Consider the following 72089-nt stretch of genomic DNA (forward strand, 5'->3'; position numbering starts at 1 on the left):
TCCATTTTCTGATGATTGCTCCCACAGTTGATTCTTTCACACCAAGCTGCTTGCCTATTGTAGATTCACTCTTCCCAGTCTGGTGCAGGTCTACAATACTTTCCTGGTGTCCTTCGAAGCTCTTTGGTCTTGGCCATGGCGGAGTTTGGAGTCTGACTGTTTGAGGCTGTGGACAGGTGTCTTTTATACAGATGATGAGTTCAAACAGGTGCCATTCATACAGGTAACGAGTGGGGGACAGAAAAGCTTCTTACAGAAGACGTTACAGGTCTGTGAGAGCCAGAGATTTTCCTTGTTTGAGGTGACCAAATACTTATTTTCCACCCTGATTTACGAATAAATTCTTTACAAATCCTACCATGTGGATTCATGGAATTTTTTTTCACATTCTGTCTCTCACAGTTGAAGTGTACCTCTGGTGCAAATTACTGACCTCTGTCATCATTTTAAGTGGGGGAACTTGCACAATCGGTGGCTGACTAAATACTTTTTTGCCCCACTGTACATGTTGCACGACCGCACAGTGAAGGTAGGGGAGAGGAGGGTTTCGCTAAGGATTTGATTGGGCAATACAGTATTGGTAATGAAAATGAACAAATGGACTGCTGTCACTGCTTGAAGGGTTGCTGTGCACCAGCCCTACAAATTGACCCATTGGCTCAAATTAGTGTTGGCCCACCAGATTACCAGTCAGGCTTTGGTACCAATAAGATAACTGGTATAAAAAAAAATCTGCTTCCACTTGTAGCGCAGGTCGCCTACTAACTGGAAGGTTCGTGGTTCAAACCCAGTTTACTCCAGTCTGCATGCCATATATGCTTGGGCAAGATACTCATCCCATGTTGCCATTTATTGACCAAATTATTTACAAAATTAGACTGACCCATCTGGACACAATTTGATTACCAATCCAGCACTAGTTTGTGGTGAACTTCAGCCACAAAGAAAAATAATGTCAATCTTCTTTTAACCTGACTGATCAGTGTGAGCCCTACCAACAGCTGTCAGCACTACTTCTATCTGAATGGTATACAACCTCATTTGGAAAAAAGTATCCTCCTACTAACCCAGAAAGGGTTTTTTGTATGAGCAAATGTGAGTGTCGGTAAAGAACTGAGCAGGAAGTGAGTTCTGCTGGGATCCTAGCAGACTCATTACAGCATCCCCACAGACTCACAATCAGTTGCTCCACTCCACCAAACCCAAATCCTCCTTCTGCTCTGTAGAGCCCCACAAACTACATGCGACTCATACAATTAACCCTTCACCAAACCCCAACTGGTTGTGTGTGCATGAGTTAATATCCATCACTCCCCTACTTACTTACCACCAGAGATGGGCAGTAATGCATTACGTTAATCATTAATTACTGTTACTTTCCCTTAAACAGGTTGCGTTACTTCATTACTAAACTGTGATTTTGTTTGTGAGAGTGTCTCATGTCAATGACGTACGAGCGTGTGGTGTCCGTGGCAGCAACAGACGTGTGCAAATCAATAATGGATAATATATAGAGTGTGGGGGAGAGTGAGACCATGCGGCGTTTAAAGCATGGAAGTAATCACATTACTTTGAGTTTGACTCTGTAAAAAGTGACAAAAACATCAGCGTGGGGAGAAAACTTCTTTCTGCTGTGGCACCGGGCAAACCTCCACCGGCCTCACTCCTGCTAAACAGGTGAAAATAGATTAAGGAGCGACAGGACTCAGTGCCGCTGAATCTTTGATTTATTTTTTGCTGTGTTTTACTTGCATCTATTTGAAAGAGCGAGTGTAAAGTGTAAATTATTATATTTTATATGCAGAAAATAGATTTAAATGTAAAACTAATTCATTCAAGTCAGAGACTGTTGCATATAATTTCAATTTGCTTGATGCAATGTGCATGAAGTTAAAAGACTAAATAAAAAAAACAAGTTTTAAAAAGAGACTTTTTCATTTGATTCACTTTTAGACGGTGGCAGCTGTCTTTGCTGCCATCTTCTGTCCATAAATGTTATTACCTGAACCCGACTCAATTTTTCAGTCAGGGAAACGTACAGCTCACTAGGGTGACTCAAACTCACAGACTGATCTTTTCTTTTAATCTCACTAAGCTAGCTCAGACATATACTGAGTCATCAGCAACACAACCTAATGTTGACTTGGGGGAAAAAGTAGATACCCAGCAAAAAAGTAGGTGTTATACTCATTTTTTTCTGTAGCAAAAACACTTATGAGGATCGACACAGAAGGATGCTGGCTTCGAGGCAGACCGAAGAAATGGTGGATGAACAAAATCAACGAAGACATTAAGACCGTCAACGCATCACTTGGCCACCTCCTAGGTGAGGTGTTCCAGGCATGTCCCACTGGAAGTAGGTCCCGGGGCAGCCTGGTGAGATTATATCTATTGGCTCGGGCAGGAATGCCTCGGTGTTCCCCTGAATAAGCTGGAGGAGGTGGCTGGGGGCTGTTGTGGGAGTTGCAGCACCCCCATTGCAAAAGACAGACATCACAGAACCGTATCCTCTTGAGAACCGAGGAAAACAAGTATCTTTAAGTTTAACTTCTTTTGTGATTTGCGTGTCTACTGCAGAGGACATAAACAGGCTGGGTCACAGGATGATATGCAATAAATACATAAATACATAGATGGTATTAAAACCATTAAAACACTAACACTATTGTTATGTTTCGCAGAAAAATTATAAATAAAGTGAAAAACAAAAAATATGTTTTTCCCCTGAAAAGCATCATGGTTAAATAACACTGAAGGTTAGACGCCAGTAGAAGCCAATCTGTCCTTCATTAAATGTGTGTGTTTTTATCATGTTATGAGTGTGCTCTTTTTATAGCCCAACAGAAGAGCAGCAGGTTAAGGAGCTTCATATCCTTCACTCACACACACACACACACACACACACACGCACACGCACGCACGCACGCACGCACGCACACACACACACACACACACACACACTAAGCATCCAAGTATCATTGTCCAGCTTGGATTGAAAACACAGTTATGCACAACCATATTGCAAAACAGACTCACAAACCTTACTTTGATAAATGTCCTCACAGACATTTTGGACCTGAGTGAGCATTTGCAGTTTATTGCATGTCTTGACTGTTCTCTTAAGTTATCTTGTAGTTGTAAGACAGGCATTCATTTTATGGTTTTCATACCTCTGTGGGTCTGACAAATGCGCCCTGTGAGGTTTAATAATTGTTGCATCTGTATTAAAATATTATGTGTAAGCTGGTATATTTTTCTTAGCTGTGCAGATGGTCTTTTTTATATCAATTGTTCAACATTTTGTGATGTTAAACAACCATAAAATAAAAACAGAACAGAGTGGGAAAATTATATCGAATTGTTTTCTGGATATATTCACAATATTTTTATAGAATATTTAGGAAAGACAACAACTGGAAATTTCTAATTGTTTTCCATTCAGTGTGTTTTGGGTCTTTTTCAGACCCCTGGATACAAACATTTATAGCTCAGTATGTTAAATATCTGCAGAGATGCCCAGAGCATGGAGACAGACTGTTGGATTTGGCCTCTGACAGACAGCCGTAGTCATACACTGAAAAATAGATCGGGTGGTAAAATATAACACAGGGAGACAGCGGAAGGTGGCACACAAGAACAAGACAGAGAAAGAGAATCTGCTGATGGGGAGCAGAGGAGAAGATGTAAACTAAGTGGAAGGAAGAGAGAGGGCGTGGGAACGCAAGTAAAAAAGAAAAATTGAAGGTTGGAAAAAGAGGAGTAAAAGAAAGTGAAAATAGAGAGAGAGAGAAGGTATGGCACTCTCCCAAACTAGGCTATCTGACACTGTGCAGCAGCGTCCATCAGGCCAGCTGAATGCTATTTCCAGCTTGAGATGACCTATCAGCTGTACCATGGGGGAGTCAATGAGAGAGAGACATAGAAACAAGAGAAAGTCAGTGTATGTCAGAGAGTGTGGGGCATTATTAATTTATTAAAGCTTTATTTAAGAAGTCCCAAAAGAAAAAAAATATTTACACAAACAGACAGGCTAAAGGAAAGCCAGTGCCCAAGGAAGCAAAAGAACTAGCTCGTGACTCACCACTCCATGGACCATGCCAGGCCACTCCCCTTTTACAAGATCATTAACTGGAAATAGAATCACCACAGCCTCCAACGCAACGCAAGCAACACCGTGTCTGGGTCACAGTTCACATACAAAACAACCTCCCCCAGAGCATTTTAGCCATGTGCCACCAGGAATTATTTAATGAATGAAATGATATTAACAATACATGCAGCATTACATACAATGACTGGGTGTTTGACAATCCCAGACTTGATACATATGATTTCTTTAATTGCTCATTTGCTCAATTAAAGTGCACTATATCAGTTCCACCACATGTACATCCATGAATGTGTTTTAGAAAACAGATCTATTTATTTATGAAAATTCCTAGAATATTTTATTATAATTGCAAGTCACTTGCAATCATGAAATGAGGTAACATAACTGACCCTATGGCACACCGATGAAAGTATTTATATATATATAGAGAGAGAGGACACATGCATATTCGGTGATCTTGTAACATATAGGCTCAACCTTGGATGATAAAATGGCAGAATGTCACGTAATGTAAGAAACTACCTCAGAGGAGTACTTCAAGTCCAGAGTCATCGGTTGTTTTCATTATCGATACAAACAATTCAAACACTTACTGTCTTTAAGAATTATCTGATTGCTTAGTTCTTATGTACAATACTTACAAAAAGGGTCAAAATGATCTGTAATGTGATACCAAAAATGTAAATAATTAGAAAAATTTCAGGAGGTTGAATTATTTCTGTGACAGTCGACGGATTTTGTTTTGTGTTTTTTGGATATTGTTATATTATAGAGACTTTTGTTTTCGGTTTTGTTAGTTTTTTGTTTTTGAGTTATTTCTAGTATATCTAGTTTTTAGTTATACAGTAGTTATATTTCAGTAGTAGTAGTAGTAGCTAATAGTGTTAAATTACCTCATTAGGGCCCGAGCACTGACAGTGCAAAGGCCCTGTTGTATCTGTTCCGTTTCTTATGATGGAACAGATGCAATAATTTCGTTTTTGAGGGCTTCAACATTTTCAAAAACTCCTGAAATTTTGCACACGTGTCAGATCCAGTGAAAGTATTTTTTATGTATTTTATTGTTTTTGTACACGGACATTTCAAAATGACTCCCAGTGAAGCACACACCACTTTCATTTTGTAATGACTCTCACTAATAAGCACATGTGTGGCTAAAGATCCTGATTGTTCCAGCCCTGAGATTTACAGTACAAGAGCACCATAGCAAAGACAAATCTGGCTTTTGTCTAATCTGTGACGCTGTGACTAAATGACTTCACTCTGACATACAACAACAAGACAAGGGTCGCAAACATGAGCTGCTTTTAGATTTGATAAAGGCTACAACAGGCCTCACCCTCCTCTATAGGAAGCAAACAGACTTATTGGAAAGGCAGTTATTATTTTCAGAAACAAAAATATTTGGAACATTTTTGCTGACGGGAATTATAAAGACTGTAAATTGCCAATGATGTCTAAACAGCAATAAACGACTTCAAATATATTTTTAATCTAGCAAGTGTTTACAGAAAAAGTGGATTCACACATAGACATGGACGGATTTTCACATGGAACCATAGTAATGCGCTCAGCTCCTCTCAAACTGTGTATCAGTTTTATACAGGAAACTGCGTTCCTTTACACACACACACACACACACACACACACACACACACACACACACACACACACACACACACACACACACAGGGAGGGGATGTTGTGGTTTCCTACCAGATCGGCACTTGATGATTTCTCCAAACTCGTCTTCCGCCGGCTCATCACAATAGTCCTCAGGGCGCACACCCTCCGCCATCGACAAAACGCACCGGTTTTAATGCTAATTAATGGGGAGAAGTAAAGAAACGGACAGATTAAAATCCACCAGGGGGCAGCGCGAAATGACAAATTTCAGAGCAAACTGTCAAAGGTAAAGCGCACGACGTAGAACTGTGGTGAAGCAGTGGACAAAGTCAAGCGGAGCACTGATCAGTCTGTCACAGGGGCACAGAAGGAGAGGAGCAGGTGTTCTAGAGGGGGCTGGGTCTTAGCGCATTCCCACCTCTAAATAGCAGGGTGTTGGGGGAATAGCTCATCATGGGCCCCTGTCCCGTTTGACAGACGCCAAGCGTAAAACTCGACACCCAACGAATCTATCGGCGGATTCGTTGGGTGTCGAGTTTCCGCACAGAGTTGATGGTGAAGTGTGAAAAATATCAAAGTGAGTCACCCATGGACTCATCTTTCACCTGCAGGTGGTCAGATCTCATGCTTCCAGCGATATTAACAAAAAATTATTAAAGCATCAGGATGAGTTGACTTTGATGTTCATGGATTTAGGTCATGGGCGTCATACGTGAAATTAACCTTATCCTAAAATATCATTAAAGGTAAAAATGATGTGTATCCTTGACATCTGTAAGTTAAACTTGAGAAATGGAGAGTTGAGATAAGAGTTAACTGTTGCTTCATTTCTCCTCTTTTCTCTTCCTCAGTTTCTTCTCTTTCTTGCTCATATCCATTTTCCTTGTTACCATATGTTTAGCCTGTATTGCTCAGGTTGTGCTGTTTTTGTTTAATCATGATTTATCATTGGTTCTTCTGTTGAACTTGTTTTTGTTAACCTGCTCAAACTGCTTGCAGAAAGCTTTGTTGCAGTTTTCCTCATCCCATTAAAGTTGCTAGGTTACTAGTTTTAACCCTGTAAAACTTGAAATAAAACCATTAAATAATTGCAAGACAATTAGAATTTTTTGAGTGTCAAGGCTCGCTATGTGGCAAACAGGAACTGGACCCAAAGCATAGGACTCAAAGACAAGCTATGAAATTCAAAAACAGCTTTAACTGCTGAAAACCTACAAAATAGCATAATATAAGGCAGGAGCAAATCTACATACAGGCATACAGGACAACAAGGTAACAGAAAACAGGTGGGAGGGGAAGTAGAATTAAACACAGTGTAAGGGTTTTCCTGTCTTATTTTGATAGTCTGTTGTCACTAGTGCTCTGAGACCAGGACTAATCTAAACTTAACAGTCTACAAGTTTTTATTCGTATCATAGCTATATCTGGCAATTGTGTGCAATATATTGCTTAAAATGTATTCTGCAATTTATTTGGGTTTTCTGAGGGGAAAAATCCCCTTGAAAACATAAGGCACGCAAAAAACTCTTTCAAAATGTTTCCACTTGATATGTGTTTTGTTTGGATACATTTTCAATGTGAGCTATTATGGATTGATTTTTACTATACTTTACTTTACTGTACTGATTTTACAATACTACCTGGGAACCTAGGAGCTATGTTTACATTCTGTGTTGCATGGGGACATGTTTAATTGTTGCGCTTCGTTTTCCACCAAGAATCACTGTTAAGAGTGAGAGAAGTCACAGTCCTGTGCTGAGCTACACAGTTCAGCACTACACTCGCAATAGCTGAGGACGTAGAGCAAGTCATCTATTATTCAGAGGTTTGGTGGTTTGATCCCTGGTTGTGCCAGTCTGCGTGCCCAATATCCTTGGGAAGGAGCTTTCACTCTTCACCTTCTCTGTCTGAGGTATGCAAGGTTCTTGTGACCAGTCCATACTGGTGCTTGGACACCTCCAGCCAGTGTCTTCATTCCTCCAGTGCCATCCTGACAGCCAGTACTTCCCGGTCACCGATGTCATAGTTGCGTTCCACTGGAGAGAGATGGCCAGAGAAAAAGACACAAGGGTGCATTTTACTTTCCTTGGATTGTGAGAGAATGGCTTCGACCCCAGAATCTGAAGCATTTACTTCCTGAATGTACTCATTCAAGGTGTTCTGGGTGTTCGGGGCAGCATTGTTACACACACACTAACAAATGCTGGGTTAAAAATAACCCAATTTGTAATCCAGTGCTGGGTCAAATTTGGACCGAGCTAACCCTGGGTTGTTTCAGCTTAACAGGGTTGGGTTGTTGGTTTGACCCAGCACACTGGGTTAGGATAATTATGAAAAAAATGGGTTACATTGACCAATGTTTAACGCTGAGGTCACCAAAAATTGGGTTGAAACTCATAACCCACCACAAGGGTTATATTACCATTAACATTTGGGTTTAGATTTTATTTACTGGGCGCTGGTTTAGCTCAGTTGGATGAGCAGGTGACCATATGCTGCATAGCTGAGAGCGGTTGACCTGGGTTCAAGTATGACCTGTGGCCTTTTGCCGCATGTCTCCCCCTCTCACTTTCCAGTCAGTCTTCACTGTATCTGCCTAATAAGAATCACTATTAAGGCTGAGAGAAGTCACAGTCCTGTCCTGAGCTGCACAGATCAGAGCACCAGCTCCAGGCTCAGCAGCGTCAGTAACAGAGGGGCTAGACTCAGGCAATTTTCACTGGGAGACAAAGTGCTTGTATTGCTCCCTTCTTCCAGCTCAAAGTTGCTTGCCAAGCGGCAAGGACCCTTTGTGGTCACGCGGTGAGTTGGGGACGTTGACTATGAGGTCGCACGGTCTGACAGCAGATTTTCAATTCAATTCAATTTTATTTATATAGCGCCAAATCACAACAAAAGTCGCCTCAAGGTGCTTTCTATTGTACAGTAGATACAGAGAGAAGCCCAACAATCATATGACCCCCTATGAGCAAGCACTTTGGCGACAGTGGGAAGGAAAAACTCCCTTTTAACAGGAAGAAACCTCCAGCAGAACCAGGCTCAGGGAGGGGCGGGGCCATCTGCTGCGACCGGTTGGGGTGAGAGAACGAAGACAGGATAAAGACATGCTGTGGAAGAGAGACAGAGGTTAATAACAGATATGATTCAATGCAGAGAGGTCTGTTAATACATAGTGAGCGAGAAAGGTGACTGGAAAGGAAAAACCCAATGCATCATGGGAATCCCCCGGCAGCCTACGTCTATTGCAGCATAACTAAGGGAGGATTCAGGGTCACCTGGTCCAGCCCTAACTATATGCTTTAGCAAAAAGGAAAGTTTTAAGCCTAATCTTAAAAGTAGAGATAGTGTCTGTCTCCTGAATCCAAACTGGAAGCTGGTTCCACAGAAGAGGCGCCTGAAAACTGAAGGCTCTGCCTCCCATTCTACTTTTAAATACTCGAGGAACAACAAGTAGGCCTGCAGAGCGAGAGCGAAGTGCTCTAATAGGGTGATATGGTACAGGAGAAATCTGCTCTCTCTTTCTAGTCCCTGTCAGGACTCTTGCTGCAGCATTTTGGATTAGCTGAAGGCTTTTCAGGGAGTTTTTAGGACTTCCTGATAATAATGAATTACAGTCGTCCAGCCTGGAAGTAATAAATGCATGAACTAGTTTTTCAGCGTCACTCTGAGACAGGATATTTCTAACTTTAGAGATGTTGCACAAATGGAAGAAAGCAGTCTTACATATTTGTTTAATATGTGCGTTGAAGGACATGTCCTGGTCAAAAATGACTCCAAGGTTCCTCACAGCGTTACTGGAGGCCAAGGTAATGCCATCCAGAGTAAGAATCTGCTTAGATACCATATTTCTAAGATTTTCAGGGCCGAGTACAATAACCTCAGTTTGATCTGAATTAAGAAGCAGAAAGTTAGCGGCCATCCAGGTCTTTATGTCTTTAAGACATTCCTGCAGTTTAACTCATTGGTGTGTGTTATCTGGCTTCATGGACAGATAGAGCTGGGTGTCATCTGCATAGCAGTGAAAATGTATGCTATGTCTTCTAATGATGCTGCCTAAGGGAAGCATGTATAATGTAAACAGAATTGGTCCTAGCACTGAACCCTGTGGAACTCCATAATTAACCTCAGTGTGTGAAGAGGACTCTCCATTTACATGCACAAACTGGAGTCTATTAGATAGATATGATACAAACCACTGAGTGCAGTACCTGTAATACCTACAGCATGTTCTAACGACGGATTTATCATCTCAACCTCCTTAAAGCATGGAGAGAGGCTGAAACCGCTTCTCTGGTGAGTCTGATGAAGGAGAGAGATGAGTTGAGCAAATTGTTCAGAGGGAATAAACCGAAAATATAAGACAAATATTTTTGTCACATACACAGTACAACATATATATATAAATGCTTATGTCCTGACCTGTGGACAGGCTGCAGACATAGCCACACCACTCCAGGTCTGGTTTTTAGCATGGGGGGTCTAGTCAGGACCCTTACTAGATACCGGGTGGGAATCAAATTTGCGACCCCCCACTCCTGAGGTGTGGAGTCTTACCATTACACTATCCAGCTGCTGGGAGTGAGAGAAGAGTCGCACAGCGCCTGGTGTAGCCCCATTGTTCTTGTGGTGAAGAAAGATTGGTCTATATGGTTCTGTGTCAACTATCACAAGGTGAATGAAGTGTCACGCTTTGATGCTTATCCCATGCTCCGGGTCGACGAGTCTTGGACCGGTTAGGCACGGCCCGTTTTTTCACAACACTGGATTTAACCAAGGGCTACTGGCAGATTCCCGAGTCCAAGGAAAAAATGGCCTTCTCCATTGCGTACGGTTTGTACCAGTTCATTATGCTTCCATTTGGCTTGTTTGGAGCCCCGACCACCTTTCAGTGCCTCATGGACCGGGTGCTGTGTCTGCACCCTGCATATGTTGCCGCCTACCTGGATGACATGATCATCAATAGTGACACCTGGGCGGAGCATGTGCAGGGGGTGGACGTGGTCCTGGAGTCCCTGAGGCAGGCGGGGCTCACGGCCAACCCGAAGAAGTGTGCGGTTGGATGGAGGGAGGGACAGTATCTGGGGTACCACTCGGGGGGCCGGCATGCGCATCCACAGGTGGAGAAGACGGCAGCTATTGCATCCTGCCCGCACCCCAAGACTAAAAATGAGGTGAGACGGTTCCTTGGGCTGCCGGGTTACTACCGCCGTTTCATGCCCGGGTTTGACTGATCCGGGTTTGATCAGTCCCTTGACTGATCTCACCCGCAAGGTGGTCCAGATCTGGTCCAGTGGGCGGGGCCGTGCCAGGCAGTGTTTGTGCAGGTAAAAAGAGCTCTCTGTAGGGAACCGCTGCTCCACACTCCTACCTTTTCCCTCCCTTTTGTTCTGCAGACTGACGCCTCAAACAGAGGACTGGGGGCCGTTTTGTCCCAGCATGTAAGGGGGGTAGACCGGCCCGTGCTTTACATCAGCCAGAAGATGACGGAGCATGAAAGGTGGTACAGCACTGTAGAAAAGGAGTGCCTGGCTGTCCGGTGGGCGGTCAACTCCCTTCGCTATTACCTCCTGGGGCGCTCATTCACCCTGTGCTCGGACCACCAAGCTGGTGGCATTTGGACTGATGACGGTCTTTTTCCCCCTTTTTAGTGAGGTGTGAGACGAGCGAAGTTGGTTGGAAAAGCTGAGACCGGCGCTGACCAGACTGTTGGTTGTTGCACAAAAGAACCATAAATAAATGTGACATCTGTGAGCAGAAAACAGTTTGTGTGTGGAGTGTATTCTACAATCACACAAAATTGTCACATTATATTAAGCAGAAGCTAACAGCTCAGCTCGGTAGAGTGGGCAATCACAATGAAGCGGTTCATTTTAATTTGTACATTCAAGCTGCTCTTCATATTTTTGGCCACTAGGTGGCACCAAAGATGAGAGCATTGAAAGCTTTGAGTAATGAACCATTTTTAATACAAGCGTCAATGCTTCATTTGACCATCACTACAACAAACACTCTCTCAGAACTCTGCTGGGCCATCCTAGCCACAGGTAGAGACACATTAGAAATCTTCAGCAAGTAAAGTGAAACAGAGGCAAGGTAAGGACTACCATGGTTAGACAATGCTCAGACAAAGCTTGTACACCACTAAGGAAAAACAAGAGTTTTGCGGTTGTTATGTCTTGCTGTTCAATAAAGCACGTATCCACGTCCTTCCATCTTGACCCTTTCAAGAGTCTAACCCAGAAAATCACAACCGGCGACAAGGATTTTAAAGATTTCCACAGCGTGAAAGAGGCTGTAGAGGGACTGTGTTCAAATGTAAGGAAAAAAAAAGATTTGTCTTCACGGCTGCAGCGGAACAGCATTGGTGAGCTAACTTGGCAATGCATGTGGGTCGTGTTGAAGAGATAATGAATCGAAGGAAGATTTTGAGTCATATTTGGAGCGATTGGAGCAACAGATGCTGGCAAATGATGTTTCTGATGACAAGAAACCGTGCACGTTTCTCTCTGTTATCGGAGCAGATACATTCAGGCTGCTAAAGAATCTTGTGTCTCCGAGGGTACCGAGTACTGTGGGATATGCAGTGCTGACTGAAGCGTTAAGTGCGCATTATAAGCCAACTCCAGTGGTGATAGCTGAGCGTTTTCGTTTTCAGAAACGTAACCAGAAAGAAGCGGATTCAGTTTCTGACTATGTTGTAGTCCTGAGGCAGTTGTCAGTCACGTGTAATTTTGAACAATATTTGGATGAGGCCCTGAGAGATCGCTTTGTTAGTGAGCTGCGTTCTGATGCTGTGCAGCGCAAGCTACTATCAGAAATGAAGAATGTGCTGGAAGCAGATGGTAAGGCCACATTGCCACTCAGTCATTGATTGGCAAACTTCCTTATCATGTATCGCAGTACACCGCACACTCTGACGGGTCGTACACCAGCAGAGTTGTTCCTGAAACGTCGGGGTTATAGACTGTGTTGTTCCAGAGATACCACCAAGTCCACCTGGGATTTCAACATCACACCCCTTACCTGCTGAACCACCTAAACAGACAACTGATGAAAAAAAAATATACATAGCGTAAAATCTAAGTTCTAAAACAAACTCCAGTCACATTCATTCGGGTAGATAGCAGCAGTCCTTTCACGGAAGGGGATGGTTAAATTAGGTAGTGTGTGTATCTGGGGAGTGTATTGTGTGTGTGTGTGTGTGTGTGTGTGTGTGTGTGTGTGTGTGTGTGTGTGTGTGTGTGTGTGTGGATAGGGGCAACACAGTCTGCTTGTTGATCTTAGAGTGTAGCTGTGTGAGTGGCTGTGTGGGTGGGGAGGGGGCACAGTCCATTTATCAGTCTCACGGCTTGTGCAAAGAACCCTTCCAGCATCCTGGTGGTTCTGCAGCTGATGCTCCTGTACTTCTTGCCAGACGGCAGGAGTGAGAACAGGCCATGAGAGGGGTGGTTGGAGTCTCTGATGATGGAGATAGCTCTGCGTGTGCAGCGCTGGTTGTAGATCTCCTCCAGTGGTGAGAGAGGGGCACCAACAATCCTCCTGGAAGTCTTGACAATCCTATTAAGTTGATGCTTCTCGTAGGACTTGCAGCTGCCAAACCAAGCTGTAAAACTTTGTGTCAGGATGTTTTCAATGGTGCCTCTGTAGAAAGTTGTGAGATGAAGTGTGGAGAGACCTGCTTTCCTGAGTCTCCTGAGGGAGACGCTTTTGTACCTCTATCACCACTTACTGTGCGGTGAGCAGTTTGGAGCTATGATCTACCTGCTGCTTATCTTTAAGGATTTGACTGTAACATATAAAACACTTTACCTTTAAAGTATCTGATATACAATGGAAATGGAAGCAGTCAGAGATTTAATGATGAAGACTGGGGGGTCTGTAGTTCACGTTTTACAGTCCTGAATGACTCCTTGGACATTAATATAATTCACTGAAGCAGAGTTTAGAATGCAATTTGCATTCAGCCTCCAGTGTTACTGTTTAATTTTTTTACAGTGTCATGAATAAGGTTTACCTGCTGGAGGTTTGATGGATCAGGTGGACGATGCAGTCAAAGAAAGGACTGAATATGCACAGCCATCTTCTTATTTGCAAGAATCCTAGTTTGATATTTTCTTTCATTCATATTTTTGAAAAAAATATCGAACAGTACTATGATAGAATGGAGACCTGGCAAGGTTGTACCTTGCCTTTCACTCCCAGGACAGAGCCCAGCTCCACTGAGGCCCTAGGTAGATACATGGTTATAAAATGAAAGGACTAATGTTGAATATGAATATTACACGAAAATCGAATTCTAATACAAATTCCTACATATTTGTTGGATCCAGCAAGAGTAACAGGGATTACATATGTCTGAAATGCTAATCCTAACCCTAGCACAGCAAACAACAATGCCCTGGACTGCCAGTGTCATTACATGCTGTGAATATGAATCGCCTTGATCACATTTTCAAGTATAAAAGAAAAGAAAAGGAAAACACAGAGACAGAAAAAGGTATAACAGTGTGAGGTCATTTTCTTCCCAACTGACAAGAAAAATACTTTTCATGACTTAGACCATTAATGCATGTTAGACTGTCAGTGTTCTTGTTTTAGTATGCTTCTGTACTGTTAGGCTCACCATCTCTATTTCAGTATAATCAATATGCAAAAAAAAAAAGCCTAAAAGTTATACATGAATTTGACTAACGGCATTATTAATAGCATGTTTTTTTTTTCAATTTTCTAAAAAAAATTATGACTTTGTAAATAAGTGCAACTCTCATTTTGTCACATTTCTAATATGGAATGTGACAAAATGAAAATGAAAGTAACAGAAACGTTCTAAATAATAAAGTATTTATTATTTTAGTTCTATAAAATTATTAATGCAAATTCTAGTATCAGTCTATAAATAGCCAAGCATAGTAGTCACATGTGCCAAAAGATGTCATTATTATACCAATTAGTAATGTTAATACCACAATATTAGCTGCAGGGGGCAGTATAGCCACAGGTTATGGAGTATTATATTAGTGTCTAATGTAAAGTAGGCCACTGAGTGTTGGAAAGATATTCTTTGAAGATAACTCCCTTAGGGCTGAGAAAACAACAAAGAAGCTTTGAAATGATGATAATACAATAATAGTAATAGTAATAAATGGTGGATGAATGAGAGAAATAAATCATCTACTGGGCTGTTGGCTTTTAGACAAATCTTTCCAAGAAAACCCAGACTGAGTTGAAAGCTCTCTGATTATGGCCAGTGTTACTTACTGTGATGATGTAAGTTAATGTAAGTTATCATGGCATGCTGCTCCATCACAGGCTGCCAGCTCTCCTGGATGTATACGGCACAAATGTGGTGACAAAGAGATCTTTTCAGTGCTGGAGCCAGCCAAAAGATCTCTTATTTGCACTTGTCCCACATCTGCTTATTGTTTTGAATGTACATTGTAGGACATAAAGAAGTTCTATTTGTTATTTCTTGGCGATAAAGTAACTAATTATTGTGAACTTGTGAGTCCACAAGTTTATTATTTTGGTTAAAATCATTCACAAGTAACAAGAATATTGTGTTATGGCTCAATATGTCACGGTCATGGGTCAGGGACCCAGTGTTTTGTGTTGTTTATTATTAACATTTTCGCTTTCTGTGTTCAACGTTTGCTGCCGTGTCCCCTTGTGTCTGTGTTATGCTTCCTGTTTTACTTTGAAAGTCCGTGTCCTATGTTAATGTTTTCAGTTTTGCTTCCCCTCTCACGCTGTACTCTCCTCCTGTGTCTCATTCCCTTGTTATCCCTCTGTGGATTTAAGCCCTGTGTCTTCTGTTTGTTGCTGGTTCGTCTGTATCATGACATTTCCCCTGTCTTTAGTCTTCAGTTTCTTTTTACTTGTTTCTAGTTTCCTCCCTGTTTAGGTTTTGTTAGTTTAGTCTTTGTATTCCTGCGTTTGTGTTTATGGTTTTGGGCTGCGTCAATCAAAGGCACGTTTTCAGTTTAAGTCCTCGTCAGTGCCGTTTGGGTCCTATCTCTCTTCACTCCACACATCTGCAGCCGTGGCACAAAATGAGTGGAACTAAGGAATTAAACGTCTTGGGAAAAGGTTTAGTGTATGCTGCTGACATTAACAACAACTGGTACGCTGCTCTGTGAGGTCTTCGTTTGTTTTATATTTGCAGATGGATTTTTCCTGCTGCAAACTATGCCTGTAGCAGCAGCAATAATGAACTACTTTGCTTCAAACAACAAGTCCTTTGTCACTGTGTTTGTTTGTTTTCTTAAGATAGAAACTGTTGTTTTGACTACGCAAAGTCTGTCCTTACGGTGCCAACTGAAACAACTCCTAATTAGCAGGAGAAGTGTTTATTAAGAAGTCTGGCTGTGAGATCCAAATGGTTGAAAAAGACTGGCAACACATATAAACTCTAATGTGTTCAGTGAGATCATGATAAGTCAACTTCCTGGAGCAACTTATGTTCTGTGGATTTAATTATTATATTACTTTAAGAATATACTGTGATGTTTTTTTAACACCAGGGTCAAAACTTCGTGAGATAACACGATGTATGTTCCCAGCAAAGATGCCCATGTGGGTCCACAGCGAGTCGCTGTAGGTGCACTGTGGGAAGGACAAATCTACACTTAACCAATACAGGCCCCAAGTTAAGCAACATTCTCGTCTACACTCCATACCAGTTGGTGCCAGTGATGCACTATGGGACATATATGGGGCCCAGTACCAACCCACAGCAAGCAGCTCACTGTGGGCTAATGTGGGTCTAGGTCAGTGCCCCCACACGAACCCCAAACAGGCACCTTTGTTAGACAATCTTTTGTTTGTTTGTTTGTTTTTCACAAGACATCTGAGAACAAATACAGTAAAACATCACAGTACAGCTTTTCTTTTAATATATATATTAAATATTATTATTATATATTATATATTATATAATATTACTCAACAAATAAGGTCAATTAAACTTCTTCTGAATAGTACATGTCTAGTTTCAGGTTGTGTTGCTGTACAGTCCAGCAGGAAAGTCCACAGCAATGGAAACAAATCTTTTTCAGTTAAGAGCTATTCTGGTATAATTTTTAAATGCAACCTATCCTGTGATGTCTTGGCTTTTCACTTTGAATTTGACTGGGCATGTTTAACTAAAATGAATACTTTTTTTTGCTGACCTCACATTTGATTATCTGATGAAGCAATAATGTGAAAGAGAATAACTTTCTTTGAACTTTGGACTCACTGGTAAAACATATAAACTTTAATGTGTTCATAAAAAGCCCAAACCTGTTTACTACTTTGGTTGCACAGCAAAGGCATCCACTAGCTTCACCATAAGTAAAGTTTCTGAGTTGAATAAAACCGACATAAGAAAAGAGATGGTGAGACACAGAGTGAGTCGTTCTGTTCGTTTAATGTGACAACATACAAAGAGATAAATGCCAAGAACTGAAATTTCTACAGTGGCATGTAAAATTAAGCTAATACACGTGCACACACACTCTTTGTCTCTATGTCAGACACACTTACTTCTTTCTCTGTCATTCACACATTTGGTATACATCCTAAATCCCTATGCACATCAATAGCCAGTGTTTTTTCACCAGTCTTCTGGAAGATGAAAAAAAAACAAACAAGCGCTCTCTGTTTACAAGTCTCTACTTTTCATCAGCAAGTTGATCATGAAACAAATGCTAATAGCTACAATCAGACCAGGCTAAAACAGACATGGACAGTGTTTTGTTGTATGTTTACCAAGCTTAAAAGGTTCTCGACTAAAGACAATTACACAAATATTGTTATTTATCCAGAACTGTAAAGATGTGCCTCATTGAATGGTCGCCAACACATTTGCATTGCCCCTGAAGCTCAAACACACATCTGCTTCAGCCTACCATGTACTCGCTTTCTGTAAATTTGCAAATGTTGCACTGCAACTTTGAATCTCAGCAGCTCACCGTTTAACAGGGTTGAGCTCCCAAAGAGCAGTAAGCTTTTGATCTGGATTTATCTGTCGAGGCACTCATCCTCGTTACTGAGTGTGTATGGCAGGTCGGCAAAACATAAGAATATGAGACAAGGGCTACTTCCTCCTCACAAGCATTTATAAGAAAACACATAAGAATTAATATTTCAATTTTATGTTGAAGGTGTTCAATTTATATTTTAGTCCTTTCATTAAGTTATTCCTGTGTGTTTTAACCCAGGTCTGTTACAGTGGTGGTGCCTGAGGCCCCTCTACACCACAAACACAATCACTAAGGAGTGACCATACAAAATTAAATACAGTAGCGGTTATACCGAAATATCATACGATGATAATCTCTATTACTGCACCTTACCATTGGGTCAGGTCTCCTGTCTATCACTGGCAAAATGGAGGAACAAGTCATCAAGTCACACATTTCTGTATTTATGACCACTGATTTGAACCCGTCGCTGGAAACAGGAATGCTGAGACGTCTGTCAAACTGAAAAAGTTGAAGGTCACAATATGAAAAGCTCTTTAGATTACAGTTCAAATGTTAGCAGTACCATGCCTTGTGTTATAAAATAGAGTTAGCTGCCAGCAGCAGGACATTTATCTCACAAATTGAGAAAAAAAAAGATAAATAATAATCTCTTCTGAATTATTAATAAATCTCAAAATCCCATGAGCCTGGGATTTCTTGGAATTTACAAAATAATTATCTTGTAAATTTAGAGAAGGACAATACAATTGATCAAGTGAATGCATTACATCCTGTATCATAGATTTAAAGAATATTAGGCAGATGTTTTTTTCATGTAAAACTCTTATAGCTATACAAAGCTTTAAGGGTTTTCAATAATGAATTCAATATCAAAGTCATAGGTGAACACATTAGGAAACACTTTTAGCCTTTTTCCACGTGGTTCCTCGTGGATGTTTAGCTCCATCTTTGGGCCCATACCGTGTTGTATCTGTATGCACCTACAGCCAGCAGCTGTCCTCATGAACAAATATGATCTTCTCATGTGACCAAACAATCACTTAGATGCTGCTTTACAAGCTTTAAATTTAAACTTGCAGGTGTTTTTTACGTTTAGCCAGAACCACCTTTACTTTCATTCATCTCCTGGCAAAAAGTCAATTCCCCCAAATATCCGAGAATTCCTACAACTACATTAGCTCTGTATTTTGAACCTTTCTACAGTACAACACCGAAACCAATGTTTTATTTCTGTACATCAAAAGTAAAAGTGACAATTAAACAGAAAGGAAGTGAATGAATTGTCTGGACTGTAATCTAAAGCAGGACCTTCTTTTCCAAGTGTGATGATTTTAAAGTGAAGAAGCTTCTCAAAAGTCCACTGTAAATATCACTGTAAAATAAATGGACTTCTTGCAGCAGCTTGAATCAAGAGGTGACTTCACAGCTCAACCTTTATTTTAAGGTGCCGAGGGACTCAGCCTGGTTCCTATTTTTAGGCAATAGTTACCTGACAGCTCCACTGCAAATATGTGACAATGGGGAATAGAGAAAATACCAGACAACCCTTGCGCCTCCTCCCTGTGCTTACAGCATCCAGACTCGAAAACAGAGGTTGCAGGGTTGGCAAAATAATTCAGTACAGAGGGGGAGAGGAAAACTAAACATTATTGCACAAGAGTATCGTCCAATCTAGAGTTCAAAATTAACATAGAGGGTAAAATATTTGGTCATCAGTTATCTTTTTACCCAGAAATCTTTCTGGATCCATGGCCCAAAAATACTGATTGGACCCAAATCCGGAGGGCAGGGAAATATAAGTAAACCTTACATTATTATCACCCTGTTGGGACATAAAAAAAAGATGATCAGATCAGTTTGTCTGTAAAGGGGTAGTGCTTGATATAAAAAACCATCTTGGGTTTTGTTGAAATGTGCCCTAACACCTGTTAACTGTGCCATTTGATATTGGCTAATACTGACATTTTCTTCTCCCGTTTCAGCAGATGCATGTCTGGCTTGTTGGCCAGCAAAAACGTAACACTCCGGATGCAGCGCTGATCCCCGACACTTACTGTAGGCCAAGACACGGCAGCACACAGTAATACACCGATTCCTTGCAATCCAAACGGCTTCTTGTAATCACCACTACCATCTGACATCAGAGTTTCGACATACATGTGTTTCTGGCCTACTTGTGACCATTTGTCTACACTGATTTTATTTACAGATTGTAGAGAGAGTCACAGGGTCAGTAAACCTGATATGGAAATGATGATATTAAGAAAAGTAAGTTTCATTTTTGTTTTGAAAGCAAAAATTGCTTAGGGCCTGTCAAAAATCATCTTTTTGGTTAAAACACACATTTTGATAATGTTAACCATTTATTTCTTAGGTTGCCAGAGCAGCTAGGGATCTCACGTATTTTGAGATTTTATTTAAAAAATACGGACCAATGTCTTTAATCTATCATCTTCCAAAAGATGAAGTAAAAGACTTGATAAATAAAACAATGTGTTGTAGACAGGGCTAGGATTAAATGGTAAATGGCCTGTATTTATATAGCGCTTTACTAGTCCGTAAGGACCCCAAAGCGCTTTACACATCCAGTCACACACACATTCACACACTGGTGATGGCAGCTACATTGTAGCCACACCCACCCTGGGGCGCACTGACAGAGGCGCCCCGGGGTGATGAATACAAATTTCTTCAAATTGTTTAATTAGTTCGATATATTGTGCCGCGGTTGTTACTCAAAAAAGTAATGTATTAAACATCACTTGTTAATTTTGTTAAAAGTAATGCAGTACTTTACATAATTCCTCACCACAGAAAGTCATTTGTTACAGTACTTTCATTACTCCATAAAATGACATGGAATGCATTGTCTCATGATTACCAGTCAACAACATAGTTCTATACACACCAGCACAAATCCCACTGGGTCAGCATGCACTCAGCTTCATCATCACTGTGGGATCTCGGCTAGCTTTGCAAAACATGTGCTAGCAGTATAAAGTTGTTTCTGCCATTTTACTGTTACACACTTGTCCTTTTGGGCCATAAAAATAAAGGAAATATCTCCTGTAGACGGCGGACGCACCACCATTTTCCTCGCAAGAAGACAAAAAAATCATGTTTGTTTGATCTTTTTTCCTTTCTATCGGCCCACGATGCAAATTACTGTGGAACGATTGCAAATGAAAGTAAACATAATAACTGGATTTTATACAGTAATATGTGAATGTGTGTGTGTATGAACATAATTAAATTCAGAACACATTCTAATTTTCTCAAACTGCTGCTGTGCATGACAACGTGGCCACTGAAAGACTGGAGCTGTGTGTCTCATGTGTGTTGTAGACACCGCCATGAGCCAGATAAGAAGACTAAAGGATGCACCATATGTCACGGTGCAAAGAAACGCAGCATGATAGGCAATCGAAATTTAGCCGAGCGCTGTCCCATCTCATGGCTAATCAATGATGACAGCTGCATGTGCAAACCCTGTGGGTTGCCACAGTAACAGACAAGTGGGTTGATAACAGAATATTGAGCAAATGTCTTTAGTTTATTCCACCCTCCTTACCTTCTCCCACAAGACAAATCGATCTGTGTTATGAAAAGTTATGAGGCACAACTCTAGCATCTGCAGCATGTCTCACATCCTTGTGAAAGTTTAAGAGCTTCACAGAACTCTAAAAATAAAATAAAACAGCTCCTAAATAAGCACTTACGATGATGATGATGATAATGATCTTGAGGGTTTCTGATGGTTTCTTTACATATAAAGATATGCTACCTATGCCTGTGTATGTGCATGCGCATCCATGTGTAACTGGCAAGAGTGTCAGTCTGACATCCTGCTTTTCCAAACAGAAAAGTTAATAGACATAATAGCAGTTCTTGCAATTCAGAATGGAGGTATTAACACTGGTAACCTGAGTCCTTTGTTACCGTAGTGTTGTCAGTTCTCCTTAGACTGTATCACGAGCCTTGGGAATAAACCTGTAAGCCCCCTACCTCATCTGTCCCAAGATGCACCATCTAACATGAGGCTTATCAGTCTGAATATCCATTAGAGTCAGCACTGACACTAGTGTTGATTGAGGCAAAAAACCTAAGCTCCAGACCACTAGGTTCACTGTCTGGATGCAAAACTTGTGATAATACAGTTACTGGCTGTCCGATGTTTCCCTTTAAAGTTCTTGGGAATCGAGCTGTTAACAGACACCCACTCCCTCCCCCTTTCCCAGAACATTAGAAATGTTATTCAGTCCCTATGTACCTCTCAGACTCTGAAGATGTGACCAGAGGGTTCCAGACATGAGGTAGCACTAGTAGTATTCCTCATAGTTCTTGGGATTGAGGCAGTAGAGGATTCCCCCACCGAAGGAAAAGATGGTGCCTCCCCAGGCCAGGCCGTAGCCCCAGTTAAATTCATGGTAGATCCTCAAGTTGATACTCTCGATGAACTTGACAGGGTAGAGGACCAAACTGCAGGCCTGGAGTACAACTGGATGCGATATACAGATTTTAGCAAAATTCTACGCATGCATGTAAAGCTGAAAATAAACTGGAATTAACAAAAAGGTTTATGTCTCAAACTGCACAAATTGACAATTAAATGGATAAAAGTTATATTTAAAATCCCACAAAGAAATTGTTCAAGTGGATATAGCAATTCAATCTTTGTAGCAGATCGTTTTGAACAGAAAACATCGTCGTGTGGATCATTAACATCAGTTAGTAAGTCCTGCTATCACCCAGAGTCAGTCTAAATGTAGCATATCCAACAAAGCCATGCAAAATTTTATCTTTACAATATAAAAATGATCTGAGTTACAGGTCTTTGATGTGCATTGGTGTTGGTTAAAATTTGCCAGTATTTCAGTTTTCTTTTTATTTATTTACTTTATTATTGTTTTAACGTCCCTCCCTGAGAGGTGGTGGAGGCTTTGTGTGTTTTCTGGGGCTTTTGCCCTTAGAGTCACCCAAGGCAAACTGATCATGGATGAGGGGCAGGACAAATAGTGATTGAGATGACCCCTATGAAAGAAAAAAAAAGTCAGTGCAGCAGATTATCCTGCCTGGGATCAGGTTACTCCCTCCTGTGTTATGGCTGTTTTCTGTTGTCTTATGAAAACACTAATTGTACACATCCATGATGTTTCGAGTTGGGTATTTACCCATTAAATTTGACTCTCATCTGGAGAACTTTATGGCACCAGCTAATCTTTACTCTTTATCTTTAAAAAATGTAATCCGATCCATTAAATATCATAAAAGCACCTCACAAAACTTGCGACATGGCGTAACCCAGCTCATAACCTTAGCACGTTGGGGCAGCATGCGTAACGTGATGGAGCAGCTGGCTGAGCATTTGGAGCCTCGCTACCAAACTGGCATTTCATCTCTGAGCAAGTGTGTAAGTTCATCTCTGAATGTTTGTAAAGCATTCCCACGTTAAGCTTAACAACCGATTTTGAAACCTTCTCCACTGAATAATCAGAACACTGATCAAGTTGGAGTGGGTGTAAAATTGATTTATTTGCAGGTTTTTCCCCAAAACTTGAAAAAATAAACTGATTTAAAAAGCACAAAATTGGTCATTCTAAATTTTCTTGTATTTAGTCGATATTTAGATTCGATTTTTTTTTTTATGTATGATTGAATCAAACAGTCCAGGCTGCATATTTCAAAAATATGCAAATACGAATACAAGTGGTATAAAATAAACAAGTCTTAAAGAGGTGTGAGTTGTGAGCCATTATTCACTCAGAGTCCCTTTATAGCTCACCCAAAACATTCAGCCTCTGTATTGGCTCGTTTAAAAGTGCTGTCCGCATCCCATCATGGAAAAACCAGTAAGAATAACAAGTAGCCACAGATGATTGATCTGTTTTCCAGGTTCTAAAATTATACATCATATAATGATTTTTGATGATTATTTAATTGAAGCATGGATGGTTTAAATGACCAAAACAGTTGTGTTCAAATCCAAAGTGAAGAAATGGTAAAAATGCAGTCTTGCAAAACAACTAATTTGCTTTTACATCTTACAAAACTTACAAAAAAGTATCAAAATTTGGTTTGATCAAGTATCATTCCATCAACACATACTTATAAAGGAATCCTTTGTTACTCACATTGAGGTATTTAAAAAATAAAAAAGCTAGCAATGTCAAATGTCAAAGCAAAATATCTTTGATTACTTTGAGTACAGCACAAGGTCTAGTGGTACTAGAGGTGCTGCAGCTCATCACAGCACCCTCTGCCAAATACAACAAATAAATAAATCTGTTTAAACACTATTCTTGATGTTATTTGCCTACAAAATGTGTGATTTAGAATGTTGTGTTAAATAATCAAAAATACTAAACTTCTGACCGCCAAGTTACACATGAAGTAATAGGAGCTGCACCCAGATGAAGGTAAAGCTGCCCCCACGAAGATTATCATTATAATTAATCAGTAATTTCAATGTCCTGCCTCTGTTGCAAAAGAGTACTTGTTCAACTTCAATTTTGGCTGTATATCAAGATGAACAGGTTTGTAGAGTTGTGCGACGAGACACAACGCTACAACACACACATCCATAAAGATGTCATATTCCAGTGATTTCATGAGCACTCATTTTTCATTAGTGCTTTGACTGCATTCATAATTATAACAAGTCTCATCTAGAGTACTGCTCAATCATTTGGTCAGCAGCTAATAAGACAGATCTGAACAGACTTCAGTTAGTCCAAAATAGGGCGGCCAGATTAGTGTTAAGGTGTTCATATTATACAAGTATTGATAAAATGCACGATAAACTTCCTTGGCTTTCCGTACAAGCTAAATTATACTATGGCTTACTTGTATTTTTAAAGAAAGCAATACTGGTAAACACACCACACTTTTTTTATGCTCAGTTGCAGCATCCAGATGAAATACATAATCATGCCACACGATTTTCAACTAACCACAATTTAGTAACTCCTCGAGTTAAAACTAACTTTTTGAAAAACTCTGTTATATTTAAAGCATCTTTTCAGTGGAATAAGTCGCCTTATGCAATTAGAGAATTGGCTTCTATTCATAATTTTAAAAATCACCTAAAAGCCTATTTAGGCAGTTTTTAATTTATTTGTAAAAATTGTAGAGGGTAATGTCACTTGTAATGGAAATTGCGTATTTTGTTTGAGTGTTTTGTTTTGTTTTTTTGTTTTTTTTTTAATATAATTTTTAATATTCACATGTTTACATTTTCAGAATTGTAAAACCTTATTGTGGATGTAAGAGCCAAATTATGTGGACAATTTGCATCCAACTCATTGTGTAACATTTTATTTGGTGGTATTTGATGGTTTGGGCCCCAGGAAGACTAGCAACCACTGTTGTGGAAGCTAATGGGGTTCCTTATAAATAAACAAATAAATAAACAAATAAACAAGTTGCACAGACTCTACAAATCTGTGAACCATCTCTGAACGAATTACACATTAGTGCTCTCTCCCATTTCTCTGGTACCCACAGTAAGCTCTTAAAAAAATGTCTGACAAGCAGCAAATCTAGCGTTGCAAAATTAAGCATTTCATGCCCCAAAATTGAAATTTTCCAATTATTCCTGGAGGTAAAAATAGGTATGTATAGGTATGTACAATAGGTAGGTATATACATCAGTATTCTTGTGTATACTGACCTGCAGCAAAGAGCATGAAGGCAACAGGCGCGTAGAACCGCCGTCTCGTGCCAATGCACACAGCAACCAGAGCAACCAAGAATGACATCAGCACCAGGGCTCCACCCCCTAGCAACAGTGCCAGCGTAGCAACCTGCCAGTCTGTAAGGGCAAGGTGGACAAGAAAAGGAGAGAGCGTAAGATGAAAGTAAGTAAAAGAACAGAAAATGCATTCACTGTGCGAGAGTAAAACTATGCTGTTTATATTGGGGAAAAAAACAATCACAAGTAAATAACTAATGTAAAACTAACACAAAAGCAGTGAGTACAGTACACTGAGAAGGAGGTAAGCATAAGAGAAAATGGAACTACGACAAAGAGGAAAGGACTAGGAGATGAAAGAAAGGATACTGGGGAAGGACTTTTTATATTATTATACTAATATACAATTATTTTACTATGAAGGTGTCCAAGAATGAGACTAATAGAAAAGAATAACGGAGAGCCAGAAGAGAAGATGGAACTGGAAAACCGATACAGGAAGAAGGAAACAAAGCAGAAATTAGTATAACGTTACAAGGACAGAGGGCAAAATGAAAAAGGTTGCCAGCAGGATGGGAAAAGAGGATAGTGAAAGGAAAAGTGGAGGTGGAATGGGGAGGACCAGGAGATGAGTACAGTGCAAAGGATCTGGGGACCGAGAGGTGGTGAACAATATGAAGACAGAGAGTGCACTTAGTATGTCTAGGCCCACAAAAGGCCCGGACTAAAAAGCTTTGCTGGCAGGTTATCAAAAATCTTCCCGTATTTATATGTTGTGGCTTGAACGACACTGAAATAATTCACACACATGCACACACCATATCACTATTATAAACAACACATTATCTTAAACTGATGATTATATTTCTTCCTACTCCACTTCAGACTTAATGATTGTCATTTCATTTAGATTCTGTTTATATTATTTCTTTTTCTTTTTTCCAGACACCGTGGGAGGCATATTTAAACTAGCCTCTATTAAAGCAGCACAAACTATGACTAAGTAAGTAAAACATCTGCAAAAGAAAGGTAAGCATTTTCATTTGGTTGTAAGTTAACCACACTAAGTAAACTACCAGTTTAAAAAAATACTTATGAAAATAAACAATGGGTCTGGTTGTAGCCAGTAACCTTGTGCAAAAATAAACTTGAAACATAGATTTTATAATGTTTTCAGTTTTTTACCAGCTTTAAAAATGGTTATTAGACTGGGGGTCTTCCCCAATAGAGCCAGATTTACTAAACAGGGCAAAAATAGCAAGGGAGTGCAACACCCAAAATAGTGCTATTAAGACTCAAGATATGCCTCATTGTTTTCATAATGGGGTTCAAAGTCAACGTCGTCATCCGTCTGTGAAATTTCTGCAACAGAAGCCACAGTATATTTAAAGGAACCTGACACAGAAAATGAAAGGGAAGTTTTGTTGGTGATACAAGGTTATCAAAGTTTTTTTTAATGTTTAAATATCATAGCTTTTATATACTTCAGATTGTTTTTATATAGTTCTTGATTAAACAGACTGATTTTAGCACACTTACAGTGCATAATTACATAAATTGTAAATGTACAAATTGTTTTCCATATGTACATAATTTAATGTCCTAAAAATTTGACTGGACAATTCTCATGTTTTTTTAATCATAAATATCATAAATATATAAATACTTTCAGCCCAACCAATATTACATATTTATGTCTCTAAAAGAATGCAACAAACATAAAACCTAAAAAATAAAATGTGGTTTTAAATTTAAAAACAGAAAGCACATTTAATGAAATTAAGACTAGGCTATTGTTAGCAGTTTGTTAAAAAGTGGGAAAATGCACATATAGAGATAGATATAAAGATATATGCATGTTATATGTGTGCCAGCTGGTTAACCAGTGGGCCACTCTGAAAGCAACTTTGTACCCGTTAGCATTAACGCAGGTGGGATTTGAGCGCATTGGCATGGACCTAATTGGGCCAGTTCACTGGAGTACATAGGGATATAACTTCACCCAGTATGCCAGATTACCAGTCCAGCCCTGAATACATTTTCCTGGTGGACCAAGGCACTTTTGGGTTAATGGGTCACCTGCGCATCAGCTGTACAAGCACTGACAGCAGGCCATTCATTCATTTTCATTACTGGCACTGAATTGCCCAGTCAGATCACTTAATTCAATTGGTCCCTCCCTTACCTTTGATGAGTGCTCATGCACTTTGTAAAAAACGTTTAGTGTGCAAGACGTGGCAAGAAGCTGGAGAGCTGAGAGAAAACATGCTAGCTGAGAGAAAACAAGGTGCCTGCTACACGGTGAACAGTAGTACCAGCAACAACTAGTAACCATGCCTCATTGTCACAGTAGCCTGCTGCTGCTAGCACTAGGTGTGGAGAAGTGAAGAAAAGATGGAGGAAGATGAAATTTACATGGTAAGATAATAGTAAATAAATGAGAATAAATGTTTACTGTGGCTATGAGCTTCTGCTAATACCTAAAGTGTAGTTCTTAATTATTGTCCCATACTGCAGTGCAAATAAAAAGCAACTGAACAACAACGGTACCGACATAATTAAAACCTGTTTCAATATCAATAGTCAAACAAATGAATATATACATAATATGTGTACATGATAGCAATAACGGTGGGACGCTTGAACCATTTGCTCTTGTACGTCAGCATCCATCACCAGCAGACTGATGAGATGGTGAAGCCTGAGTAAAACATCTGAGAGCAGAGCTACACACATTAGGAAGGTTATCACGTGAAAATCTTCTCCAGGTCCAGAAAGGTTAGCAGCAACTATACAAAAGAGGGGATAAACTCAGACCATTTTCACAGGGAGATAAAGTGCCTTGTGAACCTTCGTGGTTACATGGCGAGGGGAGGATGTTGGCTATGAAGGGGTGGAGCCACACAAGTATTTCACCTCAGCCTCCTTAAAACATGGAGAGAGGTGGAATCCGTTCCTCTGGTGAGCTTAGCAAAGGATTAAGATGACCTGAGGACTGAAGTGTCAAATTCAACTATTTCATCCTTTCTTCTTTGTGATGACCATCTAGGGCCAGTAGGCTAGGCTGGATGGCTCTCCAATGTAAAGTCGGTTGATGGGGGTATGTGGTGGGGTGTGGTTGGTGGCTCAGCTGAAGGGGAGGGGTGGTGCAACAGGATCAGGGGTAGTGCCAGGGGAGGCTGGCCAGCGCAGTTGCCACTGATTGTTGAATCATGCCTCTACTATTTCATCAGCGCGCTGGGAAAGAGAGGAGAGTTGCACGGGAGCAATTGCAGTGAGCTGGGCAGATGAGAGAAAGAGTGGCTGCAACAGCTAGAAATAAGCACTATAAAGATTCACAGTTAATCACTGCTATGACCATCGTGTGTGTTGTGCTGGGTCAAACAGTAGCCAGACGTGTTACACCCCTCTTCAACAACTTGGTGCTAAGATTTAAAAGGCATTTAGGAAGGACTCTTCTGGCCTGAACACCCTTCGGAAAAAACACAGGTAAGAAACACAATCAGTAAAAATTTTCACTCATTAGGGTATAAATTGTTTTTCCTGCCAATTAAGGATAAACATCACACAAACCTTCACAGACACATCACACAAATGTTAAAATAATATTTTTCTGTTGGCTTAAACAAACTTACCATACTAATAAGGATTTCTGTTGCTAGATAGACCTTCACCAGTACCAGCTTTGAGACAGCCAACAAGGAAAAAACCCACGAAACAAATTATAGTTTCTGTAAAGGACCAAATATTCATGGTAATTTACATATTCACTGTTACATATTTACAAAAAAAGACAGTTGTTGGAATTAGCATATTCACTGCCTTCTTCTTGCTCTCATTTACACACACACACACACACACACACACACACACTACAGCTTTTGCTATAAAACTCCGCGGTTTTATCTTTTAAACCGATACAATATGCAGAGCCTTTCTGTTTCTCTTGCACTGCACAGTACACCACAGCACCAGAAAACCCTTTTTCAGAATGCATCAATAACACTGTAAAACATATACTGTAGGGAATTGTAGAAATTCACTAATTCCCCATTCACACACAAGCAAATACTTGTTGCAAGCTTAAGTAATACCACACCTATCTTTCACTTTTTTTTTTTGCTCTTTAGTGTAAAGCACTAATATTTTTGTATCAAAATTGCAATTATGGTAGACTTTATGTTAGTGTAAGACATGCAGAGACATCATTATGAGTCAATCACGATGTCATAAGTCACTGGACACTGTGAACATCCACGGTTACCACTTCATGCATAATGGACCTTCCATGTGTATGGACATGTGCAGATATATATGTATGTATATGTATACATGTGTATATTTAGTGTGTACATGTCTATAAATAGGAATAGTAGTGGTACAATAGCTATATCAAGCTATATAGTTTATGTCTTCCATATTTCCAACTATATCCATAATCACCTACTGTGTATGCTACCATTGTATATAGTGTATCATCTTACAAAAATACAAATAAGTACAATCAATGAAAAAAGTATTTCCTTCTGATATCTGTACCTGAGCTGAGGTGATGCAAATATTTCCCCGTTGTGGGATCAATAAAGTCTTATCTTATCTTATCTTATAAATATGCTGCAAAATGTGAGAGGTTACTTGATGTGAAAACTTGCAGAATGTAATGGAAGAACAATGGGAATAAATTCACTTGTATGTTCTTCTTAAAGGCAAACACACTGGTGGCTGCCAGTGCTACCCCTCAGCCTCCTAGTAGATGCACTGATGGTATAAATTTGAAAATCCTAGTTGAATTCCTACTGAAGTTATTGCATTCACAAGATTTTCAGAAAACTTGAACTCTGATCTTGATCTTAAGGTTGATCAAGGTCAGAGTTCAGGTCTCAGTTTCAACTGTGAAGTGAAGACTTTGAGCTGCAGGTTTGACAGGACGAGTTGCTGCAAGAAAGCCATTGCTAAGATGTCAGAATAAGACAAAGAGGTTTGCCTGGGCCATGAAACACTCCCATTGCACTACTGAAGACTCAAAGAAGGTATTATGGACTGATAAATCAAAATTTGAAACCTTCAGTTCAGCACTCAGGATCTTTGTACGCTGTCGAGTAGGCGAAAGGATGGTTTCACAGTATGTGGTATCAACTGTCAAACATGGAGCAGTGGGATGGTCTGGGGCTGTTTTGCTGGATCCAGGGTCAGGCATTCATGGGAGTTTGATGTGAAATGGGCTTAGGCACAAAAAAGCCCACAGATCTGCTTAGAGTGCTCAAACTAGTAGAAAACAAATACATTATGATCGACATACAGAAAAATGAAATCCAAAACAAGTGCTACCGTCTCCACAAAGCAATTGCGGAGAGGATAATACTTCAACATATTTTTGAGGTATATCTATTCTTAAAATGCTACAGCTTGAAAGATGCAAAAAAGAACATCCGAAAATGACTTATAAAGTAAGTGATTAACACTACTGTGACAACAGAGATGATATTGCATTACAGGGATGATGACAATCCTGTTGTGCATTCACCTCGATTCATGCATGATTTTTAAAATGCCATCAAGCACAAATACAATGTTTCAGTACAAAAAGTAAAGCTAGGAACGCTAGACTTGTGATGACACCCTATGCACAGACTTTGACCAAGTGATGAAAACTGATGATCAAAAGGTTCGCCCTGAAACAGCGCTGCCATTTCCACATTTTGTATTGATCAGGGACAGACACGACACTCACACAAAGGAAGAACACACACTGTTATTTGTGCCGAAAAGTTGCCGGGAAATTATTTTCCTGGTGGCACATTACAACCCAGTGGCTGGTCACATGGGATATATAAAACTCTGAAATGAATAATGGCCCGAATTTATTGGCCAGGCATCCGGGTGGATGTGCACCAATCGTGCTCCAGAGTAGGAATTCTGATGCTGACTGACCAGGGCGCATTGTTCATGTCTCACACACTAGAAGAATGGTATAAATTATTGGGCATTAAATCTGTTTGTACCGGCGTCTACTGCCCTCAAACTGATGGGCTGGTTACACAGATATATCACCTCAACCTCCTAAGAGCATGGAGAGAAGGTGAAACCACTTCTATGGTGAGCTTGGTGAAGGAGAGAGATGAGTTGGGGACAGAGGTGCTAATTCCACCTCCTCCGCTTTCCTCCATTGCGATGACAATCTCACACAAGCCCAGAGAGTGGATGTTGCCACTTTTTAATAGCGTTTTGCGAATGTGTTTTCTCCTGGACAGCTGGGCAGAGGATATGCAGCGGGTCCCGGAGTCCCTGAGGCAGCCGGGGCTTATGGCCAACCCGAAGAAGTATGCGCTTGGACAGAGTGAGGTACAGAATCTGGGGTACCACGTGAAAGGCGGGCAGGTGCGCCCCCACATGGAGAAGACAACAGGCATCACATCCTGCCTGTGTCCTAAGGCCATAAAAGAGGTGAGGTTGTTTTTGGTTATTGCTGCAGTTTCATACCAAACTTTGTACCTGTCCTGTGCACTGCCTGGATTGATTACAAGAAGGCCTATGACTCAATGCCCCACAGCTGGATACTGGAATGCCTAGAATTGTACAAGATCAACAGGACCCTGAGAGCCTTCATCAGGAACTCAATGGGGATGTGGCGTACAACACTAGAGGCCAACTCCAAGCCCATAGCACAAGTCACCATCAAGTGCGGGATCTACCAAGGAGATGCTCTGTCCCCACTGCTGTTCTGCATAGGCCTGAACCCCCTCAGTGAGATCATTAACAAGACTGGCTACGGATACCGACTACGGAACGGAGCAGTTGTCAGCCACCTCCTGTACATGGATGACATCAAGCTGTATGCCAAGAGTGAACGAGACATCGATTCACTGATCCACACTACCAGGCTATACAGCAATGACATTGGAATGTCATTCGGGCTGGAGAAGTGTAGTCGGATGGTAACAAAGAGAGGGAAGGTAGTCAGAACTGAGGGGATCGAGCTACCAGAAGGCAACATTGCAGACATAGAGGACAGTTACAAGTACCTGGGGATCCCGCAGGCGAATGGGAACCATGAAGAGGCAGCTAGGAAAGCTGCAACCACCAAGTACCTGCAGAGGGTCAGGCAAGTCCTGAGGAGTCAGCTGAACGGTAAGAACAAGATCCTGGCTATCAACACCTATGCCCTGCCCGTGATCAGGTACCCAGCTGGGTATAATAAGTTGGCCAAAGGAGGAGATAGAAGCCACTGACATCAAGACAAGAAAGCTCCTTACCATGCATGGAGGGTTTCACCCCAAGTCCAGCACCCTGAGGCTGTACGCTAAGCGGAAGGAAGGGGGCCGGGGACTGGTGAGTGTCAGCACCACAGTCCAGGATGAGACAACGAACATCCAAGAATACATTGGGAAGATGGCCCCAACTGACCGAGTGCTCAGTGAATACCTCAGGCAGCAGAAACCCAAGAAAGAGGAGGGAGACGAGGAACCATCATGGAAGGACAGGGCCCCTGCACGGTATGTACCACCGGCAGATAGTGGAGGTGGCTGATATCCAGAAATCCTACCAGTGGCTGGACAAAGCTGGACTGAAAGACAGCACAGAGGCACTAATCATGGCAGCACAAGAACAAGCTCTGAGTACAAGATCCATAGAGGCTGGGGTCTATCACACCAGGCAAGACCCCAGGTGCAGGCTGTGTAAAGATGCCCCAGAGACAATCCAACACATAACAGCAGGGTGCAACATGCTAGCAGGCAAGGCATACATGGAACGCCATAACCAAGTGGCCGGCATAGTGTACAGGAACATCTGTGCCGAGTATAACCTGGAAGTCCCGAGGTCAAAATGGGAGATGCCCCCAAGGGTGGTGGAGAATGACCGAGCTCAGATCCTGTGGGACTTCCAGATACAGACGGACAAAATGGAGGTGGCTAACCAACCGGACATAGTGGTGGTAGATAAACAGAAGAAGACGGCCGTAGTGATCGATGTAGCGGTCCCGAATGACAGCAACATCAGGAAGAAGGAACACGAGAAGCTGGAGAAATACCAAGGGCTCAGAGAAGAGCTCGAGAGGATGTGGAGGGTGAAGGTAACAGTGGTCCCCGTGGTAATCGGGCCACTAGGTGCAGTGACTCCCAAGCTAGGCGAGTGGCTCCAGCAGATCCCGGGAACAACATCGGAGATCTCTGTCCAGAAGAGCGCAGTCCTGGGAACAGCTAAGATACTGCGCAGGACCCTCAAGCTCCCAGGCCTCTGGTAGAGGACCCGAGCTTGAAGGATAAACCGCCCGCAGGGGCGTGCTTGGTGTGTGTATAAACTAGCTTGTTACACTCTTACTGCAAGCTAACAAGATAAAACTTTCAAATGTACAAATTATCGTACCATTTTTACACAAAACAAAAGATAATAATTATTTTATCGTCACTCATACTTACAGACATATGTTGTCCAAGGCATAAACATTTTAAGGTCTGTATCAGCTTAGAACAATAACATTTCTGCATCACTTTCTGCCATCTTTGATTTTTTCACGGTCTCATTTTTCCTTTCCCAAAGTAGTCAAACCCATATTACAAAGCAGCCACTAGAGGGAGCGCTAGGGCAGTTTACAACCGTAATAACCAGTTTACCTTATAAAAGGCAGAACAATATATATGAATGAGAGAGAGAGAGGGAGAGAGATTTTAGCCTTCAGCCGCTAGCATTCCTCCACTCCCCCCATCTTGGCTCCTCCAATGCATGTGTGGTGTCATAATATAAATGACACCACACAAAGCTCAAGTGTGTTTTCGGACCGTGCAAATGCCTTTTCCTAACATGCTCCCAGAGTGTGTGTGTGTGCGCAGATGTGTTGACTAGATAAGATAAGATAAGATAAAATAAGACTTTATTAATCCCTCGTGTGGGTTCCTCAGGGAAATTCAGTTTCCAAAAGCACAGCACCGACAGAAGTTACAGAGTTACAGAATATTATATATATACACACACACACACACACATATATAAATACAGAGACTATGGTAGTTAGGGTTTTAGGTGGTGGATTCACTGTCTGTCTGCCATAGAGCTGTATGCCACATCATTTCCCATTCTTCATTCAGCCACTACAAATAGAACAGGCGTCTCTGGGGGGCTCACTGAGAGCAGAGATGGAGCTGAAGAAGGAGAGTGGAAGGGGAAAGAGAGAAGGGAGTGAAGGAAATACTAGAGAAGTTTGACCCGCGAGAAAACAGAACAGAGAAATGGAGATGGGAGGGGTGAGGGAAGGGAAGAATGGTAAAACTACAAAGGGGTAATGATTAACATTAGAAATGTATCGCTAAATCCTTTAGGGAGGAAAGGACAGTAATGATGAAGTAAAGGAAAATATAACACAACAAAGAGCCAGACAGCATTTATACAAGGTTTTACGTCTTCACACTGACTTATTGTGAAACAAGACAAATCTGATTTCCAATTAAATCACTACAATTAAGTGACTATAGTAATCTAGGCTCAAGTTCTGCTATTTTGTATACATTAAGTATATAATTCAGTTCAATTCAATTTTATTTATGTAGCGCCAAATCACAACAGCAGTCGCCTAAAGGCGCTTTATATCGGACATATACAGAGAAAAACCCACCAATCATATGACCCCCTATGAGCAAGCACTTTGGCGACAGTGGGAAGGAAAAACTCCCTTTTAACAGGAAGAAACCTCCAGCAGAACCGCTGATTCTGATGTTTCGGTGTGTCCGCACTTTGTGTTCACGCCCTTTTTGCGCCGATTCTGAAGCTGCAGGTTTTATCTCTCTCCAAACAATATTGACTGAACCAGCAGCAAAAGAAGATCCAAACTACGCTTCACATAGACATCGTCGTGAATTCCCTCTGACTTTTGCTGTTTTGCTTCCACCAGGATAAAAATCACACTTCATGCAGAGCTCGTGTCTCTCTCTCTCTCTCTCTCTCTGTACTTCAAGAACAGTTTCACGTCTAAAAATCAGTTTTCTGCATTATTCGCTTGCTTATTATGCACAAGTCTTCTGTTGTTTACAGCGCTGTCGGCCGCTGTTTTTTTCCTTTTACTTACTTCTGAAAAGAAAGCCTCATTTCTACCATTCAATAGGCTACTGAACAAATTTAAACTTTTTAAAATTATGCAAAACTGCAAAACACTTGGCTGTGTCTCTAATAAAACCTCTGCAACTTTGCTCTGCTTCACTTCAGCAGCATCAGCTAATGTTCATATGTTGATTACGGTAATGGTTTTCTTTCGTTTTTGATGTACTGCAGAATATTTTTTATAAAATCCCAGGCCAGGAAAATCTCCTTCACGTTTTTCTGTGTTTTATCCTCAGCTACACAAAGGCATTTGCTGTGTTGCTCACACCTTTGATAAAGTCTCGCAAATGTCAGCTTTCTTTTTATAGATATAAAAATATGGCAATGTACTGATATGTGATCAGAATTATAATATTTCTGACTGGCTGAGGCAAAATTTCCCCGATTCAAATCGAATCGAATTGAATTGTGGATCGAATTGATTCGGGACCTTGTGAATCGGAATCGAATCGATTCTAAAAATCAGTGGCGATACCCAGCCCTACTTAAAAGTAGAGATAGTGTCTGTCTCCCGAATCCCAATGAAGGGAAGCCAATACTGGAGAAATCTGGTCTCTCTTTCTAGTCCCTGTCAGGACTCTTGCTGCAGCATTTTGGATTAACTAAAGGCTTTTCAGGGAGTTTCTAGGACTTCCTGATAATAATGAATTGCAGTCGTCCAGCCTGGAAGTAATAAATGCATGAACTAGTTTTTCAGCGTCACTCTGAGACAGGATATTTCTAATTTTAGAGATGTTGCACAAATGGAAGAAAGAAATGTAAGAAAGTCTTACATATTTGTTAGATACCATATTTCTAAGCTTTTCAGGGCCGAGTACAATAACCTCAGTTTTATATGAATTAAGAAGCAGAAAGTTAGCGGCCATCCAGGTCTTTATGTCTTTAAGACATTCCTGCAGTTTAACTCATTGGTGTGTGTTATCTGGGATTCATAGATGTATTTTTCCATAGCCTCTCGCTCAGGGAGGGAGAGGCTATAGAGACAACTGGTTGGCAACGGAGCGCCGGGGAGCAGGTCAATAGCACAGTCGTAAGGACGGTGCGGAGGGAGTGATTGTGCACGGTCTTTCTGAAAAACCTCAGCAAGGTCGTGATAAACCGAGGGCACATTGGCTAAGTCGGAAGACGCTGGCGGCTCCGATGGAGAGGCCACCCAGCTGGAAGTGGAGGCGGTTTTTAGGCAAGTCATGTGGCACTCCTCCCCCCACCCAGTGATACATCCCTTCTGCCAATTGATATGTGGGTTGTGTTGTTGAAGCCAGGGGTGCCCCAAAACCAGTGGAGTTTGAGTGGCTCGGAAGACAAAAAACAAATGTGTGCCAGGTTTTGGAAACGTGCGTGATGTCGGGAAGACGCTGTCCTGACAAAACGGTGCCACGCAGGGCATGAGGCAAGGGGTCCAGATTCAGACAGAGCTATTGAGCTAATTCCGAGTCAATAAAGTTCATGACAACATGTGACCCAGTAGCAATCCTCAAAACATCTGCCATTTTTAGACTTTGGTTTTTGACTTTTCAGAACGTGCTTCTGATGATGTCTTGATCACATGGGAAACTTTTCCAATTTGCAGTGAGCTTCCCCTACATTTTCCAGTTTCATGTGCTCTCGCACGCTCTCTCTCTCAGACAGTGAGGGAGTTCTGCTGAAGAGCTTACGACCATATTCCAGGTTGTGAAATTATCTTGAAGGGTCACTTAGTGCATTGCACTAAGACACAAGGGAATCCTGACCAAATGGAACTATGACAGAAGGGGTATGCTTATAATTGCAACTGCAATTATTGATACCCATGTGTCATAATTGTCAAACATCCATCAAATTTGAGAAAATTTCAATCTGGACCCAAATCAATGTTTGAATTAAAAGTATTTTATGTAAATAAAAGACATATCACCAGTTCTGAGCGCAGGCTAGGAGGCCAGCAGTGGAGACTGAGCTGTTTTTGGGGAGAACCTGGAGGCGGAGCAGAGGTCTCTCCAGAGGTCCCTCTTGTAACTGTTGATGGAGGCAGCGAAGACTTCCCGTAACATGAGAAAAGGGGGCCCATTTGGCTGGGAGGCAGCAAAAGGGAAGCAAAGCTGAAAACCAGCAGAGGAGACACAACCACAAGGTGGGCTTACTGACTGGGGAGGCTGGACAAATGCAAGCAGCAGAGACGTAGGCCCACTGGGGGCTTAGCTGGAGACAGGAGGGTCCCATCTCCTCTGCCAGTGTTGAGGAGATGGGATCCTTAAGTGGGTTTTGCTGGTGCTGGTGGACAGCATCGGCAGATTAGATGGGACTCCACAAGGAGCTTGAGAAGGGAACAACCAAAAGAAGGGAAGGCTGCGATGAAGGAGATGGAGCCCAATAGGAGATATGGTTGAATGTCAGTGATGCAGGTTGAGTTTCAGAGGAGAGCAAGGAGGTTTATCCAGGTTACAGAACTGCGTGTGGGTGAGGTGGACCTACACATACATTGGCAGGTGATTTTGATGCTGTATCTGTTTTTCTTTTTGAGTAGATCAGGCAGATTTAATCATACTATTCAACTCAGCTAACTTTGTGAAATGTCGACATCCAACTCAGTGAGTATGCTGCAAATCTGCCCACTGTAGCTACATATTCAAGAACAAAGGAGGCGAAGAAAGCATTTTCCCAATGATGAGTTCAGATTTACTTCAATATGAAAAGAAATGAAAACGTGATTGTAAATGACGAGCAGAAAAGAGAAACTGCAAGGGAAAGCAAGAGCAACTGACACATAAAGGGTGTGATGTATATTTAAGATCAATATTTGTGGTGGAAAGATACTCATACGACACAGAACCTTCGCAATGGATATCTAATTAAGGAGAACTGGTTAGGTCTCTGAGAGTGAAGAGGTGTGTGTGTGTGTGTGTGTGTGTGTGTGTGTGTGTGTGTGTGTGTGTGTGTGTGTGTGTGTGTGTGTGTGTGTGTGTGTGAAGAAAAGACGAGACACTCACACAAACATTAAGTGAATGTGTGTGTTCCCAGGTCCAGGGAGAGATGGAATGGAGATGCAACTACAGAGAAATCAGAGTGTGACATGAAATATTCAGCTGGGCTTCTGAGGAGAATGTCCAGAAATAGGTCATCTCAACATGGTAGCTTCTGATTGGCCCAAAACACACACACACTGATTTAAACGCTGACATACAGATTTTTTGTCACACAAAGACAGACACACAATCCATCACACACACACACTCGTGATCTCATCCCACCCACAGAGAGAGCAGCGTAGACTTCTGGATTCGTTCCAGGTAGATGTATCTATGCGACAGAAGATTTTAAAGATTTTTTTAATACCCCAGTAAGCTCCTGCGTTCACACTGGCTGTAAATACAGCCACTTTCTATTTAGTTAAAACAATGTGTGTGAACTGTTGTTGCCCTGGAAACAAATCTAACATTGATGATCAACCAATACTCCTGGACCTGAGAACAAGGACGCGTTCCCAACAACTATAGAATGGGCATAAAAATTAAAAGAGTGAGATAGGATGAAGTCATTAGCTGTGAGCCAGCACGTCTCCCCTCCACTACACCTTCCTTTTTTGTATATTGTTGACGAATTAATTAATTTAGAACTGACAAGTGGCAACATCCATAAGTGCAGGTGACAGCTGTGGCACTTTCGAAATCACGCAAATTAATTGCCTAAAAAACAGACAAAGAAAACAAATGCTTACAGTAAAGAATAAAAAGCTAGTGGGTGTTTTGCATTTTAATAGTATATTATTTTCAGATGATCAAAAATAGTTGTCGAGTAAGTTTCAGATCATTAATCTCTATTGTTTTAAGTCTAATGTAATTTTATACAGCTCCCTGACTTGTTGGTGCCAGCTATCGTGTGTGCTGAACAACATCTTAGTTATCACGTTTAAGCTATCGCATTTACAAACGCATTGTGAAGTGAGCTCTAACCGTACATAAGACATCCACTTTACCCTCACAATAATTCATCTGGAGATCCCAGAAGAGACAGAGACTGGCGAGCTGTGTCAGGGGACGCTCTCTTATGGCAGTGGGCAGTCAGAGTACGAGCCAGGATGATAACTTTCTCTGGCTATTAGAGTCGACAGGATCTGGGTATTCTCCACCACAACTCCTTTATCATGATCAGCTTCAGCATCAGTTTTCGCTGTTATTACGAACAGCTCTTTGTTACACAAAGCTCCTGGTAGTGCACATTAGAAAAGATAACCACGCTCTAACATCTTACCTGAAGCAGGTGATTTTATTTATTTATTTTTTCATAAACCCAAACAACATTGATGCCCCCTTCCATTCATTACCTGAGTCCAGCGTGCTGCTGCACTGCCAGTTCTCGCTACTCGCTGGCTTCCAGCAGGACTCCCACAAGGACAGGTAGTACTGGTCGTCGGCAGTCACCCAAGCCGGGCTCATCACGGCTCCTATGTCCAAGCAAAGCGCCAGGAAGACGCACACCAGCCCGACAAGCTTCAGCGGTGTCAGTGGGGAGCTTCGCGCTGACCCCTCCGTCTCGGGTACAGCAGACGCCATGGCGGGACTGGAGAGGCGAAGAGGGCTCGAAACAAGGGGAGGGTGTGTGTGGGTGTGGGTGTCCTATGAATGTTTTGATGTATCCGTCCCTCACGCTGTTTGGAGGTCGTATGCGAAAGTCGGTCGGGCAAGTCCCAGCAGTGTTGTTACTGCAGCCAGACGCTGCGCCTGTGGGAACAGCCGCCGCCGAGTGCCGGGGTTCTGACAGAACGTCCTACTTTGGCAAAACGTCCTACTGTAAGTAGTTTATGCACATTTCTGCTGTCACAGAGTCGTTCCAGCACAAATATAAGTAGGTATGACAGTTTGACACTTAACCTTGCCCATCAGAGTATGCTTGTAGCTCATAATTATAAAGCCAGGACGGTTTGCCACTTCATTTTAGCCGTTAAAGTATGCTTGTAGGTCACATTCACAAAGGTAGCATGGTATGTGTGTAGCTGTTATTAACAAAAGTAAGATGATTGCCACTGAATTCTAGCTGTAAAATTATGCTTCTAGCTCATATTCACAGAGGTAGGATGCTTCGCCACTGAATTTCGTGTTGTGCGCATGCGTAGAAACAACGGGTAGGATGGTTTGTCAGGTAGGATGGATTCCCAGAACACCGGCGATCTCTATCGCTTATAGCGCTGACGTCAAGGCTTGGGGGAATCAGCAGGTGATACGGGTCCTAGAGAGAGAGAGAGAGAGACCTCTATTAATTACGGTATAGACATGCTGTGTGAACGAGGAGCCTGGTTAGGGTCAAGAAATCTTACACTAAATCTTTAGATATAAAAAAAAAAATCACAAAAAACACAGGTTAGCCAGTTTCAGCTGTCAAATGCCCAGTAAACAAGCTGATAATTGTTGACGTTTCATTGGTTGACAGTCATTTTATTTGACCCAACTTAATTTGGCCACTCGGGGGCAGCAGATACAAAAACAACCCTGACATATAATCACCTGGTCAGTATGTTCACCCTCTGTTCAGTTTTCAACCTTTATTTAAATAAAACAAACATTCAGACTGCATTTATAAAACAAGTTCATTACAATGACTTGTTTTAAAAATACAGTCTACAGCAACATAAACACACACGCACACACACAAAACAGGTTATTTGACAGTCCATCTTGATAACTAGTTAGATTTACTAAAATATACTCTTGTCTGTTTAGTTACTTCAGTAAACAGCTTTTGTTTTAAGCTTGTTCTTTTTTTAGCTAAAGTCAGCATCACGTTTTATGACACAATTTATGGATGGATGGATGGACACAATACTCTAAACTAGTATTTACTGATAAAACCAAAGCTCAGCCATCTCATCATAAATATATGAATAAATATTGTAAATATTGCCACATTTTGCCAAACCTGAGACTTGAATACAATCATCTACAGACTACTATGCAATTTCATAGTGGCCATTTTTAATACAGTCTATGACTATGGCTCAGGTCTGGCTCTGACACCAGAAATTAACGAGTTATAAAGACCTAAAGATCAGTTGGCTCAGGTTACATCTCTGTCATTTATCTATGCAACACCACTTCAAGTTTACATTAGTAAACTGAACTATGCAACATCACCAATTTTGTACTAATTCTATTTACTGATATGATTTTAATGATTTGTGAAACCTCTTTTCATTTTGCTCCTTAATTCAAAAGTGAAATAAAGTCAGACAGGAGTAGTGTAATTTTGAAAAAGGCAAAATAAAGACAATCTCTATGGACTGGGCAAAAACAACCACTGGAAACAACATCTGTTATCTGATCTCATTAACTCTTTATTCCCACATGGCCTCAGAGAAATTAAATTTTGGTATTGGTTATTACATTATGGACTTCGTTTACAGTGGAAGAAAAAGTAAAGAGCAGAAGGGAAAGGGTGAACAAAATGCTCAGTAGTGAGCAGGAGGATGTGGGAGGCACATCAAGGAATATTATTGTTTCTTTTGCATACTAATGAGCCAGAAAAACATGAGGAGGGAGGGCAAGAAAGCAGAGGTGAGCAGGTTCAGGAAGGCAGAGCCACCCATATGTTTATTTTACTGGAAAGAAAGGAGGGACAGAGACATGGATGGAAGGGAAGAATGGCCTTACTTATTCTTCATCAGGATAATAATGAGGCATAATGAAGGAAGAGACAGAAGAAGGCTGGGTAGCAAATCACAGAAGAGAAAAGAGGGAGGCCACCAGACAGAGGTGAAAGAGAAGGAGGGATGCAAAGGCTAGAGGAATGACACACATTTTTTCCGACATTGACACACCTTACTTAATGACTGCGCTTACTGTTGAACCTGGAACCCATCCTAGCTACCATAGGGTGAGAGGCGAGGCCCACATCTCACCCAATGGTGAGAATGAAACAGGTTTTGTTACACTCACAAATGAGGACTCATACAGGCAATAATATGCAATCCTAGCCAACGAGATAGAGCGGGCCACCTACTAATTAGATGGTTGATGTTTCGATCCCTGTTCTAGTCTGCCTGCCAAATATGTTTGTGCAAGATACTAAGTTGCGTTCTGTATCCATCAGAGTATAAATGTGAACGTTAGATAGAAAGCACTTCAGCACAGAAAAAAGTGCTTCTTTGAACGGGTGAATGAGACATGTTGTTTAAAGCAGTTTGAGTGCTTAGATAGAGTAGGGAGGTGCTACGTTAGAACGAGACCATATCACAGTGTAATTCATATTTAAAATAAGTGAAAATGTCATCAGAAAAAAAATACATTGACCTCAAAGCCTGGAGTATGAATGTGTGTGAATGTTAGATGATTGATAAAAAGCACTTACCTGGAAAGAGCAAAGAAAAAAGTGCTTGAGCCAAAGTGCGATCGTGGCTCAAGAGTTGGCAGTTCATCTTGTAATCGGAAGGTTGCCGGTTCGAGCCCCGGCTTGGACAGTCTCAGTTGTTGTGTCCTTGGGCGAGACACTTCACCCGTTGCCTACTGGTGGTGGTCAGAGGGCCCGGTGGCGCCAGTGTCCGGCAGCCTCGCCTCTGTCAGTGCGCCCCAGGGTGGGTGTGGCTACAATGTAGCTGCCATCACCAGTGTGTGAATGGGTGGATGATTGGATGTGTAAAGCACAAGTTGTATGAAGCAATTTGAGTGCTCAGTTATAGTAGAAAGGTGCTATATAAGAACCAGTCCATTTACCATGAATATACTTTTGCCTTTGTTACAATTTGTCAACCAGACAGCAACTTTTTTACATTGAACAAAACAAAAAGTAATTAAGCAGTGTTTTGGATATATCTCTATATACAGATATATATAGCAAGAGAGAGAGAGATATTCTTTTGGGTGATTACTATGCTTACAGTCTGGTGAAAGCGAACTTTTAGAAAAAGAGCTGAACAGCTGTACATTAGTGACTAGATACTTGAGTTTTGTCCTTGATCTTCGCCAGGTGTGTAAGTCGCATTTACCTAATCATACAGCATAAGTCAAAGAGTCATAGTCATAAACTTTGACTACTTGTTATGTAAAATTCACATGCACATCCCCACAGATGCATCAGGGAAATCTCGGGGCTCTTGCCCAAGGATACTTCCACACATAGAGGAGTCGGGGATCAGTCCACTGATGTTCTGAGTGGCAGACAACTTGTTCTACAGATACTGGCCCCTGCTATATACTGGCTATTTTTAGAGGTGGGTATCTTCTATTGATGACAGATTTTCACAGTTGGAGCTTATTGAGTGCACAACCTGTCAGAAGGCTGAGAGACTGGTGCGTGGTGTGGATCCAAAGGCAGACAGTAGTTTTCACAAGAATACAAGGCTTTATTGACTCAGGAATCAGGAAGGGAGTGAGTATTAAATTTGAAGTGAGCTGAGTATTTACTAGAGATAATGCTTACTGAGAAAGCAGGGGGTAGTACTCTCTGAGGGGGAAGCAACCACAGGAGTGTCAAGGCGTGGGATGAAGTAGGCAAACCAAGATGTCTGACCTTTTGTGCAGTGATCTGGTGGTAAGCAGTGAGCAGGAAAAAACTAGATGGAGGGAAGTTCATATTTTTACAGTAGCAAAGTATACAGGGCAGCAATAAATGAATAAATGCAGCATACCTTAGAAAATATATCTATTAGGGGTGCAACGATACACAAAATTCACGGTTCGGTTCGGTTCGATACTTTGGTGTCACGGTTCGATATTTTTTCGATACAAAAAAATGTTCATGCCTTTTTAATTTGTCATTTATTAAAATTATAAATACATATTTTAACTCAAAAGTACAGTTTTTAAATTTAACCCTAACCCTTGTGCGTGTTTTTTATTTTGACAGCGGGGCACCTGCGGACCACTTATGTGCAGCCCTGGTTATTTAGCTCGTCATATTGCAGCCACAGAAATTCTTTTGTCCATGAAACCATAAAGCTGCACTTTCTTTTTGCCTTATAGTCTGATTTGTCATAACTTTTCCGTTTTGTGGTAAGCTTTTCTTTGGCTGTCACTTCTTCACCCTGACCTGTCTTATTTGGCTCAGCAGAACTAAAATATATATCCTGCTGCTTTTACACACATAAGCTCAGCGATTCTCTGCGCGATCAACCTCTCACATGTTTAAGTTTGCTGCAGGAGATTTCACTTGTCATGTTTGCGTAGTAAGCTAACGATTAATAAGACTATGTCAGAGGAATTGGTGCACAAATTATCATCACTCACAGATCAGTGCTGTCACTCTCTATACACAGTTCGCATGACTGCAAAGTGAAAGCAAAAAAACAAGCGAAAATTCAAACGCGATTTCAATATGTCACATATTGACAGTGGCTCACCGATGCCAATGACATAATTACCCAGCTACATTTCTGAAAGAATGCAAAAGCATTGACATATATTTTTCCTTCTTACAATAGCCCGACGGGCAGGGCAGAGATAGATTTTGGTAGCCCGACTGAAAAAATCGCTAGCCCCGGGACGTCGGGCTAGCGATATTGCGAGCCCTGTATCTGATTGAGGAATCACTCATCTTTGGAAAAGAGAGTTTATTACAGAGAAATGTCTCTTTCCAAAATAAAAGCTATACTATACGCTTCTTCTGGGCTATATTCTCAGCAGCATATTAAACATATCAGGTCCCCATAAGGAGAATCATGTGCTAACGGCTGTCTAAATGACTCGGCTAAAGTTAGTAGCATGCTTGCTTGTTTTTGTCTGCTTCCACTTGTCTTTGCACTAGGATGATGTCGGCGTAAATGTGCAGTCATATTCGTTGTGTTCCCACTAGTGCTTTCAGGTTAATCTCGTTGAAATGACCTTAACGCCACAACACGGCAAATCTCCGTTAACGAGCTACCGCCGATGCCGTGCATGGGGCTAGACGGCCAACACCTTAACGAGCTAACTGCGCTAACACACTAGTTCCCACCCATGTAATTGAGCATTGCATGGCACATCCAACATACTGTTTTACTTTAGTCCATGACTCGCTTACCTTCAGGGTCATAGTCACATGAAAACCAAAATAATTCCAAACGCCAGATCTGAATGAGAATGGGGGAGGTTCAATTTGCCATGTTGCAATGAGCTTAGCTTCTGTCTCGCTAGCTTGCCCTGCGCTCAGTGAATCTGCACTCGACTGCTCCGCCTAGGCTGCACTGTCGAGTGCAGATCCGCTGAGCGCTCAACAAAGACAGCATCGTCAGAAGGAAAGTTGATAAAATAAAATAAAAATTTTGTATTGTTCGATACATATGCGTACCGAACCGAAAGCACTGTATCGAACGGTTCAATATCGATACGAATATCGTTGCACCCCTAATATCTCTATATATATATATCTATCTATCTATTAGGGGTGCAACAATACTCGTATCGATATTGAAGCGTTCGATACAGTGCTTTCGGTTTGGTACGCATGTAGCAGCCCTTGGCATCAAGAACGACAGAAGAGTCTCTAACGGGTGCAGCCATTTATTTCCTCTCCACACATGGCTCATTCTCTGGACGTTGAGCACCGTGAAAACTATAAAATAAGAAAAAATTGATACCCATACAGTACTTTTTGAACTAATAACAATGAGCAATAACAACAATGAGCTTAAGTTAATTCAGGTAAGCTCAAAACAAGTAATTCTGAGATATACAGTCACAGATTAAATAAAACAAAAGGGGTTACTTCAAACAGCATGAAGGGGTTACACAGTTCGGTTAAATAAAATATAACAACAGATCACCTCTCATCACATACCTCAGTCCGCTTGCCAAGGGTGCAAAACTCCGGTAAACACTTAAACACTTCGGCCTGTTTCTCATGGGGTGCTGCTAGCTTGCATGACACACATGTCTAGCTAAAAAATAGCACATGGATGTAAGTAATGTAAGTACAGAATAAAAAGGTTTTCAGATAGCTCACAATACAAACGCAGCATCATACCTTACATTAGAAACACACTTATCATACTTATCAAAGTATTATCGTAACTTACATGGACTTTGTACAACTTATTCCTGCCGCAACAGACTGCTCCCATACACGTTACGGGGCATGCCTCTGAGCACATCTGTCCTTAGTGCGACTGCGCATACAGTTCCGACAACCCCCGCAAGGATGACTTATGGTACAGATCAGCGGTTCATTACAACGCATATGTATTGAACAATACAAAATTTTTAATTTATTTTATCAACTTTTCTTCTGACGATGTTGTCTGTGTTGAGAGCTCAGTGGATCTGCGCTCGACAGTGCAGCCTAGGCGGAGTAGTCGAGCGCAGCGCAAGCTAGCGAGACAGAAGCTAAGCTCGTTGCAACATGGCAACTGCCTCAACGCTACCTGAAATTGAACCTCCACCACCCTCATTCAGATCTGGCATTTGGAACTATTTTGCTTTTCATGTGAAGTATGACTCTGATGTAAGCGCGTCATGGACAAAAGTAAAACAGTATGTTGGATGTGCCACGCAATGCTCAACTGGTGGGAAATAGTGCGTTAGCGAAGTTAGCTTGTTAACGTGTTGACGCTATCCAGCCCCATGCACGGGGCGATCCGCGGTAACTCGTTAACGAAGATTTGCGGCGTTATGGCGGTAATGTAATTTTAACGAGATTAACGCTGACAGCACTAGTGAGAACACAATGAATATGACTGCACACTTACGCTGACATCATCCTAGTGCAAAGACAAGTGGAAGCAGACAAAAACAACAAGCACGCATGCTACAAACTTTACCCGAGTCATTTAGACAGCCGTTAGCACATGATTCTCCTTATGGGGACCTGATATGTTTAATATGCTGCTGAGAATATAGCCCAGAAGAAGCGTATAGTATAGCTTTTATTTTGGAAAGAGACATTTCTCTGTAATAAACTCTCTTTTCCAAAGAGGAGTGATTTCTCCATCAGATAGATTTATTTATTTATAACTGTACTTTTGAGTTAAAATATATATTTATAATTTTAATAAATGACAAATTAAAAAGGCATGAACATTTTTTTGTATCGAAAAAATATCGAACCGAACCGTGAATTTTGTGTATTGTTGCACCCCTACTATCTATCTATATCTCTATATCTCTATATATCTAGGATATATAGATATCTAGGATATCTATATATATATATAGGATCATGGCAAAACTTGAAACCTGGATCCTCCATAGCGTGAAGTACCCTCAGAAGATGTACTAGATGATGTGAATGCAGCGCTACGGGCAATACCTATCACCACCATTACTAAGACTAACCAGCTGATCTACACCACGGCAGCAGTGATCAGTGAGATGCTTGGCTACAAGTTAAACAGCCATAAGAACCAGTAACTGTCATAGTGCCAAGAAAGGGTCTCCAGTATAAAGAGTTGGACAAGTTGAATATATATTTTAATGGTTTTACTACAGGGAGTGCAGAATTATTAGGCAAGTTGTATTTTTGAGGAATAATTTTATTATTGAACAACAACCATGTTCTCAATGAACCCAAAAAACTCATTAATATCAAAGCTGAATGTTTTTGGAAGTAGTTTTTAGTTTGTTTTTAGTTTTAGCTATTTTAGGGGGATATCTGTGTGTGCAGGTGACTATTACTGTGTCATTAGTTTTTCTTCTTTTATACCCTTTCTTGCCAGCCACGCTGTGGAGTACTTGGACGCGTGTGATGGAGCATTGTCCTGCATGAAAATCATGTTTTTCTTGAAGGATGCAGACTTCTTCCTGTACCACTGCTTGAAGAAGGTGTCTTCCAGAAACTGGCAGTAGGACTGGGAGTTGAGCTTGACTCCATCCTCAACCCGAAAAGGCCCCACAAGCTCATCTTTGATGATACCAGCCCAAACCAGTACTCCACCTCCACCTTGCTGGCGTCTGAGTCGGACTGGAGCTCTCTGCCCTTTACCAATCCAGCCACGGGCCCATCCATCTGGCCCATCAAGACTCACTCTCATTTCATCAGTCCATAAAACCTTAGAAAAACCAGTCTTGAGATATTTCTTGGCCCAGTCTTGACATTTCAGCTTGTGTGTCTTGTTCAGTGGTGGTCGTCTTTCAGCCTTTCTTACCTTGGCCATGTCTCTGAGTATTGCACACCTTGTGCTTTTGGGCACTCCAGTGATGTTGCAGCTCTGAAATATAGCCAAACTGGTGGCAAGTGGCATCTTGGCAGCTGCACGCTTGACTTTTCTCAGTTCATGGGCAGTTATTTTGCGCCTTGGTTTTTCCACACGCTTCTTGCGACCCTGTTGACTATTTTGAATGAAACGCTTGATTGTTCGATGAGACTGCTGCATCCCTCTGCAAGATATCTCACTATTTTTGACTTTTCTGAGCCTGTCAAGTCCTTCTGACCCATTTTGCCAAAGGAAAGGAAGTTGCCTAATAATTATGCACACCTGATATAGGGTGTTGATGTCATTAGACCACACCCCTTCTCATTACAGAGATGCACATCACCTAATATGCTTAATTGGTAGTAGGCTTTTCGAGCCTATACAGCTTGGAGTAAGACAACATGCATGAAGAGGATGATGTGGACAAAATACTCACTTGGCTAATAATTCTGCACTCCCTGTATACCATCAATAACTCTCTTTACTAATACCATATCAATATCATTCCAATCTGTACTGGTCCTCCTTTTTTGTTGATCCTGTCTAAATGAAGGAATTCATATCCATTTATTTCAAAGTCTTCTCCTTTTTCAGGAGTTATTCAGGTCTCCGATATGGCTATTATGTTGAATGGCTGTTCAAACTATGTTATGTATTCTTTGATGGATTGAAAGTTTGCATATAGGCTTCTACTATTAAAGTGAATAATTGTTATACCATTTCTAACTACATATATTACTATATTTTCTCTTTAAATTGGTAATTTGTATAATAATTGCATTCATTTATATTTTTTCTTTAAAGAAATTACAATCAGGATCTATATTGCTGTCATACACCAATGTCCTATTGTCAATATCTACAGTGGGATGCAAAAGTTTGGGTAACCTTGTTAATAGTCATTATTTTCCTGTATAAATCGTTGGTTGTTACAATAAAAAATGTCAGTTAAATATATCATATAGGAGACACACACAGTGATATTTGAGAAGTGAAATGAAGTTTATTGGATTTACAGAAAGTGTGCAATAATTGTTTAAACAAAATCAGGCAGGTGCATAAATTTGGGCACCGTTGTCATTTTATTAATTCAAAAACCTTTAGAACTAATTACTGGAACTCAAATTGGCTTGGTAACCTCAGTGATCCCTGACCTACATACACAGGTGAATCCAATAATGTGAAAAGAGTATTTAAGGGGGTCAATTGTAAGTTTCCCTCCTCTTTTAATTTTTTCTGAAGAGTAGCAACATGTGGATCTCAAAACAACTCTCAAATGACCTGAAGACAAAGATTGTTCACCATCATGGTTTAGGGGAAGGATACAGAAAGCTGTCTCAGAGATTTAAGCTGTCTGGTTCCACAGTTAGGAACATTTTGAGAAAAAGGAAGACCACCGAGTCAGTTCAAGTTAAGGCTCGAAGTGGCAGACCAAGAAAAATCTCGGACAGACAGAAGCGACGAATGGTGAGAACAGTCAGAGTCAACCCACAGACCAGCACCAAAGACCTGCAACATCATCTTGCAGCAGATGGAGTCGCTGTGCATCGTTCAACCATTTGGCACACTTTACACAAGGAGATGCTGTATGCGAGAGTGATGCAGAGGAAGCCTTTTCTCCGCCCACAGCACAAACAGAGACGCTTGAGGTTTGCTGAAGCACATTTAGACAAGCCAGCTTCATTCTGGAAAAAGGTGCTGTGGACTGATGAAACTAAAATTGAGTTATTTGGGCATAACAAGGGGCGTTATGCATGGAGGAAACAGAACACAGCATTCCAAGATAAACACCTGCTACCTACAGTAAATATGGTGGTGGTTCCATCATGCTGTGGGGCTGTGTGGCCAGTGCAGGGACTGGGAATCTTGTCAAAGTTGTGGGACACATGGATTCCACTCAGTATCAACAGATTCTGGAGACTAATGTCCAGGAATCTGTGACAAAGCTGAAGCTGCGCTGGATCTTTCAACAAGACAACGACCCGAAACACTGCTCAAAATCCACTAAGGCATTCATGCAGAGGAACAAGTACAACGTTCTGGAACGGCCATCTCAGCCCAGACCTGAATATTATTGAAAATCTGTGGTGTGAGCTCTTCATGCTCGGAAGCCATCAAACCTGAATGAACTAGAGATGTTTTGTAAAGAGGAATGGTCCAAAATACCTTCAACCACAATCCAGACTCTCATTGGAACCTACAGGAAGCGTTCAGGAAGATTATTTTTATTATTATGGGTAGGGTAACCTGTAAGAGCGATTGGCACTAATAAATACTTTTACCGTTACTGTTTCACAAAAGGTTAAAAAGTGAATGTCCACAATTTAGACTTTGATTGAAGGAGATTTTTAAAAAAGTCACAAAACAATAGTCAAATCATTTAAACTATACTTATCTAACTAACCTACTCTGAGCTCATGGTGATTTTGTTCTTATCTTTGGTGAAGAGAGGTTGGAGGAAGGATGAGCACGAATGGATCCAAAGATGCACTTCTTCCGGGATGATGATAATTACCCAACAGGAAATCAGTTGGACATTCAGTGATGTAAATCAAAACCTTTCAAAATGAGCAGATGAAAAGCCAAAAATCAATTCACAGGTTGGACTGCAGTTCCCCCAGTATCTCTGCTGGAAGTTTCAGCTGTCAACCTCTCAGATCCAATCTCCTGTACTGCTCATCTCGCAGGAGACAAGAGGGAGGAACCTCGACTCTTTTCTTCACCTCACTTTTACACATTTCTCCCACTTCTCCTACTCGATGTCACATCTTCACATTTTGGCCATCCAATTTAGTAGTTGACATTTAATCATCCAGTCTATCTCTCCCTATCTCACTTACAAGATTTAACACAAGGTTTAAACATTTAAACTTGAAAATCACTGAATTACATTCTCTTTATTATTTTTTAACAAAGAAAATTAGACATGACATTTAAACATTTAATCACATATGGATATAATTCAGTTTATGTAATCCTGCTTCAATTATGTTTGTTTTGAGCACATTTTACATGAACATTCATTGCAACATGATCTCTTTTTAATTCAAATATAGACGAACACTGTCTTTTATTTTTTGAAAACTCAGTAAGAGGCTAAGGGACAAATGACACTGTCATAACCAACTAATGGGATGGTTTCCCAAAGAAAATAATTACTGTTTTGTTTTTGTTCATTGATTGAGAGAGTTTATTTCCAAACATGATTGTACATATCTGGCAGTTTACTGTTGCCTGAACAGAGGCATGATGATCCTTCCAAAGATTATGGGCCCTGGTTGAATCTAGTTTCTATAGGTCATCTACAAAGTAAAGAAATGTGATGTTATGCTTTTTAAAAATGGACCCCATGGGAAGCAGAAATAAAGAGAATGGGCCCCAATATAGAACCCTGAGGTACACCACAACTAAGTGGGGACAAAGGTAATGAATACAGTCCTAAATTAACAGAGAGAAACTCCTATCTGATGTTGTTGTGCCACAGGACTTACAGAAAGACCCTTAAAACAAAACATCAAATTTATTTTTGAGTGAAAACGTGAAAAAGATTGCAACTATATACAACACGATGTCCACAGTGTTGAAGGTCCCAATTCTGAGTCAGTAAAGTGATTCTCGAGTATTGAACGATTCGTTCATGATTCGCGCATCACTACTTCTTTGTCTGGATATAAGCCAGAAATGTTATTAATGTATATGAAAACTTGGAGAGCATCCCATAAAAAAATACCTGTTTTCTTTATGATTGATGTCTTTACACAGCCTAGACTAGCCTCACATAAATGCAATTTCTCACAACAAGCAAATATTGCCCTGGGAGGGGATAATTTCAGTTTTGTCTTGAATTAAGGTTACAATGAGACAATCCTTTGCAAAATTTTTCATTTTCTTTCCACTGCATGTGTGATGACAGGTTATTATTATATAAGTTCATTAGCATATTTCATATCCTGCTGCCAGGCATTCCCAGCTTTCTGTCTCAATCAGCAGAAGAGATGAGACACAGGTGCTGGCTGAGGAGAGCTTCATGACTAACAAAACATGTGGTAAACATGGAAACAATATTTTTTTTTCATCATTCAGCAAGATCATTCCCAACAAAGATAAAAATAAGAGCTACAAACACTGTAATAACACCTTTAAATGAAAACACACACTAGTAATATCATATACCCGCAATGTGCCGAGACATCAAATCTGCTTCAAATGGTAAAGAAAAATGCATGCTTGCCCTCTGTCAGACAAAGTGCTACCTTATCAAACACTCAGCTATACAAAGAATTGCAACCAAGACAGTAATCAACAGAATTAATTCTGTTGACAACGTCTCGCATGCAAACACACAAACACATTTTTTTTCTGTTTCAGAACCGAGATTTTAGGTAGTAACAGGTGGGAGAAGATTAATGAAGGACTGAACAGCTCGTTCTTTCTCCTCATCTCTCCTGTCATGTTCACCAGAGGGAGTTTTGATAGGTGTATGCACATACACACATATACGCAGTGATCATGCAGAAGAGCTGCAGCAGTAATTCTTAATACTTCAAAGAACCAAGCACTTGTTTATGTGGGAAAGGAAAATAATGCAGTGGCTTGCAGAAGTATTCGGCCCCCTTGAACTTTCCCACATTTTGTCACATTACAGCCACAAACATGAATCAATTTTATTGGAATTCCACGTGAAAGACCAACACAAAGTGGTGCACACGTGAGAAGTGGAACAAAAATCATTCATGATTCCAAAACAGTTTTTACAAATAAATAACTGCAAAGTGGGGTGTGCGTAATTATTCAGCCCCCTGAGTCAATACTTTGTAGAACCACTTTTTGCTGCAATTACAGCTGCCAGTCTTTTAGGATCTGTCTCTACCAACAAAATGAGAGAGGGTATGGAGAACCTGTTTACCAGCTGCTCAAAAGAGGCAAATAGTTGCTTATGTAAAGGTCTTGAATTGACAGGATACCATTTTTACACCAGACCGTCATACCCAAATGTTACGTCCCCTGGCTAGTCTAGGGGGGTTGAAGGGACGAACATAAAGGTGGATAGTGAAGGAGGCGCCAAGATGGTAACTTTAAAAGGTTTATTTAATGCTGGTGATGAGATTTGGGTTCAGACTGAGGTATAACTTCAGGGAGAGCCAAGGCCAACATAACAAACAAAACATCCCTGATGTAAAAAATAAAAGAAACTTACCTAACTCCAAAGAAAACAAAATATACAACCTATAACCATAACCTACCTAACAACACAAACAGGAGAAAATGGGATGTCAAAACAAAAGGCAGCTCTCCCCTACAAGCAGTCTGAACATGAAAACAAAAATGCATATACAAGTTACAAAGGTATGCAATCCTGCACAGGTATAGCAATCAAAATGGCCAGAGGGCACAGAAACACAGCTCCACAGGCCTTAAGTAGTGCTCCGCTGATTAACAATTATCTGGACTCTGAGCAGCATCCAATCAGGACAGAGGAGGTGGAGCCTAGACAAAACAAAGAGTTAGTAGGGAGAAGAGACATCCTCCTGGGGGATGTAACACCAAATGTAACTTTTTTTTAGAGACTTACAACTATGAAACTTTGTATCCTCACATACTGATTGCTTCCCCTCTCGTCCACCGGTCTCTCTGCTAGATGATATTTTTAAAGTTGCATTTGATCAGAAACAAATTATTCGTAACATCTATAATAAACTAATCCAACTCAGCTCAACCACTCTCAATTATCTAAAATTAAAGTGGGAAAAAGATTTAAATGTTGAAATTTCAGGAGAAGATTGGCTGAAAATAATAAGAAGGATCTATTCATCTTCAATTTGCCAACCTCATACTGTTATTCAGTTTAAAATTGTACTTTGACTACACTGGTCAAAGACTAAACTGTCCAGATTTAGATCAGATCTGGATCCTACCTGTGATAAATGTAAGCAGGCTCCAGCCACCCTTCTACATATGTTTTGGACATGTCCAATGCTTCATCAGTTTTGGCAATTGGTTTTCTCTACTTTGTCAAAACATAATCATGATCAATTAACGTGCCTTTCTCTATGGTCGGCTGTGTGACATGTTGAACAAATCCCTTATCTGTAACAAAATTGCAAATGCTTTAAGATTTTAGAACATTATCTTTGAAATCTCCTGTTACAACTGTTTTTTTGTTTTTTTATGTAGCCAAAAAAAATTAAATTAGCATCTAGTATCTGAATAATTATATTTTCTGATGCCAAACTGTAGTGTACATGCCAATGCCACCATGCTGTTAGCTTTGTATTTCAATTAATGCTGGATTACTGCTAGTGCAAGATCCACTTCATGGATTACATTGAAACCTATATCCACCAAGTTTTATAGTTTCTAATGAAGAATCTGCAGACATCCATTTCTCTGTACCAGCAATACTGTTAGGCTGCAAAAGCTGTGTACACATTACCAAATCAGTGTCACCTCAAAACAGTTTAACCCCAGTTCTTGGATTTCTCAGGCCTCCAGAGACGACAATAGACTTCCGCAGGCACAAACATCCATCACTGCAACCACTGAACATCCAAGGTATGGACATTGAGGCTGTGGATAGCTACAGGTACCTTGGTGTTCATCTGAACAACAAACTGGACTGGACTCATAACTCCGACGCCCTCTACAGGAAAGGGCAGAGCAGGCTGTACCTGCTGCGGAGACTCAGGTCGTTTGGAGTGGAGGGCCCACTCCTGAAGACCTTCTATGACTCTGTGGTGGCCTCAGCTATCTTTTATGTTGTGGTCTGATGCGGCGGCAGCATCTCTGCTGGGGACAGGAAGAGACTGAACAGGCTGATCAGAAGGGCCAGCTCTGTTCTAGGATGCCCTCTGAACCCAGTGGAGGTGGTGAGTGACAGGAGAATGGTGGCTAAGCTGTCATCTCTGATGGACAACATCTCCCACCCCATGCATGAGACTCTGACAGCACTGAGCAGCTCCTTCAGTGGCAGGCTGTGGCACCCACGGTGTGGGACGGAGAGATTTCGCAGGTCTTTTCTCCCCACTGCTGTCAGACTCCACAACAAAGACTAACTGATCAAACACACACATCCACACATGTGCAATAAGACTTTTCTGACAAAGTTGTATACAGCATTTGTATTCTATTTTTATCCTGTTGTATATTTAATTCTACTGTATACAACACAGAAGAGCTACCTCGTCAGGCCAGGACTCTGCAGTCTATTTACACCTACAGGCCAGTGGACACTCTTTCAAGGATGAGGATGTACACATCTTGGACAGGGAGGTACGCTGGTTTGAGCTCGGAGTCAAGGACGCCATTTACATGAAAAGGGAAATGCCATCTCTGAATCGTTTCTCCCACAAAACGCCACGTCCAGATGAACAGAATCAACTTTTGGAGATTCACAGGTATATACACAGGTGCTCACACACACAAACTGCACCTTTTTTGCCTCCTACCTCGAAGCACTCTGTACGCTGTCGATCTTACGTGCTGCACAATAATATTCAATATTTACTGGTATATTCACACTTATATTGCTCTCTTTTTTTGCTTGTTTTCTCTTTTTTTCTTGCTTGTTTTCTCTTTTTTCTTTCTCAACAGGTGATTGATATATGTATTTTTTGTCTGTTTTGTGTTTTTTGCCCTTTATCACTGTTCCTCTTCCCCGTTGTTTTTCCTTTCCCTACCTCTTTCTTTCTCCCTTTTCTTTCCCCCAGTGAAAAATAAACAATAAAAGCAAAGGTGAATCAAATAGACTCAATACGGCAAGGCCAGGATGGTCCATTTGGTAAAGTAAATCCGTTGGGCATCTTTCTTTGCGTTTAAACAATGATTCTGGTGGCAAAAAAACCCAAACGGGACAGGCAGGGGAAAAAAAAAAAAAAATAAATAAAAATATGAGGCTATGTTGTATGAAAAGCTGCAGGAACATCTGTTGAGGGATGGAATGTGTCTGTTGGATCTTCATATTGCAGTTAGTCGCTAGTGATGTGTCGGTCGCGAACGAAACGGCTCTTAGAGCCGGATCTTTGACGTGAACGACGCGAGCCGGCTCCTTATCGCAAGCCGTGGGGCTACACAAGCCAGCAAGTACCAACGACCGGATTTGGTGTGTGGTAGTAACAGGTAAATGAACATGGTTTCTAAATTATTTGAATATATATGAGCGCTTGTGTATAAATACACAAACAATACACATATGCTTTCAATTGTGTAATTTAAGTGATCTAGGTAGCTCTGTTTTGAAGTTCAGTTAACGCTAGAAATATGTTTTGGAGTTTGTTCGTGTTTTGGAATTTGTACGTGCTTTGTCTCTAGGGGCCACCGCATATATTTATATATAAACATATAAATAAAACCACATTTTTTTACATTACTAATTCCTTTTGTGCATAATTTTATATTATTGTTAATAATAAATTAAAGCAACAAAACAACCTGAAGAGCCGGTTCGGAGCCGAAAGAGCCGGCTCTTTTTAGTGAGCCGAGCCGAAAGAGCCGGTTTTCTATAAAGAGCCGGAAATCCCATCACTATTAGTCTATTAAACTTTTCTGCGAAGGTTCGCATTATTCACAGACTAATTAAAGCGGTGCATCATCTGAAAAATGTGGCAAGTGACATTTATCCTCCTTCTCTAAATAAGATAGCCCACAATCTAATGACTGTTATTAAACCAGCCATCCCCAACAGAAAGACAAAGACTATGATTGAGGGAAATGCGAGAAACTGGGCTCATACAGCCATTTTGATCCTTCGGGATCACTATACTGAGAGTATAGAGAAGGAAATAAAAACACTTTCTGAGTTCCCTATACAGGACTGGGGGGGCCCCATTCGAAATAGCAACTTCCTGAGCCAAGAGGAACCTGGGCCGTCGCCTGCAACCCGAATCCCTCGAGCAGGCCCGAACGGAGATTGTGGTGAAGCTGGCTGATCTCATGGCAGCCACTGGAACAGTGGAGGAGAATACTGCCAGCGAACCTGCGCGACAGCCACAGGGGAACGGGGAGATGAGGCAACTGGACGCTATTGAACCCCTTACTGAGGTAATACAACAAACTGTTCTACACACACAACCCGCCCCACCTCAGACTGAGGCCGGCCGGAGGATAACCGTTTCTGCTCAGGTCCATGAGCCACCTGCAAAGATCATCACATCCAAAACAACGACTGCAACAATGACAGACCACGTCATTGGAGATTGGTCACCCTTTTCTGAGAGGGAGCAGGAAAAAGAGAGCGACTCGAGACTTACCTCCCCTCTGGAGACTCCACAAACGGCAGAACCCACTCCGGCGGCACCGAGGGACCAGAGAGTGAAGAGAATCCTCGTCGCACTCCAAGATACTCCAATCCAGGAGATATCACCTTCTCCCTCCATCCAACCACCACAACCTGTGGAGGAGATGAACACTGAGGGGCTTGACCTCACACAGGGGGAATCCACCCCCCAAAAGACAAAGCAGGATAACACAGCTACAGTGGCTAAACCACAACCAGCGACTTACCTGGGCCCGCCTCGCAGCAGCTTAGACAGACTAAACTCCTGTGTACAGACTCGACTCCAAATAAGAGCAGCAGAGGAATAGTCTTCTTCATCGTCTTCTCCTCCTTCACCAGCCTCATCAGAACAGCAGGTGCGGACCCCAACAAGACATCCTAACACTCGCAGAAAGCTGAAGGACTGGCACCTACATGTTAAGGAGCCCTGGATCATCATCGGCGATTCCAATGTCAGCAGACTTCCTCCTTTTGCAGCTGACAGCCTACAAATTGACAGCTTCCCAGGAGCCAAATGGTGGCATGCGGAGAACCTACTGGAGAGAGCGACCGCTGACACATCGGTGACAAAATTAGTCCTATCCTTTGGGATTGACAACAGGTCCCAAAGAGACAAGAATGTGCCAGTAATGGAGCTTAAAAGGGCACTGAGAGCAGCTCGTGAAAAGTTCCCTGAAGCTGACATTTATGTGCCTGAAATTAACTTTTCTTCTGCCCTTCCTCAGGTAGAACAGGACACATTATTGCACTTGAACACTTTTATTGCAGGTTTAAAGGACCACATTCCGGCCCTCACTCCAGACGTGTTCACCACAGAAGGTGATGACCTTCATTGGTCACATGGAACTGCAGAAACAATGTTACAGCATTGGGAAATGTATGTAAATGGGGAATCCCCATAAGCCCTGTACAACAGGAGGGGATTAGTCAGTGGCGGCTGGCCCATAGGGGGCGCTCGGGCTCCGCCCCCCCAAATGTGGAGGAGTAAAAATATATATTTTTAAAAAATTCATCAATGATAGTTTTACTATGTGTGTGCCCATATACAGCCAGGCGTATTTTAACATTTTCACCAGCTGACTCATTAAAGTTCAACCAACAAACGGTGTTTTTCTTCTTCTGGGGCGCTCGTCAAAGCGCCCTTGATATGCAGCGAAATAGCCTATCATTAAATGGTTGCCAGGGGAAAATAATAAATATTTGACCTATCAGCGTCGCTGAATTAAATGGTTTGGGGGCGCTTAAAATTGCGCCCCTGCAGAAAACGCGCGAAGATTTGCTGTTCTAGAATTTTACCTCAGTCAGTAGCCTAAGTGAGCTATAAGGTCAGAGAGAGACGATGGCAGCGGTATTGTTAACGGTTGAGGCACAGCCTCCCCCAAATTCGGTTAGATCGCTTCTAACCTACCCTTTTGCCAGAAGGACAATGGCAGAAAAACTGCAAGTTAAAGAGTTGGGACCTGACAAGCCCGAAATTCAACTAACCCAGGCAACGAAGGAGAAGTCAAAAGCATACAACAGGACTTTTTGTCGGAGTTGGTTCCAGCGCAAGTCGTGGCTGACAGGCTGTGGAACAGCTAATGCACTTTTTTGTTTCCCGTGCATACTGTTCAAAAGTGACAAGTGTGATTTGACGTGGACACAATCTGGACAAACCGACTTAAAGCACCTCTCCGAACGAATCAAGAAACATGAAAGCTCACGAGTTCATATGGACAACAGTGTAAAGCTAGCTGTGCTAGGGAAAACTAGCATAGCGGCGCAGCTAGATGATGGACATCGGATTGCTTTAACAAGGCACAACGAAGAGGTAGATAAAAACCGTCATATTTTATCTAAAATCATCGATTGTATTAAGTTTTGTGGTGCTTTTGAGCTAGCATTTTTACAAATCTATACAAATGGCCAGAATATGGTTGTTCATTTTTTCCAAATATACAAATGGCCTGAAGATGGTTGTTCATATTTACAAAACCATACAAATAGCTGTGTTAACCTCTCTAGAATTATTTTCAAATGCTGTTTTCAGGCAAAATGTCTACCACTCTATTTTCATTTTCACAAATCTATACAAGGCAGAATATGGGAGTCTATACAAATTGCTTATTACCAATAACTTTCATCAATGTTTTCAGTAGCCTCTATCAAAAGCTCCTGCTTACTTGTTTTGAATTATGCTCTGGTGCACAGTCCAACCATGTGCACATTTAATTTTGAAGTAATTAAATTTGTATATCAGAATTAAACTTCATCATTCTGGTTTGTGTAAAGCCAAGATGCACAGACCACACTAGGTCAAGCCAAGCTTTCTGTTGTGTGTTGCCATCTAGTGGGCATGAGGTATCACTGTATGAGTTAATCACCTAGCAACAAATTAAAATTGTGTTGTTTGATGTACTCATTAAATGGGTCATTTTAGTCGATATCATAAAAATTGCCCCCCCTGAGATTTTTTTCAGGAGCCGCCACTGGGATTAGTGATAAGAATGTGATTGATGGTGTGATGAACTTATCTAAAGTGTTTCAACCTTCCATTGCTCAGAGGACCCTATTAAATAGAGGCCTTACTTTTATACCCACAAAAGGTTACAACAGAAATTTCTATTAGTCTCATCATTCATCACAAAGATGCTGTTGACTGTGACACATGTGATGCAGCTGGCCTCGTGTTTGAGATTGGCATGCCAGTGGCCGTTTTCAGTGCATGCCTTGATGACCTGATACTTCAGGAAACTAAAAAAAACAAAAAAACTGTATGGATGCAACAGTATCCTGTTAGCAGCATTTCTGTGAGGGTAGGACACGCTGATGTTGACAGAGTGGTACAGTGTTTGTGGATGTTGGCATGAATGTTACAGCTACACTTGATAAGAGATCTGTCAACCTTGGAAGTGAGAATGCTGGCATAGGAGTTGGAGCAGAGGATAGCAGTTCCATTAGTAAGAGTGTGAAAGGATCATTTCACCAGGCTGATGATGGATTTAAATATGGAGGAGTTCAGTGTATGGCTGTAGGTTTGGCTAGCCTCTCAAAACATACATTTGATAGCGGCTTTTCAAGGGAGACAAAACAATCTGGATAGAGCTGTAGTTTTAGGTGACCATTTATACGGCGATTTGAGAGACCGCAACATGATCAGCAACTTATCCAGTCTGTTGTGTGTGCCTCATTTGCCTAAAAGTTCCTGTGTAGATGGGCAGAAGTTTTGTCAGCTGTACACACCATTCTTAATAAGTTCACCATCAACCATATCGACACTAGCCTACAGACATGTATTATACATGGCACAAAAGATGTGTGCCATGTATTGTGACATTGTGTAGCAGCACATGTGCAGTCATTTCTCAGAATGGATACTGTCCATTCTGACATTACTACTCGACTCTCATGCATGCAGTTCTGTGGGTATGGCCAGTGGACATGGAAGTGTTGTTTTGTATTTCAGTTCTCTTGAAGATGTGTTCAGTCACATCTGCCACCTGGCAAATGGACTGAGTCAGAAGCAAAAGCCTTTTTAATTAGCTTTTGAAAGTGAGACCCAGAGTGGGAAAATGCGTCGGTATCAGCCTGTGTTGGACATTCTACTACGGACACAGGGGAGGACGAGCTAAATGCTAAAGAGAAACATTACACCATGATTTTAATGAAACATGCAAAGGTGACACGGGGACTGGCAGAACTCTTGTGAGTGATGTACTTGAGTATTTAGCAAGTGCAAGTGACTTGTGTCCAAATTTATTTGATGATAATATTAGAGCATAATGTTGTATTACGTCTACTGGATATGCAACACTATGACCATATATGGTGGTGGGAAGATTAAGATTTTCTAGTTCCTGCTCATTTTATTTTCTCTTTTACAAACCAACATCCCTTTTATCACTCTTGTTCACAGCTAAAATCCCAGCCAGAAAATACCCCTGACATGAATTCTCAACCTGACATTACAGTGCACTTACAATTTGCAGCTTAGAAAAGGAAATCCAGATAATGTTTGATCAATGGCACAAGTACGGTATAATTTAGGATGTAATGGCACTCAAAGATGGTTTACGTATTGTTAATATTTGTCTGCTATATAATGAATTGAGGACCAGCAAAGCATTCGATCTGCAGCAGGTAGCCAAAAGACTGGTAACAAGTCTTTCAACTAAAACACCTTAACTTCAGCAAGGCTCCAAAAACAAGCAACAATTTTGCAGGTTTTACATCTTCAAGAAAATAAAGCAGACCAACTATCAGGCTTTCTGGGTCATGACATTCGTTTGCACAGGCAGTATTACCGCTTGCTTCAGGAAACCCTTCAGCTTGCTTTTGGCAGTGGAGAATGGAACTCTTTCACATTATAAAGGCCAAACACTTGAAACAACAAAAATTGAAATTAGCGCGAGTGTAAATTTTATTAAGATGCTCTGAAACATAATTAAAAGATTAGAATTTAAGATTTTTTTTAATTATAAATTCTCTGGCTGTGTTTTGTTTTCTTTTAACTTTTCTAAAAGTTTGATCTGCAAGTTTCAGATTCCTCAAGGGATGAGAGTGAGTCTCCTTATTCAGGTATGGAGGCAACAAAAACAAGGGAATGAGACTGATCAGGATAAAGACAGGGGGCCAGGGACATCTTCACATCATCCGCTTCACATTGAACACATTTGGAAGCAAAGTTCTTACTTTAAAGTTTGCTTGTAGCAAGCACTCAGTGGTAGAGATGTTGTGCATTTTTTGTTGTTGCAAGTTTCTGTGCATACATGTATCCATGCTAACTCCTGAAACAACACGGTAATAAAAGCAGCAGAACATTTAAATTGTTCTATGGCACAACAAGTTGGACAGAGTTGTCATTTCTTGAAGATAAATAGAGACCGAAATTATCATTGTTAGATTGGGTAGTAAAAGATGGCTTTTAACATTGTGACACAGGATTTAACCGCCAAGAAATTATTATCATCTTTTTTTTTTTAAGAATGCTGCTACTGCTCGCTTGTTGGCCCATCTCAGGACCAACAGTTCAAGCCCCGAGCTGGGCTCCTTCCTGTGGTGGTTCTGCTCTTAACCCCTCCTAATCACAATCCTCGACAGCACCACAGACTTCACCATGCTGGCTCAGTTCGTCTCTACGCCGTTCAAGCGCAAAACCTTGCAGTGACTTCCTTGAGGACCGAGTGAGAGAGCTGCTGCAGACACCTTAAAGAGCTGGAGGGCATTTGTGCTTTCCCAGTGTTCTGTGCTGCTCTAAGGAAATTATATTATTGTTAAGGGTTTGTCCCACATAATGGTGACACTTTAAATTTCAGTTTGTTGTATAACTTCAAACCTTAAACACACACAAGTTTGCACCTGGAGTGAAATTGGTCATGAGCCTCTCTGAGATGTTATCATTAGTGATGGGATTTCCGGCTCTTTTTAGAGATCCGGCTCTTTCGGCTCTTCAGGTTGTTTTGTTGCTTTAATTAATTTATTATTAACAATAATACAAAATTATGCAAAAAAGGAATTGCTAACGTAAAAAAGTGGTTTTATTTAAATATGTATATATACACAAATATATGCGGTGGCCCCTAGAGACAAAACACGTACAAACTCCAAAACACATTTCTAGCATGAACTGAACTTCCAAAGCAGAGCTACTAGATCACTTAAATTACACAATTGAAAGCATGAAAGCATATGTGTATTGTTTGTGTATTTATACACAGGCACTCATATATATTCAAATAATTTAAAAACACTGTTCATTTACCTGTTACTACCACACACCAAATCGTCGTTGGTACTTGCTGGCTTGTGTAGCCACTAGGTAACAAAAGCTCAACACTGTACCTAGCATCCTGGAGCACTTCTGTTGTCGTTTTTACGTGCTTCAGAGTTTGTACGTGTTTTTACGTGCTTCAGAGTTTGTACGTGCTGTGCTTCAGAGTTTGTACGTGCTTTGTCTGTAGGGGCCACCGTAAATATACTTTTATTTATTCACTCCACATAAAATGTAATAAATAAATCATATAATACAAAAATCAACTATTCACATTTCAACTTTTAACTATTTAAATTTTCAGCTTTTTCCTTTTACAAATTTAAAGTGAAACAACACAAAACACTGCAAACCACAACACAATTAAATATAAATTATAATATGAAAACAAAAAGAACATGCATATTCTCTGTCATATGGACCTGCATGAATAAACTTTCTGAATCCTTTATCATCTGCAACTGAAAATAGTTGTGGATGATTACTATACCTTTCTAATGTGACGTTGTTGTCCCTGGCTCTCTCTCTCTCCCCCTCTGGCTCTGTTCCTGTGCCGAGTGTAACTACCGCCCCTCCCCCCTCTTCCCAGCGTAAAGCACACCGCTCGCCTGCCGAGTGAAGCGGGGAAAAAAAGTGCGAGAGAGGTTGAGAGAAAGGGGGGGGGGAACCAACCACGTGACGGCTCGCGATAAGGAGCCGGCTCGCGTCGTTCACGTCAAAGAGTCGGCTCTAAGAGCCATTTCGTTCGCGAACGACCCATCCACTAGTTATCATTTTTGCGCTCAAAGTGCTTAGTCCAAGTACTCACGACTGCTGTGAACTTCTCAAAGATTTCTGTGCTGCGTTCAATGAGCACATTTTGAGAAGCCACGACCCGTCCAATCATTTCAATCACAGCGAGCAGCCTTGTGGGGTTTTGAACAGCCGTTTACACTTTTTTAATCTTTTATAAGCCAGAGCCAAGCCAGCTCTGAGCAGCAAGAACCCTGTTATCATGGCTCCGAAAATGTAGATGTGTTCAATGTCCTCGTTCGACAGTCCCGCCTGGCACATGACCCTCCAATTCCTCCACCTGTTCATCGTGTATCCGGCATGGAACGTCCCTCCCGGACACTCGGGCTCTCCCGAACCTAGGCTTCTTGTTTAGAAGAGGTTGTCAATTGCATGGGTGCATTGGTTTTGTTTTTGCTCACAGGCTTTTGAGCGTTTTCCTTATAAAACGCAGTTTTTACTGTTTCTTCCTGCAGTAAATATAAACAACGATAGGATTCAGGAAGAAAACCAAACATTGCAGATATTTTATCATAACTCTGGTTTTATGTTGCCGATCAACACAATTTAAAAACTGGTATAAAGTCCACACTTTTTCCATCAATTGTTCCGTCTGTCCTGCTCACATCTCCAATGGTTGTACACGTTGTCATTAACGTGGCTTCACTCCACATCAGCCGCTTTGCTCGCTAAAACACCGGTGTCGGCACATAAGGACGCTGTCATAGCCTGTCAGCGACGTTGATTAGCTGCATATATACAAATGTGAATCGCATCATTGGCTGGACTATGGGATAAGGTGGCATCGTTCTAATCCCATACGGGAGCAGCCAGTCACTTACTGACTCACACTGCAAAACAGAATTATTAAAGTTTTAATTTTAATTCAGGTTAGATTTTTGTGCGCAACACAGATTTTTTCTGCGCAGAGACGTGCCAGCAGTGCGCAATTGCGCAGTTTAGAGGGAACATTGACTGCACAACTATTTCCCCCATGTCTACATGTCAGTGTCTCATGCTTCTGTTTTATTTTCACCTACTGCACATTCTGATGCAATTGGTAGTCTTGATGTTGTGTCCTCTGCTGACCATTTTGACACTCATGAGCATCCACCTTCTAGCGATGATTTTGATGCAGCTGTTGATGTATTAGATAACACGAATGAAAGTGACACTGTGCAGATTGGCGGTAGCTGTGGTGATGGTAGCGGTGGGGTTAGGAGTAGGGACATGCCTCACAGCCTTGAGGCGACTTATGTTGTGATTTGGCGCTATATAAATAAAATTGAATTGAATTGAATTAATTCCAGAGAACTGCGTCAGCGTCTTGATTTTAGAGAGATCGGTCTAGATAATCTGCAACAGGTTCCCGGCAGGGTGCGAGAGAGTTTAGCTAATTTAATTGACCAAGCCCTAGAAGATGCCCCATCAGGGAGCATGTTGAATGTTGTGTTACGAGGACCATCCCTAACCAGTGATGTGCAGTGTGTGTTACAATCAGATGATGATTATAATACAGATTTATTCCTTGAGGAAGTCATGCAAGTGCTTCAAAGTAATGACGAGTCTATATCATCAGACAAACTTGAATTTATCGCCACAGTTGCTCATAACAGGATCGGCGGTGTTCGTTTGAGATTAGGGCTTGGCTACAGGAGGCGGTAAGTGACTCATGTTGTAACTGACGTCAGACGCCGGAGATTTTGGCGGAAAATTAAAGCGAATGGTAGTTTAGAATTGAACAAAGTTTCTTTAAGCTTCAGTATTACCAAATATACTAACAACATCTGTCCTATCATCTCTAACACCCTGGAGGACAACGGGGAGAGTTTAGACACTCTCCAAGATTACATCGACCGCTGTTTCCAAGATTTAGTCATGAAGAAGACCCAGAGCGCATCTTCCCCGCCAAAATTGAGACACCATCATCGAAGAGATGTCGCCCGGCAGACTCCCCCGGCACAGCATCGCCTTCCGGCAAAGACATTGCACACATCCTGGAGTCAATCGACAAGAGACTGTCCAGTTTCGATGAGAGACTGTCCCTGGTGGAGATTTTACACCGGGAATTTAAATCTCTGCGCGAATCCCTGGAGTTCAGCCAGCAGCAGGTGGAAACGCTTGCCGCTGAAAATGCCACGCTATGGGAGGCGGTCAAATCTCTCATCGATAACGTGACCCAGCTAAACATAGAAAATAAAAAATAAATAAATAAAAGAGTCCGTTATTGATCTACAAGCCCGTAGCATGAGAGACATCCTTGTGTTTTCTGGTATTCCAGAATCTTCCGGAGAGGACGCAGAGGCAACGGCGAAAAGCTTCATTAAAATCCACCTGAAGCTGCCGGAGGACACCATAAAGAACGTCTCCTTCGATAGAGTGCATCGCTTGGGGGCCGTGAGACCACGTCCTATTGTGGCCAAATTCGGCCACTTCAAACAAAAGGAACAGGTGAAAAGCTGCGGCAGGGAATTAAAAGGAATGGACTTCAGCGTGAACGACCAGTTCCCCAAAGAGATCCTGGAACGACGCAGGGTCCTCTTCCCAATCCGACGCGGCTTCATCCAGAAGGGCTCCGGCGCTGTCATTGCTGTGGATCGGCTGTACGTGGACGGTCACACAGACATATGGGATACACACACTTAAGCCAAGCGTACTCATATTAGTAAATATGCACACACAGACTCAGGGAGCATCTCGCCACACATTTTTTCCTCTCTCTCCCCCTCTCTTTATTTATGAACAAGTGATGTATTCTCTCCACCTGTCTAGGCGACACACACAGAGTACACCCCTAGTTATACACAGACATCTATGGGGGGCACTGAGGTTTGTTACATGGAATATGAATAGAGCTGGCTCCAGAGAAAAGAGGTTAAAAATATTTAACCAACTCAAAAAACTACAGGCAGATGTTGTCCTTTTACAAGAGACCCACAGACCTCTTAGAGGTTTCAATGAACTTAAAACACCTGAGTTTCCTAATGTGTTCTCAGCTTGTTATAATTCTAGACAAAGGGGAGTAGCAATTTTAATACATAAAAATATTAATTTCACAGTACTCGATACAGTTATAGATCCAGAGGGCAGATTCTTAATCATTAAACTATCTATACTTGATAAAAAGCTATGTATTGCAAGTGTATATGGTCCAAATGTTGATGATCCCTCATTCTTTCACGGTTTTTTTCAGTGCACTCTCTGAACATTTAGGCTACGTCCACACGTACCCGGGTATTTTTGAAAACGCAGATTTTTCTATGCGTTTGCACCTTTCGTCCACACGTGAACGGCGTTTTCGGTTACTGAAAACTGAGATTTTTTTTTTTAAAACTCCTGCCAGGGTGGATATTTTTGAAAACTCAGTTTTTGTATTTACGTGTGGACGAGGAAAACGCAGAAAACGCAGCGTCAAAGGTGTGCGCCTCTTCTGACGTCACACTGTGCGTTGTTTCGGTGAAATGAATTTCTACAATACTGTTAATTATACTCTCTGCAGTGTTTAAATGCTTACACACACACACACACACACACACACACACACACAGTTACTGTCCCTCCACACATACGACTCGGTTCTGCTTCTATGCCCCATCCTTGTTTACTATTTCCCACCGAGGCTTCTAGACTTCTGATTGGCCAACATTGTGCCAAGTAGCTGCCAGGCCAAAGGTTTTGTGTGATTGCTTTTAAAAAACAATTTTCTTTTTTCTTTGAAGCTCAACTCAAGACTTTGCAGCTTAATGAAAATAGAAAGAAGTGTCACAGCAGCGTATCACCCTCAGACAAATGGCCTAGACGAAAAGACAAATGACAACATAAAAAGGTGTGTTTTATTTGTATGTAACATTTCATTTGCTTTTAAGACACTGTCACTATTGTGGTTTTTTTATGTCCACATGTAGAGCCCTGAGAAAATTAGTCAACAGTCAACAGAATGACTGGGATGTGTATCTGGATGCTACACTGTTTTCCTTGAGGTCCAATGTCCACACCACAACCAAATACACACCATTCCGTTTAATGTATGGGAGAGAAGCTACATATCCTTCTGAAGTTCCTGTTGAAGTCCCAGTAAGTGTTATTAAGGAATTCTATTTATGCAACAACTATGATAATGCATAAATTAAATGTAATCTTAATTGGAAATTGTGCATATTGATATTGGCTGCAGCTTTAATCTTCTCTGCTTAACTTCTATATGCAAGATACATTTAAAAGATAAAGTGACTAGTTCCTTCTTTATGTTTGTATCTTTATGTAAAGTAATAAATGTTGAGGAGACCTTTAAGTATAATATGTTCACCTATGGAAGTGTAAAAATGACTATACAAAAAATGATATGAGTCTCTTTGTGGCTTTCTGTGCTCAAAGCTTTATAATAGTATATTTGGGCGACCGTGGCTCAGGGGGTTTGGAATCGCATCTGTAACCAGAAGGTCGCCGGTTCGATCCCTGGGCTCTCTGTCCTGGTAGTTGTGTCCTTGGGCAAGACACTTTATCCTACTTGCCTACTGGTGTTGGCCAGAGGGGCCGATGGCGCGATATGGCAGCCTCGCTTCTGTCAGTCTGCCCCAGGGCAGCTGTGGCTACAACCGTAGCTTGCCTCCACCAGTGTATGAATGTGAGAGTGAATGAATAGTGGCATTGTGAAGCGCTTTGGGTGCCTTGAAAAGCGCTATATAAATCCAATCCATTATTATTTACTTTTAAACATGAGTTATTATAGTTAGAATTTTCAGTTCATTTTTCACATGCATTATTTGTCTTTGTGATTTTAATTTCAATTTAAAATGTGAAAATTTTAGCTGTCCTCCATTCTCCCTGAGGAGTCGAGTTACGGTGACTTTGTATCTTCTACAAGAGACGCACAAGAGCAAGTTAAAAAAAAAAAAAAAAAAAACTGTAGAGGAAAAGATGGCAAAGTCCCAAGACTTACAAAAGGAAGCCTATGCCAGACGAGTCCAGAAGAAATACAGAAACCTTGTGTACAGCGTTGAAGATGAAGTTCTTCTCTTGAACATGAGGAAACGTAGAAGGAAGGTTTGATCCAGATTTTTCAGGACCCTACACCATTCAAGACATCGCTGGCAAATGTGTGAGATTAAAAAACACGGAAGGAGCAACTTTAAAAACATCACTACAGCATTGACCATATCAAGCCGTACAGAAGAAGCCACCATGTAAATATCAGTGACAATTAAAAATACCCAACTCGCAGTCAGACAGTGAACAGCAGCACAGACCTGAAGATGCCCCCCTGCCATCCTACTGCTAACCCTCAGTGCCAGCAAAGTCCAGAGGATACCAGACCCTCTATTATTCATTATGCACCCAAAACGGCTGACAAAAGTTGTTTCTCCCACAAGGAGTTTAATTCTGTTCCTGGACCGGAAACGCATGAACAAGAACTTCCCTCCCAGACACAAAGCTCAGAAAATGAAGGTGGCATAGTGAACAACTCTTTTTGGCCCGTTGGTCATTTGTTGCCAGTTTGGCGTTGCAACATGATTGATCATTGCATGACTTTGTTTGCATTTTGCAGTCTTCAACTCATATTGGATGTAAAGAAACATGCAACATGCACTGAGCTTGTGGAAGTCTGGAAATGGATCTGCCTGTCAGTAATTTTCTCTTTTGCCCACCCGCTGTACCTTTCCTATTTCTCTGCGTGAAAATGCATGTTTATTGTGTTGACTTTTTTCCTGTTGTGGCCCGTTGGCCTTTACCCGGCTTTTCCACTAAAGATCTCATGCATGCCTGAGCTAACTTATCATATTTTTCTTTTAGTAAAGAGGCTATGGCGTGCAAAGGATACTGGGCGCTTGGAGACAGTTGTTGGACCATACAAGTTATTTGATTCCTCTTTACGAACACTGCAGGGGTCACGGTGGCTTTCTGATGAGGTAAGAGAACTTATCATTATTGATTTTGATGTGCTGCTCCTTCTGAAGCATCTGCAGTGCAGACACCATTAATAGTTTAAAATGTGCAGGTAGGTGGGGGGGGGGGGGGGGGTTATATAGCAAAACTCTGATAAAGTTTCACCCATTCACTTCAATAGGAAAGATTGTTATCAACAACAACACAGATGTTGTGACATCTGTGACATCATAATACCCAGTTTATGCAGAAAGAACCTTTATCAGCAATTATATTCCTTTCCAAGTTTTTGTGTACAGCACTCAAGCAGTTACTTCAGAACTTGTTGCTGCTGGTGTATAAACTCTGACTTTTCAAAACAGGTCATTGATGTATACCTGCACCGTGTCATTGAGAGACGAAAGGTAAGTAAGAAATGTCCTTTGCCCACTTATATTGAAATACAAAAAATGTATTTACTGTTCTGTAACATTTTTGTATACTTCTACAGAATGCTGTACACCTGCTCTGTTCAGTAGTTGCAAGCTCGTTGTTTTCTGGGCAGTTCAGATGCCTCACCAAGGTAAGTTGAAAGTTAAGAAGTGGTCCAAAAAGTTGACTCATTTCTATTTCTGAGGACAGAGTTCAGTTCCTTTAAACAACACTATGTTTGAAAACACCCTGAGATGCATGGTACCTAAGTAAATCGAAATTACTCTGCACTTCCAATCCCACAGATGAAGTTCCCAGTTGAAGACATGTGGTTGTGCCCTGTGAACTTTGGTACGCACTGGATTCTTGTGGTATGTGTTCATATAGTTATTAATTTGTATAATTTGTTGTGAAGCAGTTTCTTGCTCAAAGTGTTATTCTTAAATAGGTTTTCAGTGGCAAAAACTATAGTAATTTTTAATTTATTAACTTTTTCCTTTAGATTGTCAACATTTCTGCACAGAAAATACTGCTCATAGACCCCATGGGGAATGAAGGTGTTTATGACAGGAAAATTCTGCGCAACTGGAGGTATGCATGATACTGAGGTATTATTCTTAGATAAAACATTTCTTGTTTCATTACAAACATTTTTGTTCAACTAGGAATTTTCTGAGGATGAGAGGGCATGAAGACACCATGGAGTGGCAGTTACAGACTATGCAACACAACAAGCAACAGGATTCCAGCAGTTGCGGAGTTTTGCTGTTAAAGGTAACCCTTATTCAAATGATTCCATTTATTGTTAGCTACAATTAGGACTTTATATTACAATAATGAGAAATCTCAGTTTGCAGAACACTACCTTGCTTTTGGAGAGGTCAGTGAAGTATTAACCACTACAGAAGCAGTTGTGCTGGAGCGAATGCAGATAGCTTGCACCCTACTTGAACATCGAGGTAAGTCCAGTAAAGTCCTTATCACGTTAGAGTGTGTACTTCCATTTTAAATAGTGCTTTTCAAACACTTTCAAATAAGACCCTTCTTTAAGTCTAATTAAAAAAAATTCAGGGGACTAATTTGCCATGAAGTATTTGTGGAACAAATTTACTACTATTTTTTAATTACCGTATTTTCACGACCATAAGGCGCACTTAAAAGTCTTAGATTTTCTTCAAAAAGTGCGGTGCGCCCTATGTGTTGTAAGGAGGACGTAGTAGAGAACACCATGAGAAAGTTAAAGGGTGAAGTGTGGGCGTTGATCGTATATACCGGGACAATCGCACATACCTGTATAAAAGAACAGGTATGTGCATTATGCAGGACATCGTTGTTTTAACAACCCTGAAAATGGCAAAGAGACACGCTTACGAAGCACAGTTTAAACTGAAGGCCATCAGCTATGCGGAGGAACATGGAAATCGAGCAGCGGCGAGAGAATTTAAGATTAACG

General features: G+C 41.2%; 1 protein-coding gene and 2 long non-coding RNA genes across 3 annotated transcripts; 2 read left to right on the forward strand and 1 right to left on the reverse strand.

Annotated features, from left to right (window-relative positions):
* The first annotated feature begins 1650 nt into the window (after positions 1–1650).
* LOC120735491 lies at positions 1651–4456 on the forward strand. Its single transcript, XR_005696274.1, has 3 exons — positions 1651–1777; positions 2168–2174; positions 4443–4456. It is a non-coding gene; the product is annotated as an uncharacterized LOC120735491 (long non-coding RNA).
* Positions 4457–6301: 1845 nt separating this feature from the next.
* Positions 6302–30714, forward strand: LOC120735490. Its single transcript, XR_005696273.1, has 4 exons — positions 6302–6314; positions 9487–9491; positions 12373–12378; positions 30336–30714. It is a non-coding gene; the product is annotated as an uncharacterized LOC120735490 (long non-coding RNA).
* LOC120735489 (transmembrane protein 47-like) lies at positions 20282–40186 on the reverse strand. Its single transcript, XM_040034872.1, has 3 exons — positions 39783–40186; positions 25373–25513; positions 20282–22201 (listed from the first exon to the last, which is right to left on the reverse strand). The coding sequence occupies exons 1-3, from the start codon at positions 40009–40011 to the stop codon at positions 22023–22025; spliced, it is 549 nt and encodes a 182-aa protein (XP_039890806.1). The 5' UTR covers positions 40012–40186; the 3' UTR covers positions 20282–22022.
* Positions 40187–72089: the final 31903 nt, after the last annotated feature.

Source organism: Simochromis diagramma, unplaced genomic scaffold (assembly GCF_900408965.1).
Source record: "Simochromis diagramma unplaced genomic scaffold, fSimDia1.1 OVJJ01000027.1, whole genome shotgun sequence".
Classification (NCBI taxonomy): domain Eukaryota; kingdom Metazoa; phylum Chordata; class Actinopteri; order Cichliformes; family Cichlidae; genus Simochromis; species Simochromis diagramma.

What these genes read in the sequence shown, in the direction of transcription:
- LOC120735489 (XM_040034872.1), bottom strand. Translation starts at nt 40,011, where the DNA reads ATGGCGTCTGCTGTACCCGAGACGGAGGGGTCAGCGCGAAGCTCCCCA. An exon ending in CAGCAGCACGCTGGACTCAG is followed by an intron (nt 25,514 to 39,782) that starts GTAATGAATGGA and finishes TTGCCCTTACAG; the next exon opens with ACTGGCAGGTTGCTACGCTG. An exon ending in CTTCATGCTCTTTGCTGCAG is followed by an intron (nt 22,202 to 25,372) that starts GTCAGTATACAC and finishes TATCGCATCCAG; the next exon opens with TTGTACTCCAGGCCTGCAGT.